At 40.7% G+C, this 71,340-nt stretch overlaps 6 protein-coding genes and 1 long non-coding RNA gene across 20 annotated transcripts in view; 3 read left to right on the top strand and 4 right to left on the bottom strand.

Annotated features, from left to right (window-relative positions):
* The window catches only part of LOC121873297 (MAGUK p55 subfamily member 7-like), a 46,448-nt gene extending 36,329 nt beyond the window's left edge, over positions 1-10,119 (bottom strand). For 7 of the 11 annotated variants that reach the window (XR_006090215.1, XM_042376780.1, XM_042376779.1 and 4 more), the window contains exons 1-3: positions 10,004-10,119; positions 6,472-6,538; positions 3,325-3,455 (exon numbers count right to left, since the gene is read on the bottom strand). Coding sequence is in view for 9 of the 11 variants with exons in the window: in XM_042376780.1 (XP_042232714.1) it covers positions 3,325-3,455; positions 6,472-6,511 (171 nt within the window). In the remaining 2 variants the exon portion in view is untranslated. The other 4 variants (XM_042376774.1, XM_042376773.1, XM_042376777.1 and 1 more) reach the window with 4 other exon arrangements.
* Positions 10,120-11,935: 1,816 nt separating this feature from the next.
* Positions 11,936-22,919, top strand: LOC121873295 (cysteine-rich motor neuron 1 protein-like). 4 transcript variants are annotated; one of them, XM_042376770.1, is made up of 8 exons: positions 11,936-12,071; positions 12,549-12,586; positions 13,246-13,593; positions 15,289-15,390; positions 16,027-16,165; positions 21,318-21,477; positions 21,728-21,926; positions 22,472-22,919. In XM_042376770.1, the coding sequence occupies exons 3-8, from the start codon at positions 13,294-13,296 to the stop codon at positions 22,520-22,522; spliced, it is 951 nt and encodes a 316-aa protein (XP_042232704.1). In that variant the 5' UTR covers positions 11,936-12,071; positions 12,549-12,586; positions 13,246-13,293; the 3' UTR covers positions 22,523-22,919. The 4 variants fall into 4 exon arrangements, with proteins under 4 accessions (XP_042232704.1, XP_042232703.1, XP_042232705.1 ...); XM_042376769.1 differs by having other exon boundaries at positions 11,936-12,337; XM_042376771.1 differs by lacking the exon at positions 12,549-12,586.
* On the bottom strand, positions 19,299-21,856 carry LOC121873296. Its single transcript, XR_006090214.1, has 3 exons — positions 21,706-21,856; positions 21,267-21,504; positions 19,299-19,990 (listed from the first exon to the last, which is right to left on the bottom strand). It is a non-coding gene; the product is annotated as an uncharacterized LOC121873296 (long non-coding RNA).
* Positions 22,920-34,789: 11,870 nt separating the features above from the next.
* LOC121873103 lies at positions 34,790-41,091 on the top strand. The gene is made up of 6 exons (XM_042376414.1): positions 34,790-34,994; positions 36,202-36,411; positions 38,627-38,734; positions 39,153-39,415; positions 39,694-39,792; positions 40,779-41,091. Exons 2-6 carry the CDS (start codon positions 36,204-36,206, stop codon positions 40,938-40,940), a joined length of 840 nt encoding a protein of 279 aa, XP_042232348.1. The 5' UTR covers positions 34,790-34,994; positions 36,202-36,203; the 3' UTR covers positions 40,941-41,091.
* Positions 41,081-52,471, bottom strand: LOC121873135 (paraneoplastic antigen Ma6E-like). Its single transcript, XM_042376451.1, has 3 exons — positions 52,385-52,471; positions 41,835-42,270; positions 41,081-41,382 (listed from the first exon to the last, which is right to left on the bottom strand). The coding sequence occupies exons 1-3, from the start codon at positions 52,469-52,471 to the stop codon at positions 41,081-41,083; spliced, it is 825 nt and encodes a 274-aa protein (XP_042232385.1).
* A 2,772-nt stretch (positions 52,472-55,243) lies between these two features.
* Positions 55,244-61,336, top strand: LOC121873294 (chitotriosidase-1-like). Its single transcript, XM_042376767.1, has 7 exons — positions 55,244-55,338; positions 55,815-55,959; positions 58,561-58,745; positions 59,293-59,479; positions 59,597-60,135; positions 60,295-60,464; positions 60,585-61,336. The coding sequence occupies exons 1-7, from the start codon at positions 55,336-55,338 to the stop codon at positions 60,865-60,867; spliced, it is 1,512 nt and encodes a 503-aa protein (XP_042232701.1). The 5' UTR covers positions 55,244-55,335; the 3' UTR covers positions 60,868-61,336.
* Positions 61,337-63,356: 2,020 nt separating this feature from the next.
* On the bottom strand, positions 63,357-68,282 carry LOC121873102. The gene is made up of 4 exons (XM_042376412.1): positions 68,181-68,282; positions 67,480-67,739; positions 66,932-67,027; positions 63,357-63,754 (listed from the first exon to the last, which is right to left on the bottom strand). Exons 1-4 carry the CDS (start codon positions 68,245-68,247, stop codon positions 63,563-63,565), a joined length of 615 nt encoding a protein of 204 aa, XP_042232346.1. The 5' UTR covers positions 68,248-68,282; the 3' UTR covers positions 63,357-63,562.
* Positions 68,283-71,340: the final 3,058 nt, after the last annotated feature.

Raw genomic sequence — 71,340 nt, 5'->3', positions numbered from 1 at the left:
GACAAGAGCGGAGGGGGAGGGAGGAGCAATCACTTTAGTACACAATATCACAATAGTACAGGGTAATGAACAGTCCGTACAGTACTCAATAACACGCCAAAGTCACAACAATAACAGCAATGCACAGCAATAGGAATGATGCACAGCGATTGATAATACACAGAGCAATATAGTAAAGCACAAATCACAATATTTAAAGGCAGGGTAAACACTAATGTAATAACGGCCTGGGTTCGCAGGTGGCGCACCGGTCCCCTACAATACGTGATTTCTATAGTACAGTAATATCTCCATAGGCCGGAATCCCTCAAACCTGGAACTCTCCGATAGCCGGAATTGAAATTATCTCGGAAAATCGTTCCCAAAGCCGGAATTTTCCGGCTTTGGGAACGATTTTTTGAGTGGCACATTTTCCGGAAAATTCCGGAAAATTTTCCCGATACCCGGAAAATTCCAGGGATGGGTGAGATTTTTTCCAGGTTTTAAGGATGAAAATCAGGTGCATTTTCTGGAAATTCCAAGAAAAATTTTCTGGGATGAGGGATATTTTTCCGGGTTCGAGAGATGATGCAATCGGCAATTTCTGGAACTTCCGAGAACATTTTTCCGTTACCCAGAAAATTCCTGGTGATGAGGGAATTTTTTTCCGGCTTTGAGAGAGTCGTCTCCTTACCCGGAAATCTCTCATTCCGGAAGTGCTCTGCACCAATTGTTCCGGCTAACTAGCGAATAAACTTAGATATGTACCCTCTCTGGTTACCAAAAAATTAATTTGTTTTTGCTCTGGAAAAGCTAGATAATGATTTCTAAAACTCAGGTTGGCTGATTCATAGGTAGTGGTTCCCTTGCCAAGTGGTTTAGTCTCGGCCTTGAAAATAAGTTTCCTAGTGAGTTGAAGATCGCACTAAAGATATTTTAAATTGCAAAACCGAATTATCGCTAAGTGAACGATCGCTAAACGGCGGACACCTGTACATGACATTCAAAACATAAAATACTATACTGTACCAACTCCTGCCATCTTTACTGGTGTTACTTAGCGCAAGGAATGATTTGTAATTCACATCTTAAATATTCTTTTTCACTTCCCTATTTTTCACAGTATCTCCTCTCGCTCAATTTAATACAATGATATAATCAATGCATAATTTATGAACTTTATCATTATCATGTCAATCTCTGTCATTTACCATACTCCTTTAGACTATGAGGTCTCTGAACTACTGAATACCATGACAATTTTAGCAGTACACCAAAGACAGAATTAAATATTTATTGAATTCTGTAATATGAAGGAAAAGTGATTATGAATAATATTTTAGATAGTGTACAACATACCGATACTGTACAAAATATAAAAGTGCAATATAAAATTTTCTTGTCATATGTTATGGCATCATACCATCACATACCTGTATATATTAATGGATGATGGATCATATTCCTTTTATCATGAGGAAAATATAGTGAACTGAGAAAATTGTTAATGCATACACAGAATAAAAGTTGATTACTGTATCTCTCCATCAACCATACACCATTTTCACGTGATGCTGGAAGAGGTGCACAAAGCCTCACAATAACTCTACTGATCTCCAACTCATGATGTGAAAATCAGAGTGAATCAAGGCTTCCATACATGTACAGTATATCTGAAATTCCTAGTAAGTGTTCCTCTCTTAAGCATGTTGATTGTGTCAACGAGAATTAAATTTTCAAATCCAACTCATCCCCACTATATAGGCCATCGATTGCCACAGCTCTACACTAGTACAGTATATTGATGTTGGTAAAGGAAGACAATAGTAGCCTGAAACAAAGGAATGAAGTACAAAATCTAATTTTAAGGCTGAAGGGAAGAGACAAGTGGCCTGCAAGATTACCCTGTTAGAAGAGCTCCTTGTAGAGCCTGCCTTGCCTTGCCTTGCATTGCATTCTTAGGCAGGGGTACTGTCCTGTCAGATCAATGTAAATAATTTCACCAACAGCTACTCACTGAGGTCAACCAAGCTTATAGAAACAAGCTTCAACCCTTAAGTAGTGGTTGCTGAAAAAAAACAAGTGAGTCAGCAGGTACATCCTGATGAACCCTGGAGCTGGTTTGCTTGACTCAGTCATAAATATGGATCACAAACTTCCTGACATTAGGCAAGTGGTAGGTACACTGCAGAAGGAATGAACTTTGTGATTTAAACGGATACAGTAATTGTACGGTCCAAATCAAGCAAACTGCTGGACATGGGTCAGAGACTGTTTCAATTTACATTGATTCAGTAGGACATGTCCCTCCCAAAGAGTGTAGAGAGCCCCATGATAATGTTAAATTCTGTCAATGGTGTTCCAAGGTGTTATCTTGTAGGTCATTTGTTGAATGGCCATAAGCCATAAAAATAGGTATCATAATGATCATAAGTGAATTCTTTCAATAAATTCTAATTAAAAAATATGTAATGTTGCTTGTGACTCCATAGAATAAATAGTGTTTCTGTTCACACAGGCATTTACATTGAGAAAATTGTAGTTTCAAAATACAGTACTGTATACAAGTGCATATACATCTTTTTGTGTGAAGGTACTACAGGTACAGTATAAGCAAAACACGTAATAATCTAGTCATTAACTTGAGCTCCATCAGTACAGCTGGAGTTTATAAGTTGTAACACTGCTTGAAAGATTAAAAAAAAAATGCAATCAGGGCTCATGTTGCCGTTTGCTACTCTCACCGAATGGCAATATTTTTCAATCTATTCGGCAATGTGTCATTAAATTATGAAACAATTATTTACAAAGGTTATGTATCTCTTTACTGAGAGAAATAAGAGTTCTGCTTACGTAAAGCAAAAAAAAATTCTTCTACTTATTAAAAGGCAAATGTTTCTCTCAGTGACAGTGGCCTTCAAACACTTGAGAATAAAAATATCCATTTGGTGAAGGATCTGCCAATTAAAAACAAAGCTCAGCTGAAGCCATGTTTTGATGCATATAAAAATGTAATTAAGGCCATGTTAAGACTTTCAATGAGTATAAGTGGAATCAGGATGACCCACAGTAAGGTGCCACATACCGAGGCTTCACTGGGACACCTTCAATAGGACGTCACGTGTCACATGATTTCTGAGCACGGGTAAAACTGATGAAGGTTTGGGGTCAATCTTTCAAGCACATTATCTTGGCTGTAGTATACTTTCTAGAAAATATCAGACAAATAAAATAGAGATTGAAAATAATAATTTTTTTTACAATTCCTTGAAATAATCTTTAAGTAGAGACAAAAAAATTTCCCGAGTATGAAAGAAAATAATAAGTCATTAAGAGATGCATTACCTTATTATGTACATGAACAAGTGCTTGTAGTTCTCGGGACTTGAGCAGGTCTGCAAGGAAGCCAAAGTCATCTTCATCGCTGTCCAATTGCACTCGGGCTTTCTCCAGGGAGGACAGCAGACCACCCAGAGCTGCACCAGTGTATTCAATATGATTATAATGTATCAAATACAATTAATTTTTTTTACATGAAAACCACAAGCAAAAATTTTAGACAATTTATCAAAGTTAAAGTCAATGTTTCTTAGCGTCATACTAATAACTTATTAAGATAATATTTTAAGTGTGCAATATCAAATCACAACAAATGAGTTAATCTTAAACATGCTTATTTTATAGCAAGTGAGAAAACAGTGTAATAGACAGCAGAGTGACTGTCTCCCATCACTCATGCAAACTCCATCCAAGTGTGCTTTTGCTCCCACACTCTCAAACACCACAACCACCTTCACTGATTACTATTTTGCTTATTTGGACTATTAGCTTTATCCCATGATGTCCTCTTCCTCTATCCTGCTGTAATGCCTGGGGATATTGACAATCAATCAGCAATTGAACTAACTGAGAGCAACTCTCTTTTTTTTTTCAGACATTCCATTTTCTTTGTTAAAATAATGATTTTTAAACCAACAAGAAGAATTTGCCAGTAGATGCCCTGAGGGTTACCATTAGTGTTGATATCTAGATGGTGTGTAAATGATTGCTTGCCAAAGGTTATGAATTATTAGATGTATGCTGACCCTCATCTGCATAGAGGAAGAGGAAACATGATATAAAGAGATATAAATCAGACTGCTTGCAAAGAAAGACAGCTGCATAATTATGTTGTATGAAATAAAGGATTTTAGCATAAAACTAATTTACAAAATTATTATCAATTAAAGTGGTCAATCAGTTTACATACAAAAACTGAAATACAGACATTTCTTTCATCATCATCACAATGTGCAGAACTATTATCATTTCACAGTGAACTGTAAAATTGTAAAACATATAAAAACTCTGCAGCAAATACACAATATTTGGAAAGTAATAGCAATTATATAACATAGTTCATCACAGACATGTTAGCTGGTACTGGCAAGAAAACTAATTCTTAAAACCATGAGAAAATAATGAGTGCAGTAAATGTATACAGTACACAAGAGAATGATGCAAAAATTGGACAACACACACAGACTGAGCTTGTGAATTCATACAATACAGTACTTCATAATGTAGTCATCACCCACAAATAAACTGCACAATATCATCATCAGAACACCTCTGCTGGAGTTTGCTGGGCCAGCAAACTTCACAAGTTCTAGAGGCAGGTAACACAACACAGTCCAGACACATCACTGTGAAGTCCTGAAGAGCACCCCCACCCCCCACAAATAATAAAGTGACCCTGGCACTTAGCATCCTATAGCAGGATTAGTAATCAAATAATAATCCTTAATTAAGAGGTACAGTACTAAACCTGCTATGCAAACAAATGCATAAAATACACTGATAACTAGAGACAATTTAATTAACCAAAGGAACATCAGCAGAAAGTTTCTCCAAAGGATGATGAAATAAAGGCTATTATTTCTTGAGCCTCAAACTCTTTTCTATCTACTTCTCTGCCTCTGAAGCCTTGATCCCATTCTTTAAAACAGGCACAACAGCTTTGGTAGAAAAATAAATAAATTTGCTATACAGTACATTCATTTATATAAACATGAATAAAAACATTGCAGTGAATAGAAAATTCTTTTGCATTTGCCAAGACTAAAAAATAAAGTAGAGTCAGCAGCATTCTACATGTCTTTTGCAGTAGTATATGGTGAAGTGGTGAAGCAGGTGGATTATCCTTGAAGGAGAGAATCAGCTTCTATCTAAATACTGTATACATTTCAAATTGGTTAGTTTCTTGTCAATGTCCTACAGCCAAACATTTTCTATAACTACAAATTTTATTATCATTGAGCGTAAGATTTAACCCAACATGCTCGTCAGAAGCTGAGCAACAGAGAAACTACACTAGAGCTGCACTGAGCAAACTCTTAGCAATGCCATCATGACCTACAGTCACCACAACTTTGGTTCAACTGTAATCAAAATTTAATAACTTTGTACCAGATTGTGCAAAATTTCAGTCAAATCTGTCAATAATCTTTTGAAATGTTTGAGGAAATACAGTATCTGCATGTTTAAGATGACCAATACATGGAGAATGAGTCAATCACATGAGCGTCCATCAATGGCGTCACTAAAATATGAAAGAAGGAGAAGCTATTACACAGCTAAAACCTTGTTAGAAGTTCAATATGATGGTAAGGATATTTACACCAATGATTCTAGACTTAAACAAATACCATGAACCCCAAGTTAGGTGTGAGGTTTACCATGAACCCCAAGTTAGGTGTGAGGTTTACCATGAACCCCAAGTTAGGTGTGAGGTTTACCATGAACCCCAAGCTAGGTGTGAGGTTTACCATGAACCCCAAGTTAGGTGTGAGGTTTACCATGAACCCCAAGTTAGGTGTGAGGTTTACCATGAACCCCAAGTTAGGTGTGAGGTTTACCATGAACCCCAAGTTAGGTGTGAGGTTTACCATAAATCCCAAGTTAGGTGTGAGGTTTACCATGAACCCCAAGTTAGGTGTGAGGTTTACCATGAACCCCAAGTTAGGTGTGAGGTTTACCATGAACCCCAGGAAACCCAGGTTAGAGATGTGAGGTTTACCATGAACCCCAGATTAGGTGTGAGGTTTCTGGTGGAGGGAAGTAACAGAACCATCTTAATACTGTACTGTACTGTACTGTATTCCAATATCGTGCTCCAATTAACTTTACTTATGTAACAACTTATTATCATCAATTATTAATTACAAAACATAAAGAATCCCAAAATACAGTACACACAACCAACAATTTTCTATATACAATGAAATAACAGAATTCAGATCAAAATGGGTAACACAGATTTGGAATTTTCTAAATCAGTATAGGCCAAATGTACCTTTAACCATACACTTTGAACATTAACCAACCAATCTACCAGTTTATACATATACTGTATACTGTATATATGCGTCACTCCTTAGAGGTGTTCAAGTAGAGTAGGAGACGATGCAATAGAAACAGGATGCTGCATGCGTGGGATGCACGTTAACTCACACAGGCTACCTGAGTCTCCAGCGGCCATCACAGCTGTCATGCCGATGTCTTATTACCACCACCAATGCTGCAATACATATAACATTTATATTTCCTTGTAAAAAAGCAAGAAAATACAAATAATATACAGGTAATTAATACAATATAATCAAAACATTAAATATAAAAGATCAATAATTTACTTAGTCAAGTTTGGGGTTATTCATGATAAATTCAACAAGTTAATTTATTTTTTATGTTCAATACAAAACTTTGGTTAAATGCAAAATTCATACTTTTCCAACCCATTTTACAAGAAACGAAAATATTTCTCATTGTATTCTGTGCCTAAGTACCTGTCAATTATATTATTCAAATCAACACAAACCTATAGGTAACATGTACTGAAACAAAATATTGCAGCTACTGTACTCATTATGTGGACTACCTCCATAAGGTCTGGTAATGATTCTCTCCTTACAATAAGACCTGTATAATTCTCAAGATCCTTAATTGCAAGAATCTATGAGTATATTATCCTTCACACTAAAATATGTAAGATTAAAACAGTAAAAGAAACACTGCAAAACCAATAAACTACTGTAGCTGGTTGTCATTAAACTAAAAAACTAAGGATTAAAGTATGATAGCCAATTTTATGGATGAGGGGAAAGAAAAGTGATCTTGAAGATGCACCTGATTTGACTAACATTCTAAGAGTGCTTGTCTTGTCCTGGGGTATAATGTTCCAGCAAAAAGTTGTTCTCTCTAATCAGTACAAATTGATAGTAAACAGCTGCTAGCCTATCATGCCAAGGTTCACAGAAAGACAGCAATAAACCCTGAGTGACTTGATGGTTGCTTCAAAAGCTAGCAAACCAATTAGTCACAAGGCGTGAACATTAAGCCAGTTTACTCTTTATCATGAAACTCCAATCAGTAATACTATGGGTCTCCAAGTTCTGAAACACTATATTTTTCTTGCTGATAAAGAAACCTAACAAGAGAGGAGAGAGGGATTCTAAGTCACAGTAACAAAGAAGCACACAATACTGTACTCTCCAAAGACTTAAGTGAAAATTATTATTATACTTTATAATGTAAAGGACTTCCTCCTCCCAAGCTAGGTGTATACACACTCGAGGTAGCCTGGTTTAACTTGCATGAATAATTTGTTGTACTGTACTTGCTAAGGGGATGACAATAAAACAGTCTTAAGTTAAACCTATTGTTTGTAGCATCTTACAGATTACACTTGGGAAATGTCAGCCCCACAAATGACACACCACCAGGCATCCACTGAGGGCTATACTGTACATAATGAAAACCTCAACTCTTGCACAGCCAATAAAGTATGAATGACAAATTAGCTGCTTATCTCATATAATCATGTAACTTTATATAAGAACATAGTGGTAAAGCTAAATCTCCAGCAAATAAACAAAGGGTGGAAATAATTTTTCATAATGATAATGGTTACCCTTGTTTTCAGAATGGACAGCCTGACAGCCTTAAGGCCAGCTAAGCATGAATTGGTTTATGGTGAGGCTGTCACCAACACAACAACCATACCCTGAGGTAAGTTATATAACCCAGAGTTAAAGAATAACCCAGAGAGACTAGCCAATTTGTCAACTGGTTAACCATTACCCTAGAACACAATCTACCAATCACTTAGCAACCAAGTCTCCAATCACTGTTGGATAAACAAAGGCAAATAAGCAAGAAACACACTCATGGTAGCCTGGGACCCGACCACTTGTTCGTGAGATGAGTAAGATTAACTTTTCTCTGTGAAGATTCATTCAACTTCACAATGTCTTTCTTTGTTGAGTCTAATAAAAAAAATTCCCATAATTCTTACAACACTCATCAAAGAATCACAGACCACTGAAAAACTCCACTTGAATTCTGAAGCAGCAGTAACAATATTAAACTCCAACAAAAACATTCTACAGAGTATCAAAATAAACAAAGGAACAAAGGCACCCAGAATTTTCCCCCAAGTTAGTCACTTAGGATGATAACAGTGTCAGCAGGGATGGCCTATGTTAATATGTACAGTACTAAGGGAAATGAATATTCCACTTCTATAATAAACTACCAAAAATATCGAAGGCTGGACATCACAAGATCTCATATCAATGCACTAAATTATTCCAAAATATTTTAGTTTGATGCATTATATAATATAGTATAGTTACCAGTGTGGTTAAGATATAGTAAATCTCTAAAATAGCTTGGAGTTTCAGAGAAGATTCTTGAAAATCAGGAGCCAACACAAGGATGACCTACTCTGTCTTGGGTACAAACTAAAGTGAGGACTCACCAAAAGTAGGTCACTGTACCTACAAACACCTGGCAACTTTCTGAGTGATTTACACACTCTAGCATATATTTATTCATAAAACTACATTTATTAGTTATAATGAGCACAATTAACAAAGCCTAACAAAGTATATAAAAACATCTGACATATACTAACAATCAAATTTATAACAAATACAAAGAAAATAATAGAACTTACATTCAGGATTTATTTAAATATTAATGTACAGTATTGCTTCCTGGTATGGTATTGAAATTAACTGATTAGTAATGAACTTTCTTTTGTGAACATCAATGAGAGAAAGATTAAAACATATAGACACTTTAACCGAAATAATGTATGGTACCAAAACTTTTTATAAAACCTTCTTGGCTCTTTCCAACACTTACTAAGCAATGATTTACACATGGGCTTCAGGTATCATAATAATTAGCTAACTACAGTAAAATATATTTCTCACTGTGATTAACAAAGAAAAAAAATTATAACTATATTACTGGATAATACTGGACCATTACGACTTAAACCATTATTAACTGTAAAAAAAAAATCACCATTCACAATCCTTCACTGTGAGGTGGACCTTGCAGTTGGGTACAAATTCAAAATCACCCAATATTAATGGACTCAGTTATCATACAACTGTATAACCTTCACGAATATCTGTAAATCAATCACCACAATTACCAGGACACTGTAAAATATTGTCAATTCTTTTAGTATTAGGCAAAACCCTGAAATTTTGCACAAACCAAAATGTTGACCTACTTTGCCTGTAGAGTACAAACAACTGCAAGACTGTCAAACTGGGTCACTTTACTGATACGTGATATAAGTATTTTATGGACATATTTAACATCTAGCATCAAGTGTATGTGCAAGATATTGATTAATTACACTGCAAACTTCAACATTAAATATGTACAAATGAAAAATATATAAAACAAGATTCATGTTAATTGCCGTTCTCAGTTACCTCTGGTCCTTCACAAGTACACTAGCAGTTATCATTCACTTCATATCAAGGTTTGGTAGAGTAAAGAAGACTATGGAGACTGTGTGGAGTTAAAGGAGAGGCTATGACCAGCCCCTCCCCTAATTGATCTCCGAGCCTTCATCTACGATCAAATGTCAACACAAAACTTTTTCTGGGTGTTTATTCCCAGATATTCCCTTTTATCGCATTCAAATTCCTGCCCCAAGAAGCCAAGGCTCCGGCCTCACCTTCATATGTCTCAGGCCAGATCAGAAAGAGCACAGTGTCATAACTTGAAGCGAGAAATGTCAGAATTCATTCCCGAATGTCAATATCAGAAGACCGCCATGTTGGACTGTCGTCTGCACCGCTACCGGGGTTTAAATTGACTTTTGTGTACACTCTTCGTCAGGTATAAAGATGATATATATTACAAGGTTTACTAATACACAACTATCGATAGTAAATCCAGAATAGTTATATTATAAAATAGTCGCTTAATACTTAAATTTACTACATTTCTCGCAAGTATATCACATTTACATCGTTTCTCTATGAAGTGAAACAAGCAATGAATATTTCATTAAACCAAAACTGAAGCTAATTAAGTTTATTTTATGAATATTTAAAGTGTATTTTACTATTATTAATACCGGTAAACATGTTTTTACTCTTAATGTAACCCCTTGCAAGCACTCTTGGTGTCGCAACTTAATTAGAGAAAACGGTCAACAACCGCGCAGGTCGTAAACACAACGAGAGTGGCGCTAAGTTTGAGATCTTGAGAAACTGGGCGTGTACGTACCGGTGTACATGAACCACATTAACTACGACTTTTTTATGCTGTTCCCATTAACCGCATTAAAAAAAAACATTATCACCCTATAAAAATAGAGGTGCCACTAATTGGTGAAGTTCTAGAAAAAAGAAATTCTAGACATACTGTATCTTTATACACATTACAGTAAAGTAAATTAAATCATAATGATATTGTCATTGAGAACTCAGAATAACCTTAATATTTCCATTCTAACCTTTCTCTGTAACAATGACCTCTGTTACTGCCACCTTGATCCATGTCACTGTCGATTTGAGGCTGTTTGATTAAAGTTAGTAACAGCAGCCTCCCCACCAACCTTCCTCACAGTTACCCGATTTCTTACTGAAAAAATCCATTGAATTTGGTTCATTATTTTCACATACATACATAAGCTCATTCCAATTGACTATGAGAATTTTCTTCACTTCTGACATAGTATACAGTTACAATAAGTGTAAGACTGACTATTTTATGCTACAGTAATTTGCCTTGTAAAGGGATAATGTTTATGTACTGTTGCTCGATAATGAAGTGACACATAGATGCCAACATGTTCAATCAATTCGTTGTGTCAAGTTTGCGAGAGAAAACAAACGTCAAATTAGTATAAGTATTAGTGTATTAGTATTTAAGTGATACTGTTCCATGACAAACATCTTTGATATCTGTATCGGATATCGGCAAGTTTTCATGCGTGACAATTCCTACAAGAAGGCTCTTCATCGGAGAGGGAAGATGTTTAAAACTCCGGTGGTAAGTCACAGGAGGAGAGTGATGAACGGCCCTTCACAATCCATGATGTAAAGTCCATTCCGCGTTTCAATGGCCACAAACACCAAAAAATATTTCTTGGTATTACTCTGGGAAGCGGTACCTGCCGGATATGACTGACGAAAGGTGAAATGTCAAATTATCTGAATTAGTGGTCTTATTACGAGGGGTGGATAAGATGGACGCTCTGTATAATGACATAATCTAGATTCAAAACATGAATTGACAAACAATTATTACAGTGATTTCGTGCTAGTATGACTCACGATGGCCTGTATTGATATCAAATAAATATTATAACTAACTGTAAGGTATTTATTGTTAAATCATAATAGAAAAAAGACCAATTTTGCCGCGACTATTGAAAATCAATATACGTGAGGTTGCACGGGAGTGGCCAGCAATTAGGCTTACCATGGCGCCACCACCTAGGTATTTGGCGCCATCCTGACAAGACTTTCAGTTTCTTGTGGTTTAGCTATCAGTGCATCACATATCAGGACCGTGATTACAGATAATATTTGAAGTTATCTGCCTCTGTTGTCATAAATAGACCCACAGGGAGGTGAGGCCGCACAGTGCTCACTACCTTGGTTGATGGCCAAAGTCCATCATCCAATCTGACATAACGTGTCCTAACGGGACAGGCTACGAGGATTTGTAGAACTTAGGCTGGTGGAATTTTGTCCAACTCAAAACTGTGGCGGTGGGATTTGGTGTAGTTGGTAATTGTCTGGTGGGATTCAATGTGTACTCTGGTTGTCCCATTTCGCGGTTATTTAGCGAGTCACGTTGTACCTAACAACAAACACTAGACTAAAATACTGAACATCACGAGATTCTGTCTCCATTTGGTTAAGTTACTTAATATATTAATTTTGGTGTTATACATTCATCTCTCGTCAAGCTGTACTCACTCACTTATTTACGGCATCTTCCGTTATCAATTTTCCGGCCTGGCGGTCGCTCCTCGGATTTTCACCGTGGGCAGGTACTGGTCTCGCATAGGGTCTTGGGTATTCTCAATAAGTATCAATTCAGGTTTAGTCTTGACTTTAAGAAAATCCCACAAAGTGTTGCCACAACCTTCACTTGTAGTTTGTTCCACAAATTTACAACGTTAAACTCTAAACGCTAAACTCCTGAGAGTTTTCTGTGGTAGTTTCTTCAGCTTGAGACTGTATCCATTTGTTTTTCTGCAGTATAAACTGGCCAACAGCAGACGCTCAAATCTCTCTTGGTAAGTGAGGTGTTTGAGTACAGGCACCAGTCTGGGCCATTAACCCATGATTTGTCTCCTTAATTTTCCCCAACAGTTTGGCAGTACAGGTATCGACAAATATTTGCTTGGGCGCGTTACTTATGAGTTGTAGCTCTTTTGCTGTTCTTTCTTGATCAATCTTAACATTATGTTTAATTATTAAAATGGTATATTTTTTTGCAGCACCAACGCTTTACTCTTTGAGAAAAAATCTTTCAAGCAAGTTAGACCTACCTCAAGAGTACAGTAATGCATTTTTCTTGTTACCTTCCTCAGCTTTTTTATGGATCGTGACAAACTATTACATGGAGTAAATAGTCTTTATATAGGTGAACACCAATATATTCTTCTTTATTTAAACACTGGTTGTCTGCATTTTAATTATATAAAAACAGCCTATACTTCTTGTTTCTCACCGTAGAAGCATCTGAAAACACTTCTTTTGCCCTTGTCACTATCAAACCGAAATGAATTTGGCGCCTTGCACATAATTAAAATATAAAATACCGATGTGCAACAAAATTCCATTATGAGTTAGCATACTAATTACCTACAGTATTCACTAAGAATTTCGTTTATACGTGAAAAATTGTCTTGCTTTCCCTGATGCTGGACCTAAACCTATTTTCTCCCCACAGCCCATCGCATGGATAAGAAACGGTCTATAGTAGTATTCCCACTGTAATATGAATTCAACGTGCATTACGCTGATTATTGTGTTGTGTGTGTGGACACTGGTGAAAGTGACGCTGTGCTTACGACATGACCAAAATCCCCAGCTTGGCCTAAGGCACCACCCTGGCCTCCAGCATCACAATAGCTCTCCCTCAGTGGTTACGTCAAGACTGGACAGGAGCACATCCCCAAGCAGAAAAGGTGATGATACTGGGCGCAGCTCCCCCAACAACCGGCGGAATGTTGGTGGAGGATCAGGGAAGGTGCTGGAGGACAACTCTGTGTTACTACGCTGCCCTCCCTGTTCTAAGGTAAAAGTAGCATGCTAGATGTATATAAATGTTTTGCATGTTTACAGCGTTTAAGTTGAAATCACATCTGAGACAGGGAAATTAATGAAATTAACAAGAATCAGCAAGAAAATAATTAACTAGAAACGATAACATCCATAAGTGGATTCAATTTGTTTTCGTTTTTGTCCTCACTCCCGAAAAAATGGGTAAAAAGTTCAAATTCCAGATCATTCTGCTACAGTCTGGAAGGCACCATTATGTAATTTTACTTAAATAAATAACAATCTAAAGACCCATGAATTCAGAATGTTGATATATGCATATGGTGTATTTAGTCCCATGAAACTGAAGGTCATAAACATTTTCTCTATCAAAATCGGCTGTTGATTAAAGTACCCACATAACAAAACTCATATAATGCAAATGAAACGGAGACGCAAAATCAAAATCTTGGTGTTTTAAGCTCACCTGTACATTATGTCCTCCTGGTAATGGCGGAGCTCCTGGCTGTATAGCATTTTATAAAATCACTCGCACTCGCAACACCCTCAACCAAGAACACTTCCTAATTCAGTACACTTTCAACCTTACATTTAAATCAATCCATTACATCAATGACAGGTTATTGAGCGGTAACTAAATTTTCAATGACAGACGAATGAAGTCATACATTATCACAAACTTTCGGTCATAGAATGGTGCTCAGTTGTATTTGTGTTTAAAAGAGAAAATATAGGAATATAAACTTCTAAATGTCACTTGACTTGAAAATATAGCAAAATAGCACCCGTAAATATATCAAATATCTGAATAATTGGGAACAAAAGAATTCTTGTGTCATGCGTTGGCAGCTATTAGATTTCGTGCATAGTTTTTTACTGATGACTAAGAGTTGTGGTGAGATAAATCAGATATTGAATGTCTCGGGGAGAGGAGGGCAAGTTATCAGTGCGGCACATTAAACAATATTGTATACCTAAATTATGTCACGGATTTTTCAGCGTTTCCAATAATTAATCTCACTTTTTTTTAATTGTCTTTTGTTTAGTGTAGGAAATGATGAACGTGCTGGAAGATCTTGTATGTCGAAGCAAATCATTACAATAAAACATCAAAACAGAATACGCCACAAGAAAACTAAAAGAACCGATTTTCTTTGTAGCCACCGTCTCTATACTGGGTGTAGACCCTCGCAGAAACTTATCAATGAGTTTTCGCACCTGGAATGATTAGTAGATTGGTTATGTTCTTAATCGGACGCTGATGAACTCCTGCCACTCTGTGTCCACCCTGTATCATACAACCTCGTTACCCGCAACAGTTCAAAATAATATATCAAATCTCTGGTATGAGCATGTTTGTATAGTACCTCGTGGAATAAGCACGACAATCCGCTTGGCTGATCTCTTTTTGTATGGTGAGTTGTATGTACAGTATGTATGTCAGTTAAACAAATATCGTGATAGCACATTAACAGATTCTTTTGAAATCGAATTATTGATATATACAGTGTCTTTTGAAACGGGGTTAAATTTCAGTGAGCTGCATTCTCAGAAGAATATACTGTAAATTATTTTGTTTTTATATTATGTATTGGATATTTGTTAATCGTTTACTGAAAGTTAACTGTGTAAGCATGAATTTAAAATAATTGTTATGATGAATGACGTTCAAGGGGTATTTTAAAATTAATTTCTGAAATTAATGTGGCAGGTGCACTGTGAGGAGCGTCGGCCTAGACGTCTGCGGTGTCCTGGTGGAGTGACGCGCGGGGTGTGTGGCTGCTGCCCTGTCTGTGCCAAGACTTTAGGACAGGTACGTCGATAGCGCAAATATTAAACGTGGCGAGAGAGCAAGAAAGATAGAAAGGGAAATATGAAGGAGAGAGGGGAAAGAAAAATATAGAAAGACGAGTAAGGGGAATAAGATATAAAATTACTGTAGAGAAGAGATATGATATATCCGCTCCACAAGAGATCACAGCTTCAGATTAAAGAAGACAAATTCAGAAAATTGCCAGGACATTTTTTTAGGTGGGGGAGACCAGACTTGACCAACAATGACGCAAGTTCAGGCACATTCTGGAGCCATGTCATGCCCAGTACATACTAAGAGTATTTAACGGAGACATGATCAACCGCCAAAGTGGCTAACAGGCCGATGAATAGCTAAGAGGATAAATTAAAGATATATATCCTCCGGGTTCCACAAATGTACCTGACTTATCTCTCTGACTGCCTGCTGCATCATCCTGTACTGCTTACATAAACTGAAGTATAATCTGTGGAATAAAATATATAGTGAGAGAAAGAGAAGTAAACGGAGAGAGACAAACAAGAGATGAGGGGTCAAATAAAAATCAGTAAACATTAATAAGGGAACAAGAAGCCCACTCAAACAGCAAGTCGTAAACATCAACCTGAATCACTTACAACGCTCACCACTTACCAGGTATGTGGCGGTGCCTTGGGTTACCTGGGCAGGTGTGACGCTGGCCTCACCTGTCACCTGAGGGAACCTGTCGTATGGACCTACCGAGCAGACGCCTCCCTCACCTACTACTCCAGGGTGTCTGGTATATGTGAAACAAGTAAGTGGTGTACCTAGCAGACAGCATCCCATGAGCTGAGAATGAATCCGTTTATCTTGTTTTAAACCAAACGAATCTCCTTTTTATTCATTTATTTTCATTCTGGGACAATGTATTTTCTTTAGTTCTAAATGTCTTCAATGTTCGTATTTTATTTATAACGATCCCTATCTGTTAGTGTTCGTCGCTTATTACTTAACCGGTATAGATAGGTTCACTCCTGTCACTGATGAGATACCGGCAACCTGAGATAACCGCCTACACACTGCGCGATAAATATTTTGAAATAGCACTAACGCCATCTTCCAGATTTAATAATAATAATAATAATAATAACAGTTGTTGAGACGAAGAAATAACATTATAACATCAAACTACTGTTATTACTATTAGTAATAATTATACTAGTAATATAGTTGTACATAATAAATTCAAGCAATAAAAACCTGATAATTAAGCCATGACTCATTGAACCATAAAAGTATTAACGATTTTATAATTTGCAAAACTAGAACCAGACTATTATAGGCGAGGCTACTACATGTTCAGTGTATTTTTTTTGTGTTGTTTAATTAAAATACTTATACGGATAAGCAATATCTCCACTAAATCATCGTACGTAAAAGTTAAAGCAAACACAGGACATATGCTTATTTATGTAAAATTTAGTGAATGGAGTAAATGCAAAAGTTTAGACTGGGAATTACACGCCATACCCTTTAAATCCAGGTTAAAGTTTAGAGTGCTTTTTTTTTTTTCTTTTTTTAGTGTAGGAGCACCCGAAACAAAAGGCCATTTTTCACTAACATAAAAGGTTAGTGCGTTTTTACACACACACACACACACACACACCAACTTTTGACATTCTGCTGACAACGCACGACACTCATTTACAAAGCAACAGTGATTTTTTCGTTTCCTCGAAATTATTCTGCCTTTTTTTATCGATTCGTCACAAGCGGTTTCTGTTTAGTTCCTGACAATATATTATCAGGTTGGTTTAGTTCAACACGATATACATTTTTCTCATATATCAGTTGTAATGAGACTTGAGTTTTTATGGAGTACCTTGTACGTTGTAAAGTTTATGTATTTCTATCCCGCAAGACATAAATTTTAAGTCCGAAGTTTGACAAAAATTCTTGTTTACCCTGTGTGTGTGTGTGTGAGAGAGAGAAACATCTAAAAATGGTTAAGTCGACTTGATGATATCTGGTACAATGAATTGGGTTTTGGTTTGCAAACGTGACTAATTTTTTGAGTATGTACAGTAGGTCAAGTCAAAGGTGTGTGAGTATGTGTGTCGGTCCGAGTGTTATTTAATTTTCTCACAGTTTATTTGTTTTTTACGACTCAATAATATACTCCAAAATCCTTATTATTTTGAACTTACAGATTACTGAACTGTACTTATTCTCCAGTTTGTAACGCGTAGACTATAGTTTTGATGCTGCATTAACCGGGATGTTAAATTAGGTTAGGTTTAGTTTGTTAGGTTAGGTTTGGTTTGGATTATAGGTTTGATTTGTCAGGTTTAGTTTAGTTTGGTAAGGTTAATCTACATTAAGTGAGTTTAGGTTAAATCAGGATAGTTTAAGTGAGATTGATTTACGTGAGGTTAGGTTACCTGAGTGTCTTCCGATATTTTCCCTTTTTACTCACGATAAGAAGATATTCCGACCACCGGGCCACATACAGCTCCCAGGGCAGTGGATCAAGACGACATCCACCAGTAGTCAGACAAGTGGCTCCTCTGTTCTCACCAAAACAAATAAATGGTGATAACTTTTAGCAGGTCAGTAGAACACAGCCACAAAACGTACTGTATGGAGAATGGGGATGAAGAGAGGTAAAAAACAAAAGAAGGATTAAGACGTGCGTGTGACTTCTATACTGTTGTTTGTGAGTCGTTGACGTCTAGTATCATAATGTAATTTGTGGCTCGTCAACAAGGCGATTATTTACTCCTAAAATATTGTAACTTTTACATGGTTGTATAAGGCCCTGGTCCAGTCTCAGAGTATGCAAATGTAGTCTGGAGTCTTCAATTTTTAACTTTAAGATAAAGGCCATCCACGCGATAATTCAGAGGTGGGGAACGAAGACTGGTACCCGAGCTGTTACTTTTACTTTTATCCTCTTCGCCACTGATCGGCTTGTTAGCCGCTTGGGCGATCGGTCACGTCTCTTTTCCTTTATATTCTTCACCAAAAGGTCGGCTCGCTAGCCGCCCGGGCGATCGGTCACGTCTCTGTCACGCACTGTTGGCAAGTACTGGGCATGCACCGGCTCCTGAATGTACCTGAACCCGCTCCAGTGTTGGTCAAGTCTTCTCTTGAAAGAGCTCACACTCGGTGCCGTCACAACACTCTCTGGTAGATTGTTCCAAGAGTTTACAACCCTCACTCCGAAAAAGTTTGCCCTCACGGTTTTCTGGACTTGCGGCTTCTTCAATCTTGAGCTGTGACCCCTTGTGGGGCGAGCGTCCGCCAGCTCCAAGTAAGGACACTCAACTGAGTAGTGCCCCCTGAGATGCTTATAAACCTCAACTAGGTCCCCCCTTGCCCGTCTGCAGTATAAGCTAGGCAAGTTCAGGCGCTCCAATCTCTCAGGGTAGCTGAGGTGCCGAAGTGCAGGCACCAGTTTGGTGGCCCTCCTTTGAACATTTTCAACCAACTGACAGTCCCTGGCATATCTCGGGGACCAGATGGGGTGACAGTACTCCAGATGGGGAAGCACTTCACTCCTGAAGATCGTCACGAGGGACGGACCGTCTAGATATCTGAACGACCTTCTTATAAGACCCAATAATTTATTTGCCTGATTTACCTTCTTCTCACAGTGGCCCGAAAACTTCAGCTCATTGTCAAATTGTTGAACAAAACCTAGCCTAATCTTTTTGTGCCTAGGTGTTCCATTGGTTAGTCAATGAATTTTTATCCGTACACCGAAGACCTAAGGAGACGGAAGATCCCATAAACAGCTACCGCAGAATATGTGGAGCTATGATCAGGACTTTCAAGATGATACAAGGAGGATTATCATGAAGGAGTGCCCGAGACAGACTACACAACACTGTAATCAAATCAATGTCACAGTCTTAAGTTGTTTAGAACACGTGTACAGACCAGGCCAAGGTGCTATACATATTCGATGCATGATAGACCACACAGAAGAGGATGTCATAATGGAAACCAAGCAGGATGTCATGTACTGTATGTATAGTAATGCCTCTGGGTCACTCGATTCAGCTGAAGACATACACATGAAAATATTACACAGTGGTATTTTAAAAACAAAGTGCAACTACAAATAGAAAATGGATCGATGTGTGTGAAATGGACATACTGTAATAAGAACAATGTCCTCCTATAAATTTAGAAGAAAAAAATAGTTCTGTTCATACCAACTAGACCTAACCAAACTAAGCCTCGGGTAATTTAACCTTAACACGAAACAAATGTTGATGTCGTCCGTGTCTTATCTACGTGCACATTTCTCTGTTCATGATCGTTGTGTGACCACCAGTTATCTCGGTCCACTGGTCCATTTCTGTACATATCTCAGTGAAAACAAGTTGAGGGTTGTTGTACTGTGGGGGTGATGATGGTTGAAGTGGTAGTGGTGGTAGTGGTAGTAGACAGCAGGCAGGGGTGTGTCTGCTAGCTCGGTGGGGGGTGCATCTCCCGTTATCATGGCGCCAGACAGATATGAAGTGCCAGGAAGAGCCCATCACGGCCTGATAGTTGCCTCGTCCTCCAGGTGGGGTGGGGAAGCCCTTCTTCAGATAGGTGTCGTGTACAGCGCGGCTGGGGTCGGCGGGAACTTCCATCAAAACAAGAAAACAAACTGACGGTCATATAAGATGTATATTTCAACTGTTCTGTAAACTTGGGATTTTTTTAGACTCTTATGGTGACAATTTTATTACTTAACTAGTGCAGCAATGAATATTTCTTAAAATATGGAAAAAATATGTTAAAGAAAGCATAAATAACACTCCTATTCAGTATAAGAACTCATGATTTTATTGATATCCTTTGCAGGTATATTTTAAAGAATGGTATCATGTTAGTTTAATTATTTCAACTTAATCTATGGTCTTTAACATTGCCCTAACGAAAATCATGTTATTTATTTACCTTTGGGAGTTTGTAATGGTCGGTGAGGAAATATAAACACATAAAGAACTCGACTTCCAAGTCTACATACAGTACATCACAAGCGAAATTTAATGCATCAGGCTGCACGCATTTGTAAAAACCATTGCCGAATTCCTTATATAAATAAAGGTGTCACATACCTAATGGAAACTAATTGTTCTTGAACTAAATAGTGTTTATAGTAATCTTGACTCCCATTATCCACATATAAAAGAATGAAAAAATCTTGACTTGGGAGATACTTGGAGAAATCAAAATATCCACAATTTCCAATTTTAGGTGAGCATTTGCAAGAAGAAATGTGTACGGAAAGTAATGGCCATAAAATAACAGATACAATAATGCAGAAGAAAAACTAATGCCTATTTAGAAATATGCCTGGGTCAATTTGTAGTTTCAACCAACGGCGGCTCTTGAGTTGAGCAATGTGTTTTTCCGATGGGTTAGACACCTCTGACACTTTTCTTCTGGGACTTTCCCTTGCAAATTACTTAAATATACCGGGGGATCCAGGGGGGCGGAGCCTCCTGGGTGGGTGGTTAGGTTAGGTAATATTTGGTCATTTGTGAGGGAAACGTTGAAGAAAAGTGTTTAAAAATTGTCTAAACCAACGGAAAAAACACATCGAAATTACAATTATTGACCTATGCCTGTTTTATCTCCGCCAGGGGTTTGGGGGACGGTCAGGGTTCTTAGACAAAGTTCACATTGCTATCTGTTGTTCTCTTAACCCTGAGGTGTGTACAGTTTTAGCCATATCATCAGGTGACGCTTTACCAATATACTGCACAGAAATGAATCTTATAATGAACGAAACCAAGTCAGTTAAACAATATGACTAAGAAGGAAACGAATGAAAGCTAAAACATAAACACAATTAAACATAATTAATGAAAAATTGTTAAAACTTGCCTTGAACTAAAATAAAACACACTTACTTCACATACTCGAGGAACTGCTGTCATTAACTTTGACTCTTGTGGTGGTAGGAAGCGAAGCAGATTCTTCCTCCCAGCGGGGATGGTGGCAGGAAGCAGGGACTGGAGAGCAGCCGACGAGAGAGGTTCTGCCGGGGGACGTGAGCCTCTGTCAGCCTCCCTGTACACACCATTACTGCGCCAGCTTCCCTAATGCCATCTGCTCCGCCAGGTACACTTGTCTTGTGTCTTCCTCTGCCTTTGAGACAGAGAGAGAGAGATGCACCTCATTTTTAAGACTTGCTATTTTGAGCGAAATATATAAAGAGTTTTACTGTTTGGTTTAGCGAACATTTTAGATTCATTTTATGGGTTGTGGCACTCATCAACACGGTATCATTATATCACTGGACCATTGTAACGCTGTATCACTGGACCACTGTATCATTGAACTACTCACTGTAACTCTATCACGGGTACAGGTTAGTTGGGGAGGAGGTGGTAAGGTGTCGAGGGGTGTGCCAACATACAGTGTGCCGTGCGTGTAGGTTGAGTGATCCTCCCTCCTCCTGCCCCTCCTGCCCCCCTGAGGACTGGCCGTGTATCCGTCGTTATGGTCGCTGTGTTAAGAGGAACTACTGCACCAACCGTAAGAAGCACTGTAGACCCGCCCTGGCCAAGGTTAGTTGAGAGAGAGATATATAATTAGATAGATGGAGAGAGATAATTAGAGAGAAAGGGAGAATTAGAGGATATAAAAGAGGGAGGGAGAATTAGATAGATAGGGAGAGGATTATCTGTAGAGAGATAGGGAGAATTGGATAGATAGATAGATAATTAGATAGATAGAGAGAGATAATTAGAGAGAGACGGAGAAGTAGAGGATTATAGAGAGAGGGAGAATTAGATCGAGGGAAAATTGGACAGAGAGAGAGAGAGAGGGAAAATTAGTTAGATAGATATAAATATAGATGGACAGATAAATACCCAGGAAAACGGAGAGACAAAAAAGAGAAACAATGACAGTGAAATGGACAGACAGACGCTAGTTAAGGCCCCATTACGATCGATCCAAGTTCGCGACATACCAATAATATTTTATCTATCTATCTATCTATCTATCTATCTATATCTATCTGTTCATTTGTTCATCGATTGGTTTAAGGAGCTATTCATTTATTTGTCTATTAATTCCTGCGTTTAGTTTATTCATTATCTCTTCACAGCAACGGTCGTCTGAGGGAAAATTTGTCTGTCAAGTGCCTCAGTGTTCCTAGATCTGTCACCTGGAGGCTTCATCTACCACCCTGGAGGCTTCATCTACCAACTGGAGGGTTCATATACTACCTGGAGGCTTCATCTACCACCTGGAGGCTTCATATACCACCTGGAGGCTTCATATACCACCTAGAGGCTTCATCTACCACCTGGAGGCTTCATATACCACCTGGAGGCTTCATTTATCACCTGGAGGCTTCATTTATCACCTGGAGGCTTCATCTACCACCTGGAGGCTTCATCTACCACCTAGAGGCTTCATCTACCACCTGGAGGCTTTATATACTACCTGGAAGCTTCATCTACCACCTGGAGGCTTCATCTACTACCTGGAGGCTTCATATACCACCTGGAGGCTTCATTTATCACCTGGAGGCTGCATATACGACCTGGAGGCTTTATACTACCTGGAAGCTTCATCTACCACCTGGAGGCTTCATCTACCACCTGAGGCTTCATCTACCACCTGGAGGCTTCATCTACCTAGAGGCTTCATCTACCACCTGGAGGCTTCATCTACCACCTGGAGGCTTCATCTACCACCTAGAGGCTCATCTACCACCTCATCTACCACCTGGAAGCTTCATCTACCACCTGAGGCTTCATCTACCACCTGAGGCTTTATACTACCTGGAGGCTTCATCTACCACCTGGAGGCTTCATCTACCACCTGGAGGCTTCATATACCACCTGGAGGCTTCATTTATCACCTGGAGGCTGCATATACGACCTGGAGGCTTTATATACTACCTGGAAGCTTCATCTACCACCTGGAGGCTTCATCTACCACCTGGAGGCTTCATCTACCACCTGGAGGCTTCATCTACCACCTAGAGGCTTCATCTACCACCTGGAGGCTTCATCTACCACCTGGAGGCTTCATCTACCACCTAGAGGCTTCATCTACCACCTGGAGGCTTCATCTACCACCTGGAGGCTTCATCTACCACCTAGAAACTTCACATACGAGTCCGTTCTATAATAACCATCTTCACCATTGAATTCAGCCTCAGTACCTTACAGGAAGTAAACAACTGATGGCTTCCTTGGTGGTCCCGAGTCGTATCATTACTTCACTGTTTGCCGCTGTTTGTATACCCGCACTGTCTACATGCATTTGGTAATTGTATATCTGCACGGCCTATGACTATATAAATTAACACTGTGTACCTATATTCATGGCCGGATTAAGGGTTTCATAGGCCCTGGGTATTTTTCTATCGTAGGTCCCAAATTTACCGATGTTCCTTATTTAAACTTGGACCCAAATTGTTCCCTTGAGAGTGTGCTGCTTCTCTTAACACTATAGCTAACGAAATTGTAAATATCTACCGACAGTATAACCAAGAATCGCTACAAGGACGCCACTGAATCCGTGTTTACTGAGGAGTGTTCTGTTTTTTAAAGAAATGCTCCCCGACAATAAATAAGTGGCAGACATACTGAAAACCCAGGTAATCAACAACTTTCCGTATGTGAATATATTTGTAAATACTCGGTACCAACTGTAAATGTGAGAGGCCTTTTTCTAAACTTAAAAGGATGAAATAAACCCTGTCTTATGATTTACGATGGGCCAGTCACCTTTCATCACTGGCGTTACTCAGTATAGCGCGAGCATGTTAAAAAGTTGGACTTTCAGGATATTATTGAAGACTTTGCTGCCGCCAAAACCCGAAAAGAGTATTTTGTATGATTTATAAAACTTTAATAATAGATAATAAACCGTTGAGTTTTTTAATATTCTGGTGATTAATAAACACTGTACATATGTTATTCATGAAAAACAAACTTAAAGTGGAGTTTATTTATTCCCTTGTGATTATTTATTCTCTTCTGATTTTATTAGGTCTAGTTTCAGGCCAGTCAGGTGTGGGGAATGAATGTAAAGCACTACAGTAAGCAAATAGATACTAAATTAACGTCCATATTCACTTACTCTTATGATTATATTTCTCCCTTGTCAAACGTTATAGATTTGTTTCATTTATTTTTATTAGCCTATAAAACTAAGTAGGCCTTACCACAGTGAAAATACATATTATCCAATTATCGTAGGCCTCTAAAACCGCCGTAGGCCGTTGATGATCCGGCCTTGCCTGTGTTGTCTATATTCCTGCATTGTCTATATACATCTGGAACCAATTGTAAACTTTAATGGTGATTTTACTGAATATCTATCTATTCTTACTATGAGTTTATCTGTGACGTCGCTTCCCTTATTGAGTCAACTTCAGGACAGAGAGCCAGAGGAACGTGTGGATGGTAGTGTTATGTAAACAGGTCATGGGGTAAATCTGTAATGGTCTCTCCGTTGCTCTGGTACGTTAGGTTAGGTTAGGTTGTTTGAGAAATTAAACCAATTAATGCTGATGTTTTGATGTCATTTCTTTTCATTATATATGTGACTGAGTTGAATTTTCATGTTATGTGTGTGTGGTTAAGTATATGTGTGTGTTTGGTTATGTACATGTGTGCGTGTTTGTGGTTACATATTACAGTATGTGTGTCTTTGATTATGTATACATATCCGTGTGTATGTACAGTATGTGGTAAGGGCGAAGATCGATGTATCTAAGACAACTGATGTGTTGACACTTGTTCCTCCTCATCCCCCTCCCCGGGTGACTGTAGACAAAATTACTACACTATTTACATTAACGATAATGGACGAGTTGTCGGTCGGATTTTTTTCGTAAGATAGCAGGTCAATGGGTAAAGTAAATGCTTAAATTCATTATGGTAATGATATTTCTAAATAAATTTGGCCAAAATTTTTAAAAAATATGGGTTAATATTGCTAAAAAGTCACGTGACTGCGAAAAGTTCTGTGATTGGTTATGACGTCACTGACTAGCACCAGCCGCAGAGCAGGAGCCTGGAGGTGGCCAGCTGTGGTGTATGTGTTGTTACCAGCAGGAATACAGGACTAATGGCCATATACAATGTTGATATACACAGGCATCGTTAGGTTAAAATAAATTACTGCTCAAGTATCATCGTGTGTATTTACTTGCTGGGTGCCAAAATGATGCAAAAGACTGATAACTCCAACATGGAAGTTTTCATCACTTCTCTATTTCGTGTCTGGAAAATGTAAGTTTTCGTCACTGATGTCTATATTTAATGTTGTGGAAGGACTAGGGACGACCATGACCAGGGGATGGGCTTAACATGATCAGATGACAGATGTAATTTAATGTGCGTCATAACTGGGTGGCGGAGTTCTTGATAATACTCTACAATCATAACACATCTGCTTTTGGTAAATTTCTTTCATCTGCCTTGATGAACCCTGGAAGTAGTTGTCCAACCTTCTCAGCTGATTGGCTCTGTAAATAAATATTATTAGATAATTAATTGTGCTTTACTGTGCAACACAGTAATACTATATTGAATATATAAATATTAATAAGCACATTAACTAATTCAATGGATATTTGCTGCCCCTACTACAAATTTCATAGAAAATAAACATTCCAAACAATATTGGTATTATTTTGGTTTTGGTCATCAGGGGAACCTGAAGATTCTAACTATGGGATTAAGTACTTTAAACAATAACACACATTATCTCTAAGGGATTTCTGTCGCTAAAATTTTTTCCATTGCATACGAAAATACAGGTCATATGTTACGTTAGGTTAGGTTAGGGTTAACGAGCGCCTCAGTTAACGAAATTTCGGTTCACGAATTACCTTCCATAAGAATTTTCATTTCGGTTAACGAACAAACTTCGGTTAAAGAAATTCTTACGAAAATGTTCCGTCATGCTTTGGCTTGCTCACCAGCTGGAAGATTAGTTTGCCAATACAGAAATCGGTTCTAGGGCTTACATTCGTTAAAATTGGAGTAAATATCAAGAAGGTTGTACTATTCAATAATTTTCCAAGTTTATATTTTTTTTTAACACTTATTTAACATAATTGCAGTACAGGGAACTAGTCTTTGGTGTGCCCATCAGCCACTTCACTCACCCACCAAGGCCTCATTTTACTGCATTTTTGTTTTTATTTCGTATGTAATTTTCGGTGAGCTGGAACCAATTACCCAAAATCCAATTGAAACAATGGTTTCGGTTAACGAACGACCTTCTGGAACGAATTGTGTCCATTAACCGAGGGACCACTTTATAAGTTATAAGATTAGCTTAACATACACAGGTAAGGGGGGGGGGGGAGTAACTCAAAACCAGAGATTTCCGATATATATGAAGGTCTAACTCGTTCATAACACATCCCAAGCCACCAGAAAAACGTAGTCTGCATGTCTAAGTACAGGGATGACCAAAACTTAACATTTTACCCAATACCCAGTATAGCCTATCTCGAATTTAAACATCCAAATACTTATGGTAGTTAAAGTAAAATTTTACCCACTAATTAATATAACTGATGATATATCCCGGTGGTTCATTAGTGAATCATCAAAACAATAACAACACTATGTTGTCATGTTTACCTAGCACCAGGCATTCTCAAAACAAAGTCCAGACAATGTCATTACTTCTAAATTGATTCCTATCTCCATCCCTGCGTCGTCTGCAGGGAAGGTGATGACGTCATTGCAAATGGCGGCCCTGTTTCTAGAGAAAAACTTATCTCGACTATTATAGCAGGACTTTAAACTTATATTACAAATTATATAAAACCGTATCACTCTACGAACGTGGCAGAGTGTATTTCTTGTGTTTACCCAGAACAGACAACTCGTCCATTATACCCCTCCTCTCTTTAGACCACCTAGAGAACCTCCCCTTATATAACCCCTCAAGTACTTACCTCTCCTCAAGTACTTACCTCCCCTCAAATACTTACCTCCCCTCAAGTACTTACCTCTCCTCAAGTACTTACCTCCCCTCAAATACTTACCTCCCCTCAAATACTTACCTCCCTTCAAATACTTACCTCCACTCAAGTACTTACCTCTCCTCAAGTACTTACCTCCCCTCAAATACTTACCTCCCCTCAAATGCTTACCTCCCCTCAAATACTTACCTCTCCTCAAGTACTTACCTCCCCTCAAGTACTTACCTCTCCTCAAGTACTTACCTCCCCTCAAGTACTTACCTCCCCTCAAATACTTACCTCCCCTCAAGTACGTGTACCTCTATTATATAAAATCTCCCATAAAAAAAACTCAGTCAGGGTTTGATGCTTGCTTCCCTTTGTGTCCCACCAACCAAGGCTGTACGAGGTATACTTAGCTTCACGCCTTAACCACTGAACTACGCAGACTTATCACTGTTAATTGACCTGACTCACAGTGAAGTTTGTCATTTAATGCAGAAATTTTAGTTTATTTTCTTTTTTGTTAATATCAAGGCTTGTGGTTGTAATTCATTCTTTAGTGTGAAAGTTATTCATGAACTATGTCACTAAATCCTCGTATATAAGCGTGATTTAAGGAGGAACTTGGGTGGAAGTGAGGTGGGAGGGTGGGGGAGGGGTATTAGGGATAATATTTCATTCATCCTGTTATTGTATTTGTTTACTTGTTATTGTAAACAAGGCGTTGCCTGCCCATATCTGTTGACGACCCAAGATAGCTGTTCATTATAATTTGAAAAAAAAAATCTCTACATTATCTTTTCTTTTTCGACAATATGTTCGTGTCACATTACTGCTCTGCAACAACTAGGGCTTCTAAATACGTATTCCTAGAACTCATACACCTCACAGTAAATATTAAATATTAAGGGATATAATATTTATAGTGAGTTATAAATAAAAGTAGGAATGTGCCACTGAGGGATTTGTATAAATAATGCTTTATGTTTCACCACAAAGGCAGCTCCCAGCCAGGTGTGGTGGCCTGGAGATATTATGATGATGATGATGATGATGAACTGAACTTCAATATATTTAGTTCATATCAAAATAATCATAAACAACTTAATATCTACGAGTTTTATGAAAGACTCGAGTGAGTTTAATTCAATGTGATCATTATGTCTTTTATTTTCTTGAAACTATTGTAAGCTTAATGAAAAGCTGCCAATATAACCTTTGGGTATTGTATTGTTATGTAAGGTCTCCGAAGCAAAAAATTCACTGGGAGTTTGACCACTGTGTGAATCATTATAGTTATGCCTGGCAAAGAAAACGAAGAAAATGGTGATAATGTAACGGGGACTATTATAGATGAGTCTTGTGGTCAAGCTTCTAATTTACTGAACACGACGAGAAGAAACTAAAAAAAAAAAAAAAATATTGCCCCCCCCCCCAAAAAAAGACAACCATTTTAATTCCCAGTCAGACATACAGTCGCGGTAAAAAGTATTCATCTGCTCCACTACCTAACTCCTGCGCCTGGCTGGGTCTTTTCTTGCATGGTAAGTCATGTGGTGTGGAGAGGGGGATATGGTCGACTTGGGGGAGGGCTGGTTTGTTGGAAGGTGGGAGGGGATTGAAGAAAGCAGAGAAATTCATGAAAGAAGGAAGAGAAGTATGGGTGTAATTTTTTCACGATATTATCTTAGGTTTACATGCTTGAAAGAGTAATAGATGAGAACCCTTATTTCATGATTATTATAATGTGTCATCCATTTCCTTATTTACCATTTTTTTCAGGTTGTTGCTCAGGTTTTAAATAACGGTAATTAGATATTTATTATAACGTTGATATGAGGAGAAATACTGAATACGAGAGTGGATGGAAATCACATTTATTTTAACGTTTACCAACACAGGTTATACAGTCTCAATAGCTCATCCACTGTCCTCGCCTGTCACTTGTGGTCTCCCTGACCCTGGGCTAAAATTATACCATTTATATGAATTAAGAGTTAAAATATGTTTTGTTTACATCACACACCCGAAATTAGTCATTTTAATATATCAAATGTCAGCAAACCATCAAAAATACTCACGGCGGCCGCAAGCACTGGTAATTTTCCCGTGATTCACCAGTACATAAGAACATAAGAATGGAGGAAACTGCAGCGGGCCTATTGGCCCATACTGGGCAGTTCCGTTTACACCCAACCCCTATTGCTCATATAAGCATCCAACCTATGTTTGAAGCTATCCAGCGTATTCGAGTCAATGATGATATTTGGTAACTTGTTCCATTCATCCATTACTCTGTTTCCAAACCAGTGTTTGCCTATTTCGCGCCTAAATCTAAATTTGTCTAATTTAAAACCATTGTTACGAGTTCGCTCCTGGTTGGATAGTTTGAGTACCTTTATAATGTTCCCTTTGTTTAGCCCTGACTTCCATTTATACACCACTGTCAGGTCGTCCCTCGCTCTACGTCTCTCGAGGGAGTGCAAATTAAGATACTTTAACCTGTCTCTATACTCAAGGTTCCTAATGCCCGGGATTAGTCTTGTCATTCTCCTCTGAATTCTTTCCAAGGATTCTATATCCATTCTGTAATAAGGTGACCAGAACTGAACTGCGTAATCCAGGTGTGTTCTCACAAGAGCAAGATACAGTTTTAGGATGACCTCGCTAGTCATGTAACTCACACTCCTTTGTATGAACCTAAGTACTTTACTTTTGTCCACGTTGAATTTCATCTGCCATTTTTCAGACCATTGGAAAAATTTGTTTAGATCTTCCTGTAGTTTTGCGGAGTCCTCGTCAGATTTAATAACACGTCCTATTTTAGTGTCATCAGCAAATTTACTTATGTTGCTGTCTATGCCGATATCTATGTCGTTTATGTATATAATAAATAATAATGGTCCAAGTACTGAGCCTTAGGGAACTCCGCTAGTGACGTTGCTCCAATGGGATTTAGAGAGGTTAATGCTCACTCGTTGTTTCCTGTCCTGTAACCACGCCTTAATCCATTTAAGGATGTTACCTTTAATGCCATGTGCTCCTATCTTTCTAAATAGTCTTTCGTGGGGGACTCTGTCGAAGGCTTTGCTAAAGTCGAGATATACCACATCATAATTGTGCCCCTCGTCCACCGATTCGAAAACTGATGAAAAGAATGTTAATAGATTAGTTAGACATGAACGCCAGCTTGTGAAGCCATGCTGGGAATCATTGATCAATTGGTGCTTCTCCAGGTGATCTCGAACAGAGTTTGAAATGATTGCTTCCAGTAATTTGCCTACTATTGATGTAAGACTGATTGGGCGGTAGTTAAAGGATTGTGATCTTTCCCTCTTCTTGAAAATCGGTATTACATTCGCTATCCGCCAGAATTCTGGTACTACACCTGTTTTTAAGGACATGTTAAACAACTTTGCTAAGGGCATACTAAGCTCTTCCTTACATTCCTTTAATACTCTGGCAAATATCTCATTGGGACCAGGTGACTTATTAGGCTTTAGTTTGTCTATTTGCTTACTAACATCGTTACTAGTCACGACTATCTCGCTTAATTTGTTTTCTTCACTATCTCTGAATAGAGTCGCTGCCTCGGGTATCATGTTTAAATTTTCGGTGGTGAAAACTTTTGAAAAAAATTTATTCAGATTATTGCTCATTTCTCCGTCGTTATCAGTTAGCTCGCCGGTATCTGACCGTATTGGTCCAATCTTTTCTCGTGTTTTAGTTTGATACATTTGGTAGAATCCTTTGGGGTTTGCCTTTGCCTCCCTTGCTGTCTTCACTTCATTGTTCCTCTTAGCTCTCCTTATCTCGGACTTAACCCTACTCGCCAATACCTTATAATAATCCCAGAGGTAAATTTCGCCACGATTTATCCTTCTACCTATAGCCTTCCTTTGGCCAATAATGTTCTTTAAATAATTATTTGTCCATTTAGGGTCATTGTTGTCTGATCTGAGTTTTTTGAGTGGTATGTTCTGCCTTTGTGCATTAAGTAACTCATTATTTAGATTGTCGTGGAACTCGGCAATCTCAGATCTCGTTATCAGGTCGGTGTCAACTGTCAGGTTCCCCCCAGGCGCGACACGGCTTCCCTCAGCTGCCTCTTCAAACTATCAAAGTTTGCCCTTCTGAAATCTGGGACTTTTGTAGAATTTTCCTTAAGTCTGTTCTGAAAATCTAACTGGAATCTAATATCTTTGTGGTCGCTGTTTGCAAGTTCGTTCCCTACCTCGACACTGCTAATGAGGTTTTCTCTGTTCGACAGAACTAAATCGAGTATATTATTACCCCGGGTGGGTTCGGTTATATGTTGACTTAGGAAACAGTCCTGGATCGTTTCGAGAAAATCCTCAGATTCTGAGTTACCTGTAAGGTCAGTCCAATCTATTTGGCCAAGGTTAAAGTCGCCTACTATACAGACTTTATTGTGTATGGAAGCCCTGTGCATTTCATCCCATGCCTGCATTCACGCAGTTATGAATAAATTACCCTTTATGTATAGAACAAAACAAATAATGTAATTGAAATACTGTGTAACATTCAGTGCCATAATATCCTGACCACGGGGGTTAATTATTATGACCCGTTGTAAACTCTACTATGTAATCCTTTTGCGCTACCGCTCACAGGATGAGTGTGGGGTGCACAATAAAGTAGCCGCTGTAAGCGGCAAAATCAAATCAAATCAATCTTCCTCCTCCCCCCACACACACCCTCCTCCTCCCCCTACACCCCCTCCTCCTCCTTCCCGCTTCCCCCCACACCCTACTTAATAATTTGCACCCATCAACCACACTACAATAACCCGACCCAGCTGTACTACCTTCCACACCAATCGACTCAGAAATCTACAATAGTTTGACTACATTTTCGAAGTTGAATCATTACAATATTCCAATAGGCAACTAGAGTCTTGATATTAGTATAAAATGATGAGTAGACGTACAATTTTTCTTTGTTTTTTAAAATAACTAGAGACGATAATAACAGAGAATCACAGACAGTATAGGAATGTGTGTGCGTGTGTGTCTGCGCTTGTGTGTGCGTGTGTGTCTGCGCTTGTGTGTGGGTTTGTGTTTTTGTTTTGTTTTTCATTTGGGTTATTAAGCTTTAACTGTCTACCTCCTTCCTTAGACAGGCATATAATTTCAACAAAAGTACAGTATATTTTTATCTCCATATAATTCAACACGCACACACGCGCATACACACACGCGCATACACACACGCGCGCACGCACACACACACACACACACACACACACACACACACACACACACACACACACATTCTTTCATACATACACACAATGGGCCTCTCAATCGCACTGGACGAAGGTATCAAGGAATATGGGGGACAATTCTATACAGGCCACCAGAATTCTTCCCCTTACGTAACCACCATTAGTCACTGTGACCATTAGACGGACAGGTAGATGAAATATAGATAAACTTATACACGCATACACGCAGACATACACATATAACATATATACGGAAACATACACAATATCCACACATGACATATATACAGTACAGACATACACATATACAAACACACACATATATATATATATACACACATACATATATATGCACACACACACACACACACACATATAATACACACACCAGTTGAACTAGAATAAAACACTTCACTTTACTGAATGGGTGGAACATCTTCTATCTGGAGTGGAGGGCCATGGTCGCCAACCCTCAGATATGAAGATGACTCCATGATTGACTGAATACAAATAATTATCAAAGGTAATTTCCTATCAGCATTAAAACCCACAAGAAGTAAAATAAGCTAATATGATCCTAATAAAGGCATGGGCTTGACTTTCTCGAATCAATACCTCAAACATCACCAAAAGGCAGGTGATGAACTCCACTGTGTTCATCGTTGGAGGGGAGTGGGAGGGTCATTTCCTGTGAAAATATCGTGGGAGTGACCTACATCGATGACCCCTACCTTGACATTTTATTCGATGTTGACCAAAACTGTGTAGTGATGAGATGTTGTCAAGGGCGACCATGGGGCTGAGAGGTTTGGGTTGTGATCGGATCTAAATTTTTGGAGTGATGTTCATCTGTTTGTATACTGGGTAAAAGTTTTCACTGTTAGCGTGTCTGAGTCCTTGGTTCCCTGCGTTTAACAAATACTTTATGGTATTGATTCACTGTGGGATGGATACAGTGTAGCACTTATTCTTTGTGGCATTGATATATTGCGGCATAGATACTGTACATTGTAGCTATCACAATGTAGTTATGATATTTTTTTTTATATGGTGTATGTGGGCGTATTGAAAAGTTTAAGAAATTATATAAAAAACTAAGACTTATTTTAGGTTGCGTAAGACTAATTAAGTACTGAGTTAATTCTTCCCTCGTGTTTCCCTGTTCTGTCCTGTCCCGTCTTTTTGTTATTGCCACCATTCAATATTTTATAACGTATTGATAATTCCTTGCATCTTATTGTTGTTTTTTATTATTCTCACTCTTATTCGCAATCCATTTTTTCCTCTACCTCCTCATTTACGAATTCTGACCTGGGGGACTTGCTCAATCTGACCCTCCCCTCACCATCCTGTAATCAATGTAACAGTAAAGTAGGTACCTGTTGTAAGTCGAAAGTCGCGAATTCGTCGTATTCAGGGAGTCGTTGGAGCTTCCAATAACTTGACATAAATCACTGACTCTTCAGGCTTCTACGCCCTTAACTCGTGAGACATAAAGGCAAGCATGAACTTAGCATGCTTCCCTATTGGGGGGTGCCCCAAAAAAAAAAAAAATCATTCGGCACCATTCCGCTCACGCACCACTCACTTCTCTCTGATTATTATTATTATTATTATTATTATTATTATTATTATTATTATTATTATTATGAACACACGTTTATCATTTCATCCAATTTATCCTCTTATTCGCACGCTCGATCTGTTCTGTTACTGTTACGACTTTCATTATTTCATTATCCAGTGATAGTTAATGATATGAAACCCAGTGAGCAAGGTCTCTTATTGTTACATCTAATTTATTTTCATACAGTGAGGGAATAGATTTTAGGTATGGTGTTACAATACATTATGTTAAGTTCTTGCTCTGGGTCTATACTGTTATTTCGCATATATTTAGAATTTAAGTCATTTTCAGTTTGGAGGCAGGCACCAACTTAAGTGGTTCTCGAGATATTTTAAAGTGCCCCATTGAACCAGTATAACACTTATTATAACACGAATGTACGTCGGATGTTTATCAATTAGTCGTATTTAGGTTATAACCAAATAATCTTTGGCAGTCAGTTCTAACTCAGTAATATATTACATTATTATATCTGGAAAAATGAACTTAAATGTTTTATTGCAGATGTGAGAACGACGAAGACGTCCACAATAAAGGGGGTGAGGGGTGAGGGGGGAGGGGTGAGCGGATGAGATCGTAGACACGTAGAGACATTCACCATTATATTGACGGTTGTGGTGACTGGTCAGCGACTCAGCGGCCAGTCTGCTATTCAACTTTCATCTATTAGGTCGCCGTCACGACGCTCTTTGCCAGAACTGAACTTCAGTCTCCTTCACCAGTCTATCAATTAAAGGACTGACTCACGACTCAGTGACAACCCCTTTAACAAGGAAAAGTTAACTTCTCGACAATTGTTTCCGCAGGTGAGGAAATAACGGAAGTCTGTTTGGCTGTCGCAATTTTACATTCTCATCAAATACTGTATTATTTATTTTATTAAAAAAGTGAATCAACTTATGGGAATACAGTGCGTAATATTTGCATTGGAGAATAATACTTGATAAATTTAAATCAATAGCATTCTGAGTGGAAAAGTATCTTGACATAATTTAGTGTCACTGTTGATGCCTGAGTGGCGAGTAGAGCAATGCTTAGTGCTCACCCAAGGTTGTGTTGTGGGTCCATCCTTCCAAGGATTCTGACACTATAGGGGGGTGGACCACTCCAATGGGCGAAGTGTTCGCCCTCTAAAGTGGTGCAGTAAAATATAATTATTTGCCTACTTACATGTAAGTAATCAAATAATTATCTTATTGCAAAATCAATGGGTTGCTTTGAGAAATTGTCCTTAAATATCTAAAGTTGGATGTCAAGAACTTACTCGCTGTATATGAAATGTTTTTATTGAATAATCCGGTGGTAGCGCACAATATCATGTAAAAGTAGCAATGGGCTTAATGTGTCTTATACGGTGTGCCGACATTTGCTCACAAGACGAATACAACATTAATAGAAAGGAAGACTAATGTTAGGTTAGGTTATGTTAGGTTAGGTTAGGTGAGGTTAGGTATAGGTTTGTTTTGTGAGTATATGCCTTGTGAGCATATATCATGGAACCGTTTTATACATCGCTGCCGCTTGGCAACGCCACCGTCGCGGGAGAATAATTATAATAATAAATACATTGAGTGCTCCACCCTCCTATAGTGCCAGAATCCTTGCCGTTCGATCAACAATTTGTTATTCAAAACTCGAGTTTCTACGTATCAATCAACATTATTTTGCGTAGGTGCCTTGCCTCATGAAAGAGGAAGCTCTACCAATTTTAAGGTCAAAGGTATCATTAGTATTATGAATAGAATTTAAATTTTCATAAACAGGAAATAAGTCAGGCGTTTTATGTTCAGTTGTCGACACTCTTGGTTCCGTTGTGTCCGATTTCATTTTAAAAAAAAAGCATTGCATAAGAAAACCTTTAGGCTATCAAACACACGACACAGATTTAGGAATATACACCAGTACACACACACAACGTAAACACAGGACGTCAGGAAAAAAGAACACTGATAATCATCTTTAAGACAGGTTGATGGAGAGATAAATTTGCTTCATCCTACTCAATTTTTCCAGCTATGGCGTCCGTCCACCGAAAAGGAGGAGGCTACTGGTGGTGCAAAGCAAGCTGGGTTCTCCTGCTGGGGGTGACATTGATGGCGGTGGTGACGGAGGCGGGGCTGGGTGTGAAATACCTCGTGGGGGAGGCTGGCACGAGGGGCACCGACCTTATCATTTCCTGGGTGGCGGCATCACTCAGTGTCTGCTGCCTCGCCTGCCACAAAGGTGAAACACGAGGCTTTTAATTGAAGAAGAGATTAACGTTACAATATATGAACGTTATTGGCCGACAAGGTTCAAATAAATACTTATACCTAATACTGGACTTGTTTCCTAACTGCAATTGGTTTGTTTTAGCGGTGAACGAAAATAAAGTCACAGGATAAAAAGTTACATAACTTGTACACAACACAATATATACAGCATATGATGGCATTGTACGTAGGTTAGGTTCGGTTTTTTCCGTGCCTTTTTTTTTGCCTATTTTCTTGTGACTTTTTTCCTGGATTCGTTTTACCATCCTAGCATTATCCTGTGTGCTGTTGTAATGTTTTTACTGCGCTTCAACAGCAATGTATTTAAGCGCGTAACCCGGTTAGTAATTGCTCTAGTCTAGGATTGCCATATCTGAACATTAAAAAAAAGAGGACCCTCCAGACGACATCCTGCCCCCGGCACACACTTTGGCGCTATGTAACCTTGAAGCAGCCGTGACAATTAATTTTGCATATTTGCATAACATTAATATATATATATATATATACCAGTATCGGTGTACTGTATTGCATTGTGTTTTTAATGTAGGCTAATATACAACATTCATGGTAAAGAAATCTTAAAAATAATAAAAAAAATTACCTTTGCTTAAGGCTGAATATCTTCATTCCCTTAGCTGCAGTCTTCTTCCCCCACTGTGTGTGTGACTTGATGTGCCCATGCACATCAAGATTATGGTTGAAAATTGCTAAACTGCCTTAAATGCAGGGCAAGAAAAACAAATGCTACAGTGTAAAAAAAAGCCATAAGAAAAAAATGGTATACTTTCAACATTTCATTTATGGCTGTAATAGCACTAAATACAAAAACAAATTTAATAATGCGCGTGGCTGAAGAACAAGGAAAAGTAGTAAGTGGCACTACATGCTAGCCCAAAAATTGCTAGCAGCTAAGTTGACAACACCGTACAGGCGTACACGTGACTTATCAGCTGACGAAAACTGAACGAGATCCGTACGGTTTCCACCTCCCCTCTCTCACCGTCTATCTCTCTCTCTCGTCATTCCAGTTTCATGTTTTTTTTTCCGTGGAGAAAATGATGGAAGCTGAAATTCCGGACTTTTAAAGAATTTTAAAAATTACTTCCGGACGAAGATGTCGAGACCTAAATGGAGGACATGTCCGGGAAAATACGGACGTATGGCAACCCTACTCTAGTCCAACATTAAAAAAAAATATATGAGATGGAACTCCCTGTGTGTCTGTAATTAACAAACGATAATAGAAGCTACAAACTCCGGCCGCTCACACAGACACTCAAATGTTGAATGATTGACCAAGAGAGTAGAAATATTTTGCGTGAAGATTATGTAGCTCGTCTTCATGATTTTAATCATATAACATTGATATTATCTTTAAATTATCAATAACCTGGTGATGGGTTACTGAAATACGAGTAGCAACAAAACTTATATGTAAAAAGTTAAAATTTGTTGACGCTAGAGACGGAGAGAACGGTCACTTGGCTGTGTAGACAAATATTTCTGCATTGTTGACAGTTTTAGGGTTGGTGCCCTGTATGTGCGTACATATGTATAATATGTATTTATGTGTGAATGTGTGCTCTCGTATTTGCATAGTGTATCAGTTCAGAAACATCAATCGTCATTAGTTTTAATTCTTGCTGACTGAACAAAACGAAGAGCCGAAAGATACACGTACCAGTTATTGTTACGTGATGTGCTTTTTAAAATTAGTTTATGACAGTCCTTAGTAATTAATTATGTGAGCTAGCATGTCAACACGATTCCCACATAAGAATGTCAGTTATCACATAGCACATCATCAATGTTTTAGGGAAGTATAATGTCGGAAAAACAGCTATTATCACACGTCAATTTGACGTCCAAATATACACTCAGTCATAATGCAACGCTAAAATACCCTGTATATGAATAAATCTACAGTACATTGTCCTCGCAAAGACATGTACAGGGTGTTATAAAGTCTCTTGATGTTTGTATTTTTACACATGCATCGTTTGTCCGTCGTGCCAGTGATTTCAATTACATTGGTATAATGCACTTTATTATGACATCTAAAATGCTTGTGTAGACAGCAACAGATGTATGATTACCTAAAGCAAGTTTGGACTGTGCTCAATTCATGTCAGCGAGGGAATTTAATATATGAACCTTTGAGAACCTCGGTGCTGTGTCCTCAGAGACCCAGTGTGTGGGGTTCAACTGGGTGTCGTCGTCGAAGATGTGTCAGACGTTGTCGTCCCTCAGGAATGTCGTCGAGGACACCACCTGCAACTTGTACGTGGCAGGTGAGGAAGACCCAAGTTTTAGTGACCAAAGTGACAAAGACAAGTTAGCCAACGGCTAGAAGGTTCTAGTTTAGGTTAACTTGCAAGTTTGGGGAATATTTCCTAAACAACAGCCGGAGAGTTGCAGTATTGGTGAGTTTTAGGGAGATTCCCTTCGGAGTAGAATTTTACTAGTTTTTAAGCCGATAAAGTTGTAAGGTACTGTACTTGATTCTCAGTCATATACTGTAATAATAAGTCGAACTGTGATGTATCCAAAACTTTAACGTAATACAGCAAAATACGATTAACTCAAAAGGCTATGTTTACATTACAAAATAAAGCATACGGTAAGTATAAATTAATATGTTTGCCTATTCATACACTGGAAAAAATAGTATAAATTACACTTCTAAGCCTGGAAACATAATCACGACAGACTCGACGCCAATTACATCAGTGGGATTGAAGTTTGACTGTGAAAACTGCCATGGCACCCAGCCATATGGAGTCGACACATGGGTCCACCAGTGTGAGCCACGGACCGAGTCCCTTGCAGTGGGAGTGGCAACCTCCATCTCCTTACTCACCGACCTGGACTTCCTCCTCTGCAGGACCTTCCCCGGCCTCATGTTGGAAACTGACGGTGGGGGAGTTTTGACAGACGACCGCAACTGCTGGGATGTCATAAACAACGGAGGGGTAGGTCACTGTACTAGTGTACTATGTAGGTCCTCATGATACAGTGTTCAGGCAAGGGTTGTTTAGTTAAAGATTCTAGGATATCTAATACCAGACAAGCATACAGATATGCTATACTACTGTCAGGTCAACTGGCTCAGTAATGTACATAAAATATTGCACTGAGTTTATTTTTTCAACTAGTCAATTGAAACCAAACAAACTAACATAATAAACCCAGGTTAATCTTTCCTGACCTACAGGTAACTTGACTTAACTTCTCTACTGTACTGTTGCAGTTGTATATGGTCACGTCAGTGTGGGGAGATAACCAGTTCTTCGACAACCCCAAAACCTTCGCCCACCAGTGTCGTAAAATTCTATCTCCTGACTACAAGGTACGTCGCCAGGTCAAAGGTCACATAACCGTAAGTTAAAAGGTCATGTCAGACGTTTGATTGAAGACTGAATTAGACGGGATGCAAGTCATGTCAAACCCTGCTGTATTGTGGCCTGGATAAAGTGTGTAGTGGGTGTAGTAAAAATAATTCGTTGAGTGTAGTGTGTATGAGAGTGTACTGTGTCTAGTAGGTAATGGATGCAGTGTAGTGTACAGTGGTCAATTGTGTAGTGTATAATGGACTAGAATAGTTTAGTGTACAAGGGTATGTAGTGTAGTGTACAGTGGGTGTAGTTTAGTGTATAATGGGCGTAGTGTAGTGTACAGAGGGTGTATTGTCGTGTATAGTGGGTGTAGTGTACAGTGGGTGTAGTGTAGTGTATAATGGGTGTGGTGTGGTGTAGTGTACAGTGGGTGTAATGTAGTGTATAATGGGTGTGGTGTAGTGTAATGTAGTGTAGTGTATTGTACAGTGGGTGTAGAGTAGTGTATAATGGGTGTGGTTTAGTGTAGTGTACAGTGGGTGTAGTTTAGTTTACAGTGGGTATAGTGTAGTGTAGAGTGAGTGCAGTGCAGTGTACAGTGGTCTGTAGTGTAGTGTACAGTGGTCTGGAATGTAGTGTACAGTGGTCTGTAGTGTAGTGTACAGTGGTCTGTAATGTAGTGTACAGTGGTCTGTAGTGTAGTGTACAGTGGTCTGTAATGTAGTGTACAGTGGTCTGTAGTGTAGTGTACAGTGGTCTGTAATGTAGTGTACAGTGGTCTGTAGTGTAGTGTACAGTGGTCTGTAATGTAGTGTACAGTGGTCTGTAGTGTAGTGTACAGTGGTCTGTAATGTAGTGTACAGTGGTCTGTAGTGTAGTGTACAGTGGTCTGTAGTGTAGTGTACAGTGGTCTGTAGTGTAGTGTACAAGTATGGTTTATAGTGTAGACTAAGTTATATTCTAAAGTTTTAAAACAAAATTTGAACCCTTACACTCGCAGGTTGACAGAGACCGGTGTGTGGCTGGGCAGGAGAAGTTAGAGAGTGTAGCTGGGGCGTCGGGCCGCTACCACCTGCTGGTGTGTCCTCCTCACATGGCCGCTTTCACTCTCTCCTTCATCCAGGACGTCGGCCCCTCCCTCACCTGCTGCCTCATTTACTGAACCTCCTTCACCTGCTGCCTCATCTACTGAACCTCCTTCACCTGCTGCCTCATCTACTGAACCTCCTTCACCTGCTGCCTCATCTACTGAACCTCCTTCACCTGCTGCCTCATCTACTGAACCTTCACCTGCTGCCTCATCTACTGAACCTCCTTCACCTGCTCATCTACTGAAACCTCCTTCACATCTACTGAACCTCCTTCACCTGCTGAACTCTCCTGAACCTCCTTTGCCTCATCTACTGAACCTCCTTCACCTACTGCCTCATCTACTGAACCTCCTTCACCTGCTGCCTCATCTACTAAACCTTCTTCAACTGCTGCCTCATCTACTGAACCTCCTTCACCAGCTGCCTCATCTAAACCTTCACCTGCTGCCTCATCTACTGAACCTCCTTCACCAGCTGCCTCATCTACTGAACCTCCTTCACCTGCTGCCTCATCTATTAAACCTCCTTCACCACTGCCTCATCTACTAAACTTCACCTGCTGCCCATCTACTAAACCTCCTTCACCCTGCCTCATCTACTAAACCTCCTTCACCTGCTGCCTCATCTACTAAACCTCCTTCACCTGCTGCCTCATCTACTGAACCTCCTTCACCTGCTGCTCATCTACTAAACCTCCTTCACCAAACTAAAACCTCCTTCACCTGCTGCCTCATCTACTAAACCTCTTTCACCTGCTGCCTCATCACCTCCTTCACCTGCTGCCCATCTACTAAACCTCCTTCACCTGCTGCCTCATCTACTGCCTCCTTCACCTGCTGCCTCATCTACTAAACTTGCTGCATCATCTTACTGAACCTCCTTCACCTGCTGCCCCATCTACTAAACTCTGCCTGACTCACTAAACCTCCTTCACCCTCTGTCCTTCACTGCTAAACCTCCTTCACCTGCTGCCTCATCTACTAAACCTCCTTCACCTGCTGCCTCATCTACTGAACCTCCTTCACCTGCTGCCTCATCTACTAAACCTCCTTCACCTGCTGCCTCGTCTACTAAACCTCCTTCACCTGCTGCCTCATCTACTAAACCTCCTTCACCTGCTGCCTCATCTACTAAACCTCCTTCACCTGCTGCCTCATCTACTAAACCTCCCTCACCTGCTGCCTCATCTACTAAACCTCCTTCACCTGTTGCCTCCTGTAATGAATCTCCCTCACCTGCTGCCTCATCTACTGAACCTTCCTCACCTGCTGCCTCATCTACTGAACCTTCCTCACCTGCTGCCTCATCTACTGAACCTTCCTCACCTGCTGCCTCATCTACTGAACCTTCCTCACCTGCTGCCTTGTCTACTGAACCTTCACCTCTCTTTCCTCGACTTAACTCTCACAAAACAACTGAACTTCATCCTGCTGAAGTATTTCATCAGTCTTCAACTTTACTGACACTCCACCTACTGAAGTCACCAGAAGGCCACACTGCTGAACTCTCACTCGTGTTGTCTGTTTCAGTAAATATTGCCCCCGCCAGTTAAGTTAAAACTCTGTAAACGACAAATCCTGATGGCATCACCTGGATGACGTCACTCTAAATGTTTAATCAACAAGAAGTTCCAATTAGAAGTTTCCATTCCAAGAAACACAATGATTAGTATTATTTACACTTGTACTGTTGGGATAGTGACATACACACGCACGATAAACACAAGCATACTGTAAACGCGGTAGGAAACATATAAAAATAGTTTTAAATTTTTTGCATGAAAGTAACGTCTAAAAACCTCAACTTGCTTTCTTATATATTATTGATTGTAAATACGATAATGACATTATGAATTATTATGAAATTGTACAATTATTTTTTCTAGCATAATTATATTTATTATAGTATTTAATTATTAAACTGCTCATAATGACTTAGTCTCGTTATTATTATTATTATCATTATGTAATTTTCTATGAGGATAATTGAACTGATTCAACTTCGGTATTAAATTTCTTTTATTTTTTAAAATCTTGAGACAAATAAAATTATGAAATTTAAAAAAGTTGTAATTTTCCATAAGCAATAAAACCTGTTACTGTATTGACGTCACCCCAATACTTATACTGTAAGACACAAGGTACCAATTGAAGCATTTATGAGCACATGACTGTACACAACTACTGGTAGTGTTAGTGATTGTTAGAAATGTATAGTTGATCATTAATAAATAAAAGATTGTATTAATGAAAGAATGAGTGAATGAATAAATAAAGACTAACACAAATTATGTCAAGTATATTGCATAAATCGACAGCTATTCATTAGACAGAACCAGACATTATAATTCGTCTGATCTACAGTAATTAACAAAATATTAAATAAATCAAGTGTAGCAAACTTTGTATGAAAATAAATAATTATAAATATTTAAATAAATATATAAATTAAGCAAAATAATTGTTTTTCTCGCCAGCAGGAAGTGTTTTATATTATTAAAATCTACTGTGTGTAACTTGATGAAGATTGATAACCTCACTCTGACAGCTGGAGGAAGACAGTTCCCGCCTGACTTTCTCACACTGACAGTTTCAGAACAATACTTGAAGTATGATACTTCTTAAAGTCTGTTGGTTTCTTTGGAAAGTACTGTACTTTCAGCCTTACTACTGTAGTCTTCAACACTCTTGGTAAGTCACTGCAGATCACAGGAGCTGATAGAGGAGGCCCATGACAAGAAAGATATACGTATGTAGAGAATCCCAACATGAGTTTCTAGCTAGTTAAGTGAGCATGGTGATAATTTTGTAAATACGTTAAAAGTTTTGCAATGAGAACACGTATTCTAACCTAACTGAGCTGCCAACACTCGAGGCAACTGTGACGAATCTAAGTGTGAGAGAACTTTTTCTACACTGACACGTCTGCACAAATACATGTGATGCGGTATGAGAAAGCACACACATACGTATTTATATCAGGATGTTTATCTCTTTGCTCGACATCTTGGGGACAAGTTACGGAAAATAGATCTGCTCGTGATGTTTTGCTAATGGGACGTTGGAGTGATGTTATTGTGAGGCGATATGATTTTGCTCAATGCTTGTCCAGTCATATGGTACTAAATTAAAGTTTTACTTTTTACTACATTTGAAATATTAAAAGTACACTTGCATCTGTATAACTGGACTATTGTGTAACTATACAGAAATGCTTGACTGTAACCTCCATATCTATCTATCTTAAGATTGGCAATAGTAGTAGTATACAGTCAACCCCATCCTGTAAACTTACACAATAGTCCAGCAGTTATACAGATGCGTGTGCACTTTATTCAAGTCTTATTGCTACTAACGAAGAAGAAAAACGCAGCAGAGAATTTCATAAGCGTATATATTGTTTCCGGTGGAAACAGAACTTCACTGGGAAGAGAATAAAAGAAAAAAATTAACGATAGCATTGCGTTGGGTGTGCGTGTATTTACTTCTTCTTGTGCCTGTGGGTGTGCATGTTTACTCGTTCGCTTTTGTGTGCATGTACTGTGGATTAGTCTGTTTATTTGCCGGTGTATGTATTTGTGAGTTTATTTGCGTGGTAGAGCGCGAGCGTGTGTGTGTGGGGGGGGAGAGATAATCAGGAAAGTCGCAGTGCAGTACTGGAGGTAATAAAACCCTTTACGTCACGACCCCCCCCCCTACCTGAAAGAGGTATTGTTGGTATTTCTTCCAAGACCTTCCTTAAAATTAATTCCCAAAACCATAATGACGACCGAGTTACTAATAATTATTAAAATTACATGGTGGATCAATCTTTGCAGCAGCGATCCCTTCAGCCCATGACGTCATCGAACAACCACGCTTTACTTTTCATTCCTGGTAGTACTGGTGCACTAGGTTGCCCGTTGCCGTAACAATTATGTTAGCCTAAGATCTATTAACTCAGTATTCGTTTATTCTTTTAACTAATCCCTCCGTGTCTTCAAAGTATCTTCCAGTTAATATAATTTGCATCAAGAGGAGAAATAAGATACAGAAATCAAGAGTTACACAAACGAATAGGAGAGAAAACCCACAGGCTAGCATGAAGGCGTTTATGACAGAGCGGGTAATTACTACAAGCAAGACGACTTAGACGAGGAGGCTTTCCCAGAACTCGGCGGCGGTCAGCTCACTGATGGTAGATTACCGACATCACGATATGAATTCTAAAATACTCATACGTCACTTGTGTTCGCTGTAACTGGAGATGAAATAATATAACAGCGTTGCGGTAAAGTCGAGTTAAAACGATTTCAACATTGTTTTAGATGCAGTGCGTATGTCATAGCTGGAATGAAATAGTGACATACCTTTCTTATGCCCGGTTGTGAAGTACTTATTGTGAGCGAGAACTAGTTTATTAGCTGCTTTAAACAGTAATGGATGGTTCCGCGATGGGCTAGGGGGAGTCATGCCACAACAGATACTGACGCAATGTTTTGTTACGTTGTCGCCGGAGATTAATCAAGAATTTCCTCTTTAAATTGCAAGTTATAGAAAAATATTAAGTTAACTATAAAATTTTCGTAATATAAAATTGTTATTCTGAGTTTTGTTGTTCTTCAGGGTGCATTAGGGTGGACCGGTGATGTGTGAGGGTGTGTTGAGGTGGATGGGCGTGGGTGAAGGTGTGTTAGGATGTGTTCACCCATCATCACAAAGGTTGTTACTGGTGGATGGATGAAGGATGGGTGTGGGTGGAGAAGGGGTGGGTGAGAGAAGGTGGGGAGAGGAGTGAAGGACGCTGTGAGTGGGGTGGAAGGAGGAGTGAGGGAGATTGTGGATGAAGGGGAGGAGTGAGAGTAAGGTGGATGAAGGGGAGGAGTGAGAGTAAGGTGGATGAAGGGGAGGAGTGAGAGTAAGGTGGATGAAGGGGAGGAGTGAGAGTAAGGTGGATGAAGGGGAGGAGTGAAGGTGGATGGAGGAGTGAGGGGTGAGGGTAAGGTGGATGAAGGGGAGGAGAACCTTAATGCTAGTGAATGGCGTCGCTAACACCGCCTTCCTAATTCACTTGCCCGCCTGTTCACCCTCGGGCCACCCTCACAAGGTGGGTGGGTATGTGGGAAGGTGGGTGGGGTGTGTGGGAAGGAGGGTGGGTGTGTAGGAAGGTGGGTGGGTGTGTAGCAAGGTGGGTGGGTATGTAGGAAGGTGGGTGGGTGTGCAGGAAGGTGGGTGGGTTTGTAGGAAGGTGGGTGGGTGTGTGGGAAGGAGGGTGGGTATGTAGGAAGGTGGGTGGGTGTGTAGGAGGGTGGGTGGGTGGGGTAGTGGGTGTGTGGGAAGGTGGGTGGGTGTGTGGGAAGGTGAGTGGGTGTGTAGGAAGGTGGGTGTATGTGTAGCAAGGTGGGTGGTGTGTGTAGGAAGGTGGGTGGGTGTGTGGTGGGTGGGTATGTAGGAAGGTGGGTGGGTGTGCAGGAAGGTGGGGTGGTTGTAGGAAGGTGGGTGGGTGTGTGAAGGTGGGGTGTGGTGTGTAGGGAAGGTGGGTGTATGTGTAGCAAGGTGGGTGGGTATGTAGGAAGGTGGGTGGGTGTGTAGGTGGGTGGGTGTGTAGGAAGGTGGTGTGGGTGTGTAGCAAGGTGGGTGGGTATGTAGGAAGGTGGGTGGGTGTGTAGGAAGGGTGGGTTTGTAGGAAGGTGGGTGGGTGTGTAGCAAGGTGGGTGGGTATGTAGGAAGGTGGTAGGAAGGTGGGTGGGTGTGTAGGAAGGTGGGTGGGTGTGTAGAAGGTGGGTGGGTATGTAGGAAGGTGGGGGGGTGTGTAGCAAGGTGGGTGGTATGTAGGAAGGTGGGTGGGTGTGTGCAGGAAGGTGGGTGGGTGTGTGGGTGGTGTGTAGGAAGGTGGGTGGGTGTGTGGGAAGGTGGGTGTGTGGGTGGGTGTGTGGCAAGGTGGGTGGGTATGTAGGAAGGTGTGTAGGAAGGTGGGTGGGTTTGTAGGAAGGTGGGTGTGGGTATGTAGGAAGGTGGGTGGGTGTGTAGGAAGGTGGGTTTGTAGGAAGGTGGGTGGGTGTGTAGCAAGGTGGGTGGGTATGTGTGTAGGGTGGGTGGGTATGTAGGAAGGTGGGTGTGTGAAGGTGGGTGGGTGTGTAGGAAGGTGGTGGGTGTGTAGGAAGGTGGGTGGGTATGTAGGAAGGTGGGTGTGTGTGTAGCAAGGTGGGTGGGTATGTAGGAAGGTGGGTGGGTATGTAGGAAGGTGGGTGGGTATGTAGCAAGGTGGGTGGGTATGTAGGAAGGTGGGTGTGTGTTTACGTAATTCCTTTCTAAATCTTAAGGCTTGAAAGTTGGTCAGAGTAAACCGGGACCACGTGAAGATTAAGCCACCCAGTTTATTCAACCTGATGATTAAACACTCTAATGTTACCTGAGGGATTACGTTAGGTTAGGTTAGGTTAGATTAGATTAGGTTAGATTAGGTTAGGTTAGATTAGGTTAGGTTAGATTAGGTTAGGTTAGATTTGGTTAGTATTTTGGTGTTTAGAGGTGAGAAAAGCTGGGGGGTAGGGAGAGGGGGGCGTTCTAATCTTCACGTAATCTTCTTGGCCTGAGGTTGTTGAGAGAAGGTGAGGTATAAGGTAAGCGGATCTCACCTCACACAGGCAGGGGGCGTGGGGGGTCCACCTACACGACCTTCCTTCTCGAGTGACCTGACGAATGTGTGTGTGTGGTGATGGTGGGTCGAAGGGACACAACAAGGTATCATTCTAATCTTGTACAGATCCCATATAACTTAACCTAATCAAGCACTAGTTTAGGTTAGGTTAGTGATATCGCATGTTAGGTATTACAGTCTCGTATTTTACATGTCTGATAAGTTTTCATAAACTGTAAATAATAAAGAATAAACAAAATTAAAAATACCTTATTATTATTTGTCCTAGGGCGCTTTTGTCCTACACTCCATCCTCTCATATAGTGTGAGGGCGATAACTCTTCAGGTGAAATAAGCTGGGGGCAAAGATTTTTCATGTGATCACAAAAAAAAACACGACTCATTGTGTGGAAAGGTGTTTACGAGAAGCCAAGCCTCTACCGGTCTGGCCTAACCCACGGAAATGTTTGGTTTACGATTTCCTTAAGTATTATGTTAAGTGTCCATATTACCTGAGGCGTCACACTTCACCACGACCTCTTACTCCCACCACCACCACCACCTCCCCCTCTTCATTGTTTTTCTTTTTCGGATCACCTGAAGAATATCCACCCCAGTAGCTTACTTACTTATTTTACCTAAAGATTAACCACCCTAACGCTAAACTTAACCTAACTTACCACTCTAAAGCTAAACTAAACCTAACTTACCACTCTAACGCTAAACTAAACCTAACTTACCACTCTAACGCTAAACTAAACCTAACTTACCACTCTAAAGCTAAACTTAACCTAACTTACCACTCTAACGCTAAACTTAACCTAACTTACCACTCTAACGCTAAACTAAACCTAACTTACCACTCTAACGCTAAACTTAACCTAACTTACCACTCTAAAGCTAAACTTAACCTAACTTACCACTCTAACGCTAAACTTAACCTAACTTACCACTCTAACGCTAAACTTAACCTAACTTACCACTCTAAAGCTAAACTAAACCTAACTTACCACTCTAACGCTAAACTAAACCTAACTTACCACTCTAACGCTAAACTAAACCTAACTTACCACTCTAACGCTAAACTAAACCTAACTTACCACTCTAAAGCTAAACTAAACCTAACTTACCACCCTAAAGCTAAACTAAACCTAACTTACCACTCTAACGCTAAACTAAACCTAACTTACCACTCTAACGCTAAACTAAACCTAACTTACCACTCTAACGCTAAACTTAACCTAACTTACCACTCTAACGCTAAACTAAACCTAACTTACCACTCTAACGCTAAACTTAACCTAACTTACCACCCTAAAGCTAAACTAAACCTTACTTAACCTCATCCCCCCAAAATAGTGTTATGACTGTTTAATCTTCCCAGATATAAAAGGTTTCGCCAAATTAACTCAAGCCAGGATAATCTGTGACTGGTTGACATGAGATTAACACGCGATATCACTTTAGACCACGCCCCTCCTGACCTGACCTGACCTGACGAGGAGGGGCAGTATTACCTATATTACCACACAACTGAACTCAATAAAACCAGTACTAGAACGAGGTTGACATAGAGAACACTACTTGCTACCTTGAGTGGAAGCATAGGAGAAAATCTCACCGGGAAAAACATTAACAGAACGCAAAGTTAATACTGTGACACCTTACCTATCCCAAGTGAGTTTTCCGTCAGTGCAGTGTTTACATCACCTTCATCTACACGTTTAAGTGGGCATCTTTATTGGGAAACAAATCCTTTAAAGGTAAGTGTACATTATTATTATTATTATTATTATCAGTATTATAAAACATGTCCTTAACAGTGCCTGGGGGGACGGGTTAGCTTTGGTGGTTAATCAAAGTGTGAAATAAGGTATAGGCGAATTTTCAGATGCTCCATTTTCAAGACGGGGGATTCTGAGTTTAAATTGTACATTTTCAGGTGAGGATGGGTCAGGGTAGCTCGTGTGTGTGGGCGTCTCGGGTGCGTGAAGGCCTCCTGGACAAGGCTCGTGACAACATCAATCACAACACGGTAAGTCTCGTCCATCATCCTCCTCTCTGTTTATTCGTCATTATCCAACTTTTTTTTTATGATGGGTGTTTAAATAAATGACTACGCGTTTTACTATTAGTTTAGTATTATTTATGAAAGTATGTCGTGTTTATTAGCCGTTTTTTGAGGTCAGTTCATGGTTACTCTCCTCTCTCTCTCTTCAAAAATCCCAACCTGCCTTTCCATCCACAGTACCGAGTCGAGCGAGTGTGGTGGACTCAGCGTTGCCAGTGGCCATCCCTGCCTGGCCACCCTGTAGAGGAGGAGGAATTCCATGTGTGTGAGATCCTCGTCACCTCCCTCGGCCACGAAGACAACACCCACCAACTCCACCCTGACCATCATATCACTCCATCTCGTGCCGAGGAGGTGGGGGAAGGTTGGATGCCCGTGTACCTTCGTCATAACAATACTATATTCTGAGTATCTTAGAGCATCGGGGATTATTATGACTGGTGTACATAGAACTAAGTTTAGGTCATTACGGCAGACATAGTGGAGGCTGCCATACTTGTATTTACAATTATTTTTAATGATTCACGAGAAGTTTCGCACCAGATTTTGATGTTTTATTGAAAAAATGAGATGATGTTATTAGTGGATATTATACCTAAGTGTCATTGTTGAAATAATGTTTACAGCGGTGCTTAATATTTTTTTTTATAAGTTAAATGATATGCTTATTTATATTATCTAGATTTATAATAGTACAATACTTCAATAGAAAGCAAAAACAATTGTGTCCAGTCAAGTGTATAATTATGTAAAAGGGTGTTTGGTCTACCCATTTTTACAAAGTACTACAGACGATAGTTCTCACAGCGTATGTAGATTTACAAATGTGTTTTAGATTAATTATTTACATGATTAGCCTTACAAAGGTGATGTAGAACCAACTTCCTATGGTATCAGCTTTACAATTGTATTTTAGGTCCAAATTTATTATAGGTAAACTATTTACATAATTTTACAAATGTGTCTCAGGTCAACTACAAAACCAGATAGCTTTACTAAGGTGCTCGAGGCATGTTAGTCAGAGTATCACCAGTCTCAGGTAGTTCTCAGCTGACGAGTTTAAAAAGTGACACATGATATGTATTGTATCTTAATGCAATATAAGTATCCTAGCTTTGTGGTATAATGTATTGGTCAAAGTCAATAAGGCAAGTTGTATATTAAAATGTACGTTAAAATTTGTAAGAAATCTAGTGTCAGTATGTTAAACTATGCAATACAGTACAGTAGATAAAGTATCAATGTATACGTTAAAAGTTTACATAAAAATTGATGTAAATGTATTTGCCTTATTTTCTTGAAACAGGTTACTCGTGCTGTTAACAGGCAAGTACGATATAATAAAGAACACCTACATTTCGGGTTTCTAGACAATATATCTTCTACTGATTCTATATGTGTGTGTTGTATGTGTTAAAGTGCGTCTCCTCAGTAAACAAGATCATTCACCTACTGTACGGACTTCGGGGTGCGAGTCGTCATCTTTATATTATCAGTTGACCAGAAGTAGGTATTGCTACTCTTCTTACACACTATTAGTTTCCTTGGGCGTCTGTTTAAGAAATCAGAATAAGATACTTTCTGGGCGTGCGGTTCTCGACGCTTCAATTTTTCAAATGTCAGCCCCTCAAACTATTCCTCCTAAATATATATGGTTCTCTGTTTTTAATATTTAGTTGAACCACTTAAAAGGAAAATACAAAGATGGTGATTTTAATAGTGCTGGAGTGAACTGAAATTGTACTATAGTGGACCTTGACGAGTTCTCTCTCTCTCAGTAATGCGGATGATGGTTGAGTGCTCGAATTTTGACACTCCGGATCTAACTCGTTATTTATAAGTAAAAACTACGTACCGGTGCCTTATTCCCTGAACCAAACACGGATGGTAAGAACCCTAATAGAGGATGTCCTTTCTTCCCAGCCGGAGTGTCTTGGTAAGTCAACTGTGAAGGATCTATTATGATTCTTGTGCGGTTGACTTGAGATTTTCGTGTGTGTAATTATCGGTTTACAAAATTCTAGAACCTCTGACCTTTTTCTTCTTTTTTTAATATGCCTCGTCCACATTAATTCTAATTCATTAAATATAGTTTATATCTGTGTACACTCGCCACAAAAGATATCTGCAACGAAGGATTTTGACAATCTTACCGAGACAACAGGAGTCGCAGTGTTCATTTTGAGATTCATTGGACCTCACCTTGCAGATACAGTACTTTCTGTAGCGAGTGTACCTCAATTAAACAATTCTGGTTTTTGTTTCTTTACCGACACCTTCATCCTCCACCACACCCGTGCCTATATCCTCCACTACACCCGCGCCTCTATCCTCTACCACACCCGCGCCTATATCCTCCACTACACCCGCGCCTCTATCCTCCACCACACCCGCGCCTATATCCTCCACTAAGCTTCATTGAACCATGAAGTATTATAAACAATATTTGTCTATCTTAGTTGTTCGGTCGTGGCATTTAATCACGTGCAGGTAGTTTTCAACTTTATTTGTGGCTCATTGAAACTTAAACTTAACCTGAGAACAGATCATGTTGTCTAAAATGAAGAGATTTATAAGAGATATTTACAAGTGCCATTTGGCCCCATTGCTAGTTATACCATAATGGATGTTTATCAGTGCGTGGAAAATATGATTTACCAGACCATTTGACACAACAATTGTTTATTCTTAAGCACTCTACGAACTACTCATGAAGCAGCCAATGGCACAAGAAAAATAAATCAGAAATGCACAAAAAGTGTCCACCAAGTAATAATGTTACGCATCTTAAGACAATTATCACGTTAATTGGTGACTCCTACCTACAGGGCTCAGGGCCATGAGTGCCAATGTGGAGCCTTCGTTACTGGGCCTCATGGCGAGGTCGAAGTGTTCGCTCTTCCCGACACGCATGTACCCAGCTGTGACGACAAGATATGCCAAGAGGAGGCGGGAACCTTAATTTCTGCATACTAACAGACCGTCATTGTATTATCCTCTGTCATAATAGTGAGTTCTATTTAACATTGTTCGTTACAATACTCAAAGAAGTGTAGACGTTTATATTGTCTCTGAACTTCTTGAGTGGAATAACACAATTAAATGGCTGTTTTCAGTGGAACAAACGTGTAACCCATGGATGTATGATTATGAACATTCATTATTCATTGACCTGCGGAGGTTAGAGGTTGTTCATAAGTGCGAACGCTTGGCGTAGCCATAGCAACCGGCTTTTAGTCATGCGGACTGGCTGGGTGTTGTGACTAAGTGCCGCAGTATGATGTTCATAATTATATATACATGGGTTACAAACTCACCAACAACGACGGCGAGACAGTGGGCCAGCATCTGTGTGACTTGATGGCTAAGGAGGGTCACGAGAACGTCGGTCCACACCAGGTAAGTGTTGTAGAGAGGAGAAAAGGGGTGATGAAAGTAGTAGGAGAATAAAGAGAAAGAGAACCTGACATATAAATGAATAACACTTGCAATGCCCATTATTAAAACAAAGATGCACACACACACACACACACACACACACACATTTACAACAATAGAATCTGTTACTTGTAAAGAAGTATTTAACAAATGAGATCGTCCATGGCGTCAAAGTTCAAATACATCTGATGTATTAGTCTTCACATATTAAGGTATCTGATTTCAATACAGTTGTACCTGTACTCGAGGTTCTGTGACGGTGTATTGGGTATCACCCTTGCTTGTAAATTACGAGCACAACTCAGCCTGTAGCATTCACATCTACTGCCAGCGTTAAGATAAACAATATACCTGTATTTTCTACAACAACTTCAGCTTAAATTCCATCATATTGCACTCAATCACCAAATGAGAACATTTGTTCTACTAACTACCTGAGCCTGAATGCCAACTATTGTATCCTAAGTAACGGGAGAGACGAGAACAAAACAATAAGTTATTCCAATTACCAACCTAGGTGGCTGCCCTAACTTCTTCCCGCTAACCACCAATAAAACTTCCTGTTCGTGGATCTAGTTTTTTTATAACTCAGTGATGGACTAGAGAATGTTGTACTTATGACAGCATGTCGTGTGAGGCGCAACATAACTGCCAAGTTGTACAGCTTAAGAAACACTATCAAACAACTTTGTCAATTGTATGGTATTATATTGGGTGAACTGAAGGCTAACTACAATATAAGGAAAATGTTCTTCAGAGCCTTGAACTATCTGAGGCTGGCGGATCAATCCCATGCTACATGCGACTGTTTACTAATATAGTCACTCTCTTCTCCTGCTGTAGTTTCATATGTTATGTATTTCCTTGCCTTAGCTTTGAATTGCTTAATACCGTAACTGGTTTTCATGTGGTTAGGTTAATTCATATATTTTCAGTTTATTTACTCTACGGGAAGTGACCGTCAGATTTGGTGTACATCACTCGCCAGGTCTCTTATAAAAAAAAATAAATGCCACTGCAGACAAAAGAGGCGAACTAATATGTGTCCCGATAGTAATGGAGTGGATGGAAACATTTAATTGCTTCTTTAGACCCTCTTGACTTAGGAAATGTTCTTTAGACAATATAATTCACATTAATTTAGAAAAAAACATTCATATATTTTTTTTAGACAATATAATTCAGGTATTTTGCTTAGACAGAATAACTGGTAGTTTTTCAGATACAGTATAGTACCATAACGCCTTTATCGCTTATCTCAGAGCTAATGCAACTTATTATATATTCTTAAAAGGTAATGAATGTATATCTTATATCAAGCTTAGTTGTTCATAAGAGACGATATAGCGATGGTAAGGTGTACTGTAAACTGAAATTCTGTATTATTGTTTTTATATCTAAATATATCAACTGTATGCTGACATTTGTGAATAAAGTTTCTGAATTAGATTTTTTTTAAATCCATACTATTTATTTTAAGTTTAAATTTAGATAATACTATTTATTTTAAGTTTAAATTTAGATAAACTCCCTGAATATAATTGAACTTTCTGAATTTAAATAAACAGTTTGAATTTATATGAACCTTCTGATTCTAAATGAACTTTCTGAATTTAAATAAAGTTGTCAACGGAGCAGTTTTCTTCTTTTAATTTAAGCATGTCTGTGATTTAGGTTAAAAGACAGTCTTGGGGGACTTAAGGATCCCCTACACTGCCTTGGTCAACAAAACCATCAAGCGACGACCAGGATCTTCAACAATTACTCGCGTTAATTCTCTTAAGATGATAGTACGGGACATGAGTGACCTAAGTAGATAGAATATAGGTAGTATATTAATATTCAGGAAGTGTGTCATAAAGTTCATGTCGATTCATCGTGTACATAGGCAGTGCAGACATCACTTTATTTAGCACCGAGATTCCAAGTGTAATAGTTGCAAAAAAATGTTGTGTTCCCTCTCACTCATGTTGGGAATATATGAGAAAACAGACTCGGGTGTGGATTTTACAGTCCTGTCCTTCTCTCCTGCTTCTGCTGAAGAACGACGTAGTTGAATCAGGTCATTACCGCCGCCTCACGGAAAGCCCAGTTGAAGTGACCAACACACCCTCGCAGATGGGAAGAAAATTGCTTCTTTACTAACACTACCGCGCGTACTGGAACTGACGTCAATGTGACGTCACGCCACTTAGGTCTCCTACGCCTCCGCCGGTATATAAATGGTGGCGACGAACACTAAACCACACACTAGACTGGTCAGCAAGACGCACTGAAATACCTTCGAGATCCTTGTATCCTACAATACAGTCTTGTCCTCGACGACAGTACTTAAGATAATGGTGAGTTGATACCAGCAGCTGACACCATCACCATACTTATTTTTAGATAAATTAACACAACTACTTACTGCCATCACACACACACTGAAGTGATCTCGCCATCAGCACCATAACCTAGTAGTTGTCAGCAAAACTATTATTAACGTTTACACACAAAACAGTAAATAACACCACTGTCACATCACCCGTCGCCACAATAACTCTCTCTCTGACACGACTAGAATTATTAAACATTACAGATAAAAAGAGTGAGTATGCGTGAGATTTACAAAGGGACAAGAACAAATCTTTTCCGACTACAAGCACGAATGCACGCGTCAACTGACAGTTTACAAATGACTGACACAAAGTTTTCACACAAATTTCGACTTGAGTTTTCAGGAACTAGCTCATCTAAGTTAAGGCATTGCATATATTAATTACTTTACCAATACTGACACTGATGTTCTGTATTAACCTACTTATGGTGTCGCCAGACTGGACCCTCTGTGTGGACGGTGAGGAGCTGGGTGGTGACGGTGGCGGTGCTGGTACTGACGGAGGAAACCCACCTCGCTATGGCCGCCGGCAGGAACAACAAGGTGGTGTGTTACTACTCCTCCTGGGCCCACTACAGACACGGTAAGTTAGTATAACATCACTCCTGCCTTAATACGCTAAGTATATCCTCACCATATACACTAATGTGGTACAGGTGTGGTGTACACTATTGTACTGGAGTGATGTACACCCACCTCACACACTACTGTTGTACAGAAGTGATGTACACACCCACCTCACACACTGCTATTGTACAGGAGTGATGTACACACCCACCTCACACACTACTGTTGTACAGGAGTGATGTACACACCCACCTCACACACTACTGTTGTACATAAGTGATGTACACACCCACCTCACACACTACTGTTGTACAGGAGTGATGAACACACCCACCTCACACACTACTGTTGTACAGGAGTGATGTACATACCCACCTCACACACTACTGTTGTACAGGAGTGATGTACACACCCACCTCACACACACTACCACAGTGATGTACACACCCACCTCACACACTACTACTATTGTACAGTGGATACACACCCACCTCACACTACTGTTGTACAGTGTACACACCCACCCTGCCATTGCAGGGTGATGCACACACCCACCTCACACTACTGTTGTGAGATGTACACCCACCTCACACACACACTACTGTTGTGCAGGAGTGATGTACATACCCACCTCACACACTACTGTTGTACAGGAGTGATGTACACACCTCACACACTACCTCACCTCACACTACTGTTGTACAGGAGTGATGTCACACCTACCTCACACACTACTGTTGTACAGGGTGACTACTGTTGTACAGGAGTGATGTACATATACCTCACACACTACTGTTGTCACCCACCTCACTACTGTTGTACAGGAGTGATGTACATACCACCTCACACACTACTGTTGTGCTGTACCTCACCTCACACACTACTGTTTTACAGGAGTGATGTACACACCCACCTCACACACTACTGTTGTACAGGAGTGATGTACACACCCACCTCACACACTACTGTTGTACAGGAGTGATGTACACACCCACCTCACACACTACTGTTGTGCAGGAGTGATGTACACACCCACCTCACACAATACTGTTGTACAGGAGTGATGTACACACCCACCTCACATACTACTGTTGTGCAGGTGTGGTGTACACACCCACTACTGTTGTACAGGTGTGGTGTACACACCCACCTCACACACGACTGTGGTACAGGTGTGATATACACACTCACCACACACTACTGCTGTACAGGAGTGATGTACACACCCACCTCACACACTACTGTTGTACAGGAGTGATGTACATACCCACCTCACACACTACTGTTGTACAGGAGTGATGTACATACCCACCTCACACACTACTGTTGTACAGGAGTGATGTACACACCCACCTCACACACTACTGTTTTACAGGAGTGATGTACACACCCACCTCACACACTACTGTTGTACAGGAGTGATGTACACACCCACCTCACACACTACTGTTGTACAGGAGTGATGTACACACCCACCTCACACACTACTGTTGTACAGGAGTGATGAACACACCCACCTCACACACTACTGTTGTACAGGTGTGGTGTACACACCACACACTATTGCTGTACAGGTGTGTTGTACACACTCACCACACACTACTGCTGTACAGGTGTGGTGTACACACCCACCTCACACACTACTGTTGTGCAGGTGTGGTGTACACACCCACTACTGTTGTGCAGGTGTGGTGTACACACCCACTACTGTTGTACAGGTGTGGTGTACACACCCACCTCACACACGACTGTGGTACAGGTGTGGTGTGCACTCTCACCTCACACACTACTGTTGTACAGGTGTGGTGTACACACCCACCTCACACACTACTGTTGTACAGGTATGGTGTACACACTCACCTCACACACTACTGTTGTACAGGTGTGGTGTACACACCACACACTACTGCTGTACAGGTGTGGTGTACACACTCACCACACACTACTGCTGTACAGGTGTGGTGTACACACCCACCTCACACACTACTGTTGTACAGGTATGGTGTACACACTCACCTCACACACTACTGTTGTACAGGTGTGGTGTACACACCACACACTACTGCTGTACAGGTGTGGTGTACACACTCACCACACACTACTGCTGTACAGGTGTGGTGTACACCCACCTCACACACTACTGTTGTACAGGTATGGTGCACACACTCACCTCACACACTACTGCTGTACAGGTGTGGTGTACACACCCACTACTGTTTTACAGGTGTGGAGTACACACCCACTTTACACACTACTTTTGTACAGGTGTGGTGTACACACCACACACTACTGCTGTACAGGTGTGGTGTACACACTCATCTCACACACTACTATTGTACAGGTGTGGTGTACACACTCACCTCACACTACTGTTGTACAGGTGTGGTGTACACACTCACCTCACACACTACTGTTGTACAGGTGTGGTGTACACACTTATCTCACACACTACTATTGTACAGGTGTGGTGTACACATTCACCTCACACACTACTGCAGTACAGGTGTGGTGTACATACCCACTACTGTTGTACAGGTATGGTGTACACACTCACCTCACACACTACTGTTGTACAGGTGTGGTGTACACACTCACCTCGCACACTACTGTTGTACAGGGGCGGCGCAGTACAGGGTGGACGACGTGCCCGTGGAACTGTGCACACACGTCATCTACGCCTTCGCGGTTCTGGACGCCAACTCTCTCACCACCGTCGAGCACGACCCTCACCTGGACAAGGACCAAGGACTAGCCAACTACCGCCGCTTCCTGCGTCTGCGTTCACGGAACCCCCAAGTGAAGGTGAGGCTCCCTACACTTGCCCCGGTCCCTACACTGACACCTGCCCGAGTACCAACACTGACACTTGCCCCAGTACCTACACTGACACCTGCCCCGGTGCCTACACTAACACCTGCCCCAGTACCTACACTAACACCTGCCCACGTATCTACACTGACATTTGCCCAGTACCTACACTGACACCTCTCCCAGTACCAACACTGGCACTTAATACTTACCCTGGTACAGTCACCCAAAAAAGTCCTGTCGCGAACCATGAACCCCGAGATTCAGACTCTTGAATCCGAAGCATTTATGGACAGAATAATGTACCAGTGTCTACTGCTTTGGGTTCACGAGTCTTAATCTCGGGGTTCGTGGTTCGCGACAGGACTTTTTTGTGTAACTGTACATAAACTGACACCTAATACTTGTTATGGTACATACACTGACACCTAGTACCTGGCATGGTACCTTCACTGCCCCGCCTAACACAAAACGATGTACAGAAACATTTCCTAAAAGTACACAATTATAGTTATCAATATGTGTAACGTGGTGTTGGCAGCTGCTGCTGGGGCTGGGTGGCTGGACGGACTCCAGGAGTGATAAATACTCCCGGCTGGTGTCCAACTCACAGCGTCGCGCCGCCTTCACCGCCCACGTCGTCCGTTTCCTCCAAGATTATGGCTTCGACGGCCTCGACCTAGACTGGGAGTACCCCGCCTACCAGAGTTCCGCTGCAGACAAGGAAGGTGAGTGTTAACTGTAGACGACTGGTCTCTGTTGACTCAACGCGTACTGTACAGTTGTAACAACTACCACAGTATTGACTTTGGCTGTATATTAATGGTACTCGTACACGTGTTTAGGTTTCCGTCTGTGGGTGGAAGAACTACGAACTGCCTTCAGTCCTCGCGGCCTCCTGCTGACAGCTGCCGTGTCTGCCAGTAAGAGCGTAATTGACCGTGGCTACGACGAACCAGCCGTGGCCACAGCACTGGACCAGATTCACCTCATGACCTACGATTTTCATGGGTCATGGGAAAAGCAGGTGGCTCATCATGCCCCACTCTTCCCCGTGCCCGGACAATCCCACCAATTTTCCGCTGACTTTGCTGTCAACCACTGGATCAAGAAAGGGGCACCACCGGCCAAGTTGGTGCTGGGTGTCCCCTTCTACGGCCGCTCATGGACGCTGGCGGGCAGCGATGCGTCCACTGGGGCTGCAGCGTCAGGTCCAGGCCGTCCAGGACCTCTCATGAAGGATTCCGGGTCTCTGGCCTACTACGAGGTGTGTCTGGCTCACGAGCGGGACGGCTGGACGAAAGTGTCTAGCGGAGAAGCACCTCACTTGACCAGTGACGACCAGTGGGTGGGATACGACGACATCGACACCGTCACTAGGAAGGTGGGTAGCGGGGCCTCTGGGTCTAAACACAAGGCTGAGTTAGTGATATTACGTGTGTACAAGTTACACGAGTTTACCTTTAAGTACTATCCACTCTTAAACAACACAAGGTATGTTTGGTGTTCCTAAAACATGTTTGTAAGTTACCTCATCTTGCAGGCTCAGTACGCCCTCAAGAAGGGTCTGGGCGGCGTCATGATCTGGGACATCGCCATGGACGACTTTCGGGGCTCCTGCAGCGCCGGAGTCAACCCACTACTCTCCGCCATCTCCAGGACCCTCAGGGGCGCCTCGGGCTTAAGGCTCACAGGACCACCAACTACAGTAATGTCAGTATTATTCACCCTTAAGGCACTTTATTGAATGGATTACTTGGGATAACTCAACTTGTGTTGTGTAATTGAGACAAGAAAAAAATCCTTGCTCTTCATTGTGTTTAATTTCACCAGGCCAACTCGCCCTCGGCCTATCATACCTACACACCCGGAGCCTCCACGATCCATCACATCTCGCCCAAGACCCACCACGGCCTCTCCCACCATGCAGCTCAACTTAGCAGAGTGTAGACGTCTAGAGTACACGGCGGACCTTGTCAACTGTGACCACTTCTACCGCTGTATCAATGACAAAGTCTTCCACTTCCAGTGTCCAAAAGGCCTCCACTGGCGCCAGAGTCGCGCCTCCTGTGATTGGCCCAAGGCTGCCCTCTGTAAGGCCCGCTCGGTCACGTGAACCAGGCTGTGGTCCTCTGTCCCTACGGCCCGACTGACCTTCAGCCGGATTTGACCCGAGAAACTAAGGGTCATGGGCCTCCTCTATCAGCTCCTGTGATCTGCAGTGACTTACCAAGAGTGTTGAAGACTACAGTAGTAAGGCTGAAAGTACAGTACTTTCCAAAGAAACCAACAGACTTTAAGAAGTATCATACTTCAAGTATTGTTCTGAAACTGTCAGTGTGAGAAAGTCAGGCGGGAACTGTCTTCCTCCAGCTGTCAGAGTGAGGTTATCAATCTTCATCAAGTTACACACAGTAGATTTTAATAATATAAAACACTTCCTGCTGTCGAGGAAAACAATTATTTTGCTTATTTAATATGGTGTCAGCTATTTATAAACATTTATTATCAGAAGAACAAAGTTTACAACATTTGTTATTTAATATTTTGATAATTGACTGAATGAATAAAATTGTTTAAACTAGTCTAGTTAATTACTGTATTTATCCCTCGTATTTGACTATATTACTGGTCTCTTTATCTATTAACTAATCATATCATTAACAATGCATTTGTCTAATTAAATTGTGATCACCTATACTTTCCAAACTGTCAATAACACTACCAGTGGTCAGTGTACAGTCATGTGCTCATAAATGCTTCAATTGGTACCTTGTGTCTTACAGTATAAGTGTTGGGCTCAAGTCACTACAGTAACAGGTTTCATTGCTTATGGAAAATTAAAAACTACTTTCACATTTTTGTTATTTCATTTGTTATTAAGTTTGGAAGAAATCTTAAAAGGTTTAATGGTAAAGTTCTTTCAAAGTTAAATATACATTGTAATAATCATAATTAATCTTAGTAGTAATGATGATATTAATTGAATCATAACAATACTATACCAATATTATAATGCATACCCAGAAAGGTATTTACTTAGATAAAACAATTGAGTAACTTGGTGCTTTTAGGAGTAACTAACCTGAATGACTTATTACAGAAACCAACAAGTAAAATATGTGGATTAATAATGATAACACTTACTGATGCTTCTAGCCATTTATCATATCTTCACCAATTAAATTTAAATATATAAGCGAATAGTTAATAATTATCTACACATCTCTCTTGTTGGTCATTGTAATAGCTCCAAAAAGTATCTTTACGGTGGTGTGTCTAATGAATTTAAAAATGAACACTGTGACTCCTTTGTCTCGGTAGGGTTGTCAGAATCCTTCGTGCCATATTGTCTCACACAAAAGCGTAAAGATACTTTTTGGAGAGAGTTTGTATATATCATAATTAACTACTAAAACCCGTTCGCCTTCCCCTTGAACCACAAACCCCGAGATTCAGACTCATGAATCTGAAGCATCTTTAACTCTAATACAATAAAGGGTTATAGAAAGAGAATAATCAGATTTATTTATTTATTTATATATATATATATATATATATATATATATATATATATATATATATACATATTAAAAAATCTGGGCTCTCTTTATCAGTGATTGTGTTAACATGAAACACTTAATCAACAACAACGGGAGGCTACAGGTTTGGGTACAAGTCTACACACACTCACATAGACACAAAAGCACACAAATTGCTTGGTTCCAGTGCTATGTTACATCTTAATAACATGTACTATAAAGAGTCCAACTGGCATCTCTTTACAGGATTATACAGTAATCGGGATATTGTATTTCCTCTTATGGTGATAAATACTAATGTTGGGTGTGTATGTCACTATCCCAACAGTACAAGTGTAAATAATACTAATCATTGTGTTTCTTGGAATGGAAACTTCCAATTGGAACTTCCTGTTGATTAAACATTTAGAGTGACGTCATCCAGGTGATGCCATCAGGATTTGTCGTTTACAGAGTTTTAGCTTAACTGGCGGGGGCAATATTTACTGAAACAGACAACACGAGTGAGAGTTCAGCAGTGTGGCCTTCTGGTGACTTCAGTAGGTGGAGTGTCAGTAAAGTTGAAGACTGATGAAATACTTCAGCAGGATGAAGTTCAGTTGTTTTGTGAGAGTTAAGTCGAGGAAAGAGAGGTGAAGGTTCAGTAGACAAGGCAGCAGGTGAGGAAGGTTCAGTAGATGAGGCAGCAGGTGAGGAAGCTTCAGTAGAGGAGGCAGCAGGTGAGGAAGGTTCAGTAGAGGAGGCAGCAGGTGAGGAAGGTTCGGTAGAGGAGGCAGCAGGTGAGGAAGGTTCAGTAGAGGAGGCAGCCCGTGAGGAAGGTTCAGTAGAGGAGGCAGTGGGTGAAGGAGGTTCAGTGAGGCAGCAGGTGAAGGTTCAGTAGACAAGGCAGCAGGTGAGGAAGGTTCAGTAGAGGAGGCAGCAGGTGAGGGAGGTTCAGTAGATGAGGCAGCAGGTGAGGAAAGTGAGGCAGCAGGTGAGTAGATGAGGCAGCAGGTGAGGAGGTTCAGTAGATGAGGCAGCAGGTGAAGGAGGTTCAGTAGATGAGGCAGCAGGTGAGGAGGTTCAGTAGGAGGCAGCAGGTGAGGAGGTTCAGTAGATGAGGCAGCAGGTGAAGGAGGTTCAGTAGATGAGGCAGCAGGTGAAGGAGGTTCAGTAGATGAGGCAGCAGGTGAAGGAGGTTCAGTAGATGAGGCAGCAGGTGAAGGAGGTTCAGTAAATGAGGCAGTAGGTGAAGGAGGTTCAGTAGATGAGGCAGCAGGTGAAGGAGGTTCAGTAGATGAGGCAGCAGGTGAAGGAGGTCCAGTAAATGAGGCAGCAGGTGAGGGAGGGGCCGACGTCCTGGATGAAGGAGAGAGTGAGAGCGACCATGTGAGGAGGACACACCAGCAGGTGGTAGCGGCCCGACACCCCAGCTACACTCTCTACCTTCTCCTGCGCAGCCACACACCGGTCTCTGTCAACCTGCGAGTGTAAGGGTTCAAATTCTGTCTTAAAACTCTATAATATAACTTAGCCTACACTATAAACCTAACCTAACATAACTACCTCCACTGTTTACTACACTACTACTACTTTACAGTCACTTGGAATCGAGTCTGACGATCATCCAGATATGATACAATGATATTAGCTACTAAGGACGCCACCATCGTTAGTGAGTTCCTAGGTTACCAGAGAGGCCAATACGGGAACGACAGGGACGTCCACAGATGGTACACGTGTGGAGGGCTACATCTAGTGCGGGAGGAGCGGCGGCAGCGCCTTTCCAGCGCTGACGCTTGTCTGCCTCGGTATACAGTCGGGCTAAATCGAAAGCATTGACACCTTTACGTGTGGCGCTCCTCCAAGCGTTATGATGAGGAGGTGGATTTGGCTCTTTTTCAGGTTTGTCTAAGACTGTCCTTGCACCTTTTCTGTTGCCCGCCAGCGTTGCGTTTACCATTCGTTTGGTGACTGTAATTTAGTTGCTTTCGTAAACTACTGTCGCCCATGCGGGTAACACGACCAGTCCAACGTACCGTAGTTGTTCATTAATAATGGTAGCCTCTATATTCCTACAGTTGGTGTTCTATACACGTGCAACTTTGTAGATAATTTTAGCTCCCTACAGCTGAAGGACACAGGTACGGAGTCTGCCAAAGGCTTGAGATGCACATTTGGTCAGATTCAATTCAATTTCAATTTCAATTGTGTATTCCTTGATAGAGGAAGCGGGATCCTAGTGCTGTCACTAGGTACCCCTGTACAATAACACCAGAAGCATCTGGCAAGTGTGACAAGTATATACAGTATAAATATTATAAAGGGGCTTACTAAAGCCTAAGGAAGGAAGGATATTCCTTTAACACATAATCAATGTTATTTTGATCAGATGCTGAATCTCTTCATCGATGTCTACGGTGTTGGGCAAGTGGGAGCCGAGATATTGAAAGTGGGTGGTAACATTAGAGAGAGTAGTACCGTTAAGCTGGATGGATGGTGGCGGTGTGGTTGAACCCGGGGCAGGCTGAAAGAGAATTTGAATCTTACATGCATTCACCTCAATGCCGCAGTGTGCATACACATCTGCGTAGGTGTTCAGGATCTCCTGTAGCGACGAGTGTGAGGTCGTCTGCATACATCATTTTTTTTTTTAGTTTATTGGGCACCCCCCTACATCCTGTGCAAGGAGAAGAGCAGAAGCGCTTACAGCGCCCATCTGGGAAGCATGCTAAGTTCATGTTTGCCTTTATGTCTCATGAGTTAAGGGCGTAGACGCCTGAAGGGTCATAGGTTTTTTGTCAAGGGCGTAGAAGCCTGAAGAGTCATGGGTTTTTGTCAGCAAGTTATTGGAAGCTCCAACATCTTTCCCTGAATACGAATTCGCAACTTTTCGATTTACAACAGGTACCTACTTTACTGCGAGGTGAACAGGGACCAAAGGGGGCTAGGAAGTGTGTCCAAACAACTTTCCACCGGCCCGGAAATCGAACCAGTGACATCTTGCTTGCGAGGCAAGAGCGGTACCGCTCTACCACCGGCGCCCCAACGTCTGCATACTTTAGTTCAGTGACGGAAACGGCCGACACCTTTGCTCTTGCCTGGAGTCATCTTATGTTGAAAAGTTCCTTCATCCGGTACCGGATACTGGATGTCCACCCGGCTAGCTAAACTGGAACTGGCACAAGTAAGGAAAGCAGCCAAGAAAGTGGAAAAAAGAGTTGGTGCCAGTACACATCCTTGTTTTACCCCCGTTAGGATGAGAAAGAACTCAGACCGGGTTGCCAGTGTACTGGACACTGCCTTTCATGACACTCGCTCTTTCTCTACCAATTGTGGTGTCCCACAGGGTTCTGTTCTTTCATCTGGTCTCTTCCTTCTTTTTATCATTGGTTTACTTCGCACTTCGACTAATTCTACTCATTCTTACACTGATGATTCTATTCTTCACTCTTCTTCACACTTTCCTCTTCCCCCTAACTTTCAAACTACCGGGGGGGGGGGGTAAATCTGTTTCTAGAGCTGATATCATTACATCTACCAATGAGGATCTGTGCAGGATCTTCGAATGGGGAGTAGAAATTTGGTTAAATTCAATAGTAATAAAATTCAGTATTTATCAATTACACTTTCCAAATTAGACGATCTCCCACAATCACATTTCAGGACGCTATCATTCTGCCAAATTATAAAATAGATATGCTAGGCCTCACCATTTCCTCTAATATGTCATGGAAGCCAGATATCCTCAACTTTGCTAAAGCTGCCTCCCGAAAGCTGGGAATGCTGTACAGATGCAGTAGCTACTACACTCCTGAGCAGTTGCTTTAAGTATATAAGGGATTCTTTCGTCCCAACTTGGAGTACTGCTCTCATATCTGGGTGGCTCTTCTGTCCAACTGTTAGATAGGGTGGAATCAAAGGTATTTTGTCTTATTAACTCTCCTCCTTTAGTTGATAATCTTTCTTCCCTGTCTCTTCGCCGCAATGTTGCTTCACTCTCTCTCTTTTGCGGGTAGTTTAACGGGCAATGTTCGGTGGATTTGGCATCCTGTGTACCGCTGGCAAGGCTCGTAATACACGTCTTGCCAGCGGTGCCCAGCGGTGCCCAGCGGTGCCCAGCGTTTCTCTGTGGATGTCAGTTCCACTAGAATAACCCGTTATAGTACTTCCTCCTTTCCTCACACAGCCAAATTGTGGAATGCTCTGCCTTCTTCTGTGTTTCCACACTCATACAATCTGTCTCACTTTAAAAAGCTGATTTTCCGGCATCCTCGTGGTGCAGATTAACATACCCTTTTTCTTCTCTGTTTTTTTTAATTTCTTTTTACTCTAAATTTTGTCGCCCCCTAGGCCCTGTTGTGGGTCGATGATCTGTGCCCGGGTGGGTTATTCCCCGTAAGAAAACAAAAGTCACGACGCTGTTCTCTGCATTTTTCCTATATCTGACGGGCAGCAAAGATCGAGTGCCACGTGATGGTCTAAAACCAAACTACACTGCACTACACTACATCCATTACCTACTAGACACAGTACACTCTTATACACACTACATCCAATAAATTGTTATTACTACACTCCTATACACTTTATCCAGGCCACAATACACCTGTCGTGCCTTTACCAGAGTTTGACATGACCTTTGACCTGGCAACATACCTTGTACTCAGATGAAACCCCGCGACACTGGTGGGTAAATGTTTTGGGATTGTTGAAGAACTGGTCATCTGCCCACGCTGCCGTGACAAAAGACGTCTAAAACAGTACAGTAGAGAAGTTAAGTCAAGGTAAGTCAGGAAAGATCAAGCTGGGTTTATTATGTTTGCTTACGTTTTGTTTCATTAGACAAGTTTAAAAGATAAACTCAATTTGGATCACACGAAGAATATCCACCCCAGCTTATTTCACCTAAAAATTAACCACCGTAACAGTATTTGGAGTGGTTAGGTTAGGTTAGATCAGGTTAAGTTACGCAAGGTTAGGGTAGGTTAGGTTAGGTTAGGGTGGTTAATTTTAGGTGAAATAGAGTGGGGTGGAAATTCTTCCGGTGATCCCTCAATACAAAAGGTTATGGACATTACGGAACCAGTTGACCTTACTGTAGTATGGTATTTGTGTATGCGTGACCGGTCTTAAATATACTAAAGTCTTTAAGTAAATAATCATTGTTTTAATTTAATTGGGACCTGCATGGCACAGCGATCTACCTTTCCTTTAGATATGTGATCGATACAGTTGCGGTCGTCATTTATAGCTGCTGCGAAAGTTTTGTCCAGCATGAGGCCGGGGAAGGTCTTACAGAGGAGATAGTCCAAGTCACTGAGTGAAGAGAAGGCTGCCACTCCCACCACCACCGACTCCTCCCACGGCTCACACTGATGTACCCATGAGTCAAGTCCTGCTGGAGTGCTTTCGCCGTGGCAGTTTTCACACTTAAACTTCAACTCTACTGATGTACTTGGCGAGTCTGACGAGACAATATTTCAAAAGTGTAATGTTTACTGGTTTTGTTGGATTGTATAAACCGTTAAAGCATTGTTATTAACTTATATAATATATACCCTATTTTGTTATGTAAAAATGAGCCTTGTTAGTCACAATCTGCATAAAAAAATGAAGTTTTGGATATAACCGATTCATTTGAGTCTCTCAGAGGTCAGACCTTTATTTTTATTTTTATTATCATAACCTGTAGTAATACTGAGAATTAAATACCTAACTTCATCTGATTTAATACTTGTTAAATTCTCCTGCTAAGGACAATTTAAAACTCAGCAGTACAGCAACTCTCCGGCTGTGGAAAAGGAAATAATCCCCAAACTCAAGTTAATCTAAATTAGTACAGTACTGTGCCTTCAAGTTGTTGGCTGTATCACTGTGGAGTCACTAAAACTCGGGTCTTCCTCACCTGGCACGTACAAGTTGCAGGTGGTGTCCTCGACGACATTCCTGAGGGACGACAATGTCTGACACATCCTCGACGACGACACCCAGTTGAACCCCACACACTGGGTCTCTGACGACACAACACCTGGTTTCTCAAAGGTTCACATATTAAATTCCTCCGCTGAGAGGAATCTTATTACAGTCTAGAGTTGTTTTACATAATAATTTTTGTGTTGCTGCCGAAACAAGCATTTTAGATATCAGTGTACACAGTGATAGCACAAAGAGATATAGTGGTTGATGAGAACGGGAAAAGAAAGTATAAGGAAATAATATCTAAAATAAAACAAACAAAAATCAACAAGCTTGGCTATCCTAAAAGGGATTCTATTACCGAGCAAAGAAAGTTTTATTTAATTTTTCTGTGTTTCTAAAGGACTGATTGGGTGTATAAAAATCCCTTATTAATAGCAAAATGCAGTATACATAGAGAGCACATAAATACCGATAAATCGCCGAAGTGAAATGAAAAAAAAGAAGAGAAGAAAACAGAAGACAACACTAAAGGCAACAGAGGAGGTTAAAACCAGCAGAGGGCAGCTAAGGACTGTTTTTTTGTTTTTGTTTTTTTTAATAGGTGTAAATCTATACACAGTATGCACCCCACCCACAACAACAACAACCATGAAGGATATGATGATATGTGACTACTGCGGGGAGATGACGGAGATGGCTGATACAGGCCTGACAAATGCAACGTAAGGCATACCGTAAGGCATGACGTAAGCATGAAAACTGTTGCTGGTATTGCCCTCACTGCATAGTCAAGGTGAAAGAGGCGATTGCAAGCCATAAGGGATCGAGTTCCCTTGGGACGAAAGTAGATGAAGCTGGAACCCTCTTGGTTGCCAAACTAGGAAAGAGATCCTTGATAAGACTGAGGAAGTAGCCGATAGAATGGAGGTGGTTGCTAAGAGAAGTTATGCTGAAGCATTAGCACGGCCACGGGGGGTGGCGGAGAGTAATGCAGGATCAGAACAAGTTCTACAGCAGCTAGGGACTCTGAAGAAGTGTGTCGAAGAAATGAAAATTAACGGACCTACTGTTAGGGGAGAGGAGGAAGAACGGGAACGTTTCCAGCGCAGGAACAATGTAATAGTTTTTGGAGTCCCCGAGAGCCAGGCGGAGGGAACTGAGAGTAAGGTAACACATGATAAGATGCAGTTTAAGAATATTTGTACAGAGGTTCTGAAGATGCCATCAACCCCACTGGATGTGAGGAGGCTGGGACAAAAGCAAGGGGATAAGCCTCGCCCCCTCAGGATCACACTAGTGAGTGAGGAGGAGAAATGGGGGGGTTATTCGGCAGGCAAAAAACTAAGCAAGGAGCGAGGCATCTCGGGGTGTATTCATTCACCCAGATCGCACGGTAATGCAGAGGAACAAACAGCACAAGAAGCTCCTGCAGGACAGGAAGCAGAAGAGGGAGGAGTCAAGGAGGAACGGGGACGGGTGTACATGAGTTATATTCAGGGGGACGGTAGTGGAAGCAAGTGTGCCGACACAGGGCCAGGGGCAGCAGTGCACCCTCCACCTGCTCTACCCCCACCCGGGAGGTGGCACCAGCTCGCCTACCAGACAGGAGGAGACGAGCGCCGTGTAAACAATGACATTTCTAACCACACCCTGCAAAATACAGTGTACTTAGCAAATGCTGCAGCTTCTGAGAATAGGTGGGGGGGCGGGGGTTACTAAGAGCAGAGAAGTTACTGAAAACAAATTCTGGCTTGAATGTCATGTACACTAATACTGACACGTTTTTGAAAAAGAGAGGAGTTTGAAACACTACTGAAGGTACACTAACCAGATATTGTAGGAGTTGTAGAACTGTTGTACAAGAACAGGAGAATCGACCCAGAGGAATGTGAGTTCAGTATTGCTGGATATGACTCATTTACGAATCTGTCTAGAAACTTGCAAGAGGGGTGTGGTTATCTATGCTGGGCAAGACCTTAGAGCCAGCCAGGCGAGGGTACAGGGAGGGATGTTTTGAAGAGTCCAAGTGGTGTAAAATTAAATTAAAGGGAGGGACTTACTTATCGTCGGGTGTATCTACAGATCCCCAAACTGTGACCCACTAAATCAAAGGAACTTAGAGCCTTAATAAACAACGCGGCAATGCTCAACCCTAGACACCTCCTTATCATGGGGACTTTAACTATGGCGACATCGACTGGAAACGAGTTCACCCCAAATGACTTGAATAACCCTGCTACTCTTTTGTAGAAACTCTGAGAGATAATTTTCTGTTCCAACATGTTAGAGACCCGACACATTACAAAGGGGAGCAAACACCCAAGCCACTTGACCTCATCATAACAAACGAGGAGGGTATGGTGGCCAAACTGGAACACCTTGCCCCAGTTGGCCAGTCGCCATATAGTGTTGTCATTCAGATTTAACTGTTACCTAGTTAAAGATAAGGCCAGATCAAAATGCAAATATTACAAGGAAATTACAATGTGATGAGGGAAGATATGAGGGTATCGCCTGGCCTGACCATTAGGCACAAGAACGCGGACAATACGCTGAATATCATAACAAGTAAAGTCACCCATTTCATCGATAAATATATAATCAAGACCAAACCCAGTGCCTCTAGAAATACGAGGGAATCCTCACACATGAACCACGCGGCGGTCGACAAAGTTAAGAAGAAAACCAGAAATTCAAGACGTGGGTTGGGTCAAACGATCAGCAGGGCAGGAGGATGTATGCCAGAGCCAGAAATCATGCAAAGATAAAGTGTAGAAGGGATGAAAAGGAGTTCCAGAGGCTGGTTGCAAGCGAAGTCAAATCAAACCCAAAGGCGTTTTACCGCTATGCAAAGTAGAAATTAAAAACGCGAGTAGGAGGATTAGACCTGAGGCATTGAACAGCTTTTTTTCCTCGGTGTTCACAGGAGAGGATGCGATTAACCTTCCTGTGTTTGATGACAGACGGTTCGACACAGCACTGACCCACATGGTGCATCCCACAGTGCTAAGAGAGTTGTGCAACGAGCTTGCCGAGCCCCTGAAGATCCTGTTTTGTAAATGCCTGGATGAACAAAAGGTCCCCAGTGAATGGAAATGGCATGTGAGTCCTATTTTCAAGAAGGGCGTCACTCCACGAACAACTAT

The sequence above is a fragment of the Homarus americanus genome, unplaced genomic scaffold (assembly GCF_018991925.1).
Source record: "Homarus americanus isolate GMGI-L3 unplaced genomic scaffold, GMGI_Hamer_2.0 scaffold32929, whole genome shotgun sequence".
In the NCBI taxonomy this organism is placed as follows: domain Eukaryota; kingdom Metazoa; phylum Arthropoda; class Malacostraca; order Decapoda; family Nephropidae; genus Homarus; species Homarus americanus.
This window is presented reverse-complemented; position numbering and strand designations above follow the sequence as displayed.

What these genes read in the sequence shown, in the direction of transcription:
- LOC121873103 (XM_042376414.1), top strand. Translation starts at nt 36,204, where the DNA reads ATGGCGTCCGTCCACCGAAAAGGAGGAGGCTACTGGTGGTGCAAAGCA. An exon ending in CTGCAACTTGTACGTGGCAG is followed by an intron (nt 38,735 to 39,152) that starts GTGAGGAAGACC and finishes TAATCACGACAG; the next exon opens with ACTCGACGCCAATTACATCA. An exon ending in TTCTATCTCCTGACTACAAG is followed by an intron (nt 39,793 to 40,778) that starts GTACGTCGCCAG and finishes TTACACTCGCAG; the next exon opens with GTTGACAGAGACCGGTGTGT.
- LOC121873135 (XM_042376451.1), bottom strand. Translation starts at nt 52,471, where the DNA reads ATGCGTGTCGGGAAGAGCGAACACTTCGACCTCGCCATGAGGCCCAGT. An exon ending in CACTCATGGCCCTGAGCCCT is followed by an intron (nt 42,271 to 52,384) that starts GTAGGTAGGAGT and finishes GTTTTGTGAGAG; the next exon opens with TTAAGTCGAGGAAAGAGAGG. An exon ending in TTTAGTAGATGAGGCAGCAG is followed by an intron (nt 41,383 to 41,834) that starts GTGAAGGAGGTT and finishes GAGGTTTAATAG; the next exon opens with ATGAGGCAGCAGGTGAAGGA.
- LOC121873294 (XM_042376767.1), top strand. An exon ending in TTCCGCTGCAGACAAGGAAG is followed by an intron (nt 59,480 to 59,596) that starts GTGAGTGTTAAC and finishes ACACGTGTTTAG; the next exon opens with GTTTCCGTCTGTGGGTGGAA. An exon ending in GGACCACCAACTACAGTAAT is followed by an intron (nt 60,465 to 60,584) that starts GTCAGTATTATT and finishes TAATTTCACCAG; the next exon opens with GCCAACTCGCCCTCGGCCTA.
- LOC121873295 (XM_042376771.1), top strand. Translation starts at nt 13,294, where the DNA reads ATGAATTCAACGTGCATTACGCTGATTATTGTGTTGTGTGTGTGGACA. An exon ending in GTCTGGTATATGTGAAACAA is followed by an intron (nt 16,166 to 21,317) that starts GTAAGTGGTGTA and finishes TTGTGGTGGTAG; the next exon opens with GAAGCGAAGCAGATTCTTCC. An exon ending in AATGCCATCTGCTCCGCCAG is followed by an intron (nt 21,478 to 21,727) that starts GTACACTTGTCT and finishes TCACGGGTACAG; the next exon opens with GTTAGTTGGGGAGGAGGTGG.
- LOC121873102 (XM_042376412.1), bottom strand. Translation starts at nt 68,247, where the DNA reads ATGTGTCAGACATTGTCGTCCCTCAGGAATGTCGTCGAGGACACCACC. An exon ending in CTGCAACTTGTACGTGCCAG is followed by an intron (nt 67,740 to 68,180) that starts GTGAGGAAGACC and finishes TTGTCTCGTCAG; the next exon opens with ACTCGCCAAGTACATCAGTA. An exon ending in GGGTTTCATCTGAGTACAAG is followed by an intron (nt 63,755 to 66,931) that starts GTATGTTGCCAG and finishes TTACACTCGCAG; the next exon opens with GTTGACAGAGACCGGTGTGT.